This window comes from Macaca nemestrina, chromosome 13 (assembly GCF_043159975.1).
Source record: "Macaca nemestrina isolate mMacNem1 chromosome 13, mMacNem.hap1, whole genome shotgun sequence".
NCBI lineage: Eukaryota > Metazoa > Chordata > Mammalia > Primates > Cercopithecidae > Macaca > Macaca nemestrina.
In genome coordinates, this window is record NC_092137.1 from 105,197,429 (window position 1) to 105,269,517 (window position 72,089).

Genomic DNA, 72,089 nt, shown 5'->3' on the forward strand with positions numbered 1-72,089 from the left:
TGGGGCTTACCTTGCCCAGTCTTACTTTGATACTGTCCCCCAACCTAGACATGCAGACCGTGGACACAGAGGTCTGGCGAGCACATTGACCAGAGCAGCAAGTCCATCCTGCAGCATGGAAAAATCCAGCAAAGAACTCACATTCTTACCTCCATCATCCTACCGAAAAGATGAGCTAGACAATTCTAGAGCCAGAAAGAAATCCTAGAGGGATATGAGTTTGTCAGCTGAGTAGACACTGTTTACCTTCCCAGAAATGTCTGATACTTTCTTGCTAGACACACCTAGGAGAAGGGCCAGCACCCAAGGGGATAGGGAAGAGCTGCCTGGTCCTCTAGCCCAGTGCACTCCTGGGGGGGCAGCTCCCACCAAGCAGGGGCCAGCAGGGGCCAGCCTGGCCTGGTCATGAGCACCAGAAACCACTGAGGCACAGGGCCATGAGCGATTAGGAGCAAAGCCCTCAGTGTGGCCTGATTCTGACACTTGGGTCTTTAAGGGCTCCTCCTGCTCGCCAGCGGGGCTTGGAGCCAGGATCCAGCAGCGCAGCCGGAGTAGCCCACAGCAAGAGAGCGCAGGCTGATTCTTTCAGTGGAGAAAGTGTCCCCTTGCTGTCCCAGTCTCCGCCACTTGGTTAGGCTGGATTCTCAGGGTCCCCTGCTCGCTCTCAACCCTCTTTCTGGCTCCAGGGACCCTTACCCTCAGCGACAGCCGCTCCGCAGGTGCTCACCGGCTTGGCGAGACCGGTGCGTGGCACACAGTCACTGTTGAGGGCGGCGACGGCGGGGGGTGCCCCCGCCCGGCCCAGGCCTCCCCACGATCCCTTACCCATTTCCCGCCGGGCTCCTGCTCCGGCCTCCCGCCGGCCCGGGCGCCCCATGGCCCCGCGCCCAGGCGCCAGCCGTGGGCAGCGAGAGCTGTGGGGCCTCGGCTGCGCGGGGGGCTGGGCCAGTCCAGCTCCGGGCGCTCACAGGAGGGACTCGGTTTCCGGGACTGCAGGCTGGCGGGCTGGTGGCGGCGCAGGGCGGGGAGGGGCGGGCTGAGACCGGGCCAGGGTTGGGGTGTGGGGGGGCGAAGCTGTCGGACTGGTCTGACCGCGGTGACGCCAGGCTGGGCCGCCAGGCAGGCCGGGTACCTCCTGCACGCCCCGCACTGCACTGCCTGACCTGTGCGCTAGCTGCAGAGCTGCAGGCACTCCAAAGCCCTCTGGCTCTTTTTCCAGTACCTAAACCGGAAACTGAGGCCTGCCCTAGATACGTGCAAGCCTTGAAAGGGATTGTTTGGAGTTCTTACAAACCCCTTATTCATTTACTATTCACTGGGCACAAGAAAAAGTTGCATTATTTGATTTCCGAATTTCAGCTGTCCGTAACTGTTGACCTACAGTGAACATTCACTAGCTGGTTTGGGGATTGGTGGCATAGAAGCAAATAGCTATGATTTTACACTTAATCTATTTCAGCAAACATATGCTCAGAATAGGTTGTCATTGGCGAGAAGCTATTATTTTTCAATGTCACCCTTGATGGCACGATCTGGTTTCTATTTCTGTAACTATGTAAGGCACCATACAATGACATTTTGAGTTAAATGATTCCATATTTCCTGTATGTCGTGAATAAAAGTTCTCCAAAAGGAATCTTCCAGTAAGCAGGTTGTAAATTGGAGAGGCACAACCTTTATTGTAAAACAAAGGTGCGCTTCCAAAGAACAAAGGGAAGGCTCGGGTTTTATAGCAAATGGTCCCACACAGGTTTCCTGTGCAAATGAAGGCTTGAAATTTGCTTAGTTCTGACTGCTTGACAAGGCTAACTTCTGATTGATCAATACATCTGAGCCCTGACTGCGTGATACAGTTGAACCCTGATTGGCCAAGGCAGGTGAGCTCTGATTGGTTGGTTCAGGTGAGCTCTGAAATTCCCAGAAACAAAAGCTGCTGGTTTCCAGACAGCTCAGCCTATGTGACCTTTAGTCAGCAAACGACCACTTGGCTCTATTTTAAATTTAGGCCAATATGGTCCAGTCATTTGACATGTAAAAACGGAAAAATAAAATAAAACAGATCTAGGCCCAGTTAACCACTCAGGATCCATCTGGAAGAATTGGCTGTTTAGGTTCACATTTATTCACAATGTCTAGTGAACATTTTAGCTCCCCTAGGAATTGGCAACCTAGAGAGGTACATTTCTTGATTTGATGCTGCTAAAATGAAGCTGACCAGGCTCTCTGCAAGCAGCAACAACCCTGACAACACCTAATATTTATTGAGTGCTGGGCAATAAACTGTCTTAAAACATTTAACCCTTATGGCAACCCTACGAGTTAGGAAGCTTTTCACGTCATGAGGAAACTGAGGCACAGAGAGGCTAAGTAACCTGATCAAAGACACACAGGCACACAGTCAAGCAAGACCCAAAGACCATGCTCTAAATCAGCAGTGTGCAACCTTTTTGGCACCAGGGAAGGACTGCTTTCTGTGGAAGGCAATTTTTCCACAGATGTGGGAGGCGGGAGTGGATGGTGCTTCAGGATGATTCAAGCACATTACATTTGTCGTGTGCACTTTATTTCTGTTATTATTACATTGTAATATATAATGAAATGATTTTATAACTCACCATAATTTAGAATCAGTAGGAGCACTAAGCTTGTTTTCCTGAAACTAGACAGTCCCATCTGGGGGTGATAAGAGACAGCGACACGTCATCAAGCACTAGCTTCTCACAAGGAACGCACAACCTAGATCGCTCGCGCACACAGTTCACGATAGTTTTTGCACTCTTATTAGTATCTAATGCCGCAGCTGATCTGACAGGAGGTGGAGCTCAGGTGGTAATGCAAGCAATGGGGAGTGCCTGTAAATACAGATGAAGCTTTGCTCGCAATCCCCCACCCCCAACATGGTCTTAATAGGCCATGGACGGGATTGCTCTAAATCAATGTGCAACACTACTGCTTAGTCTTTTCAGATGGGGCTCTGATGCTGGGTTTAACAATCCTATAATTTATTAGTTCATTTGTTCAGTCTGCAAATATTCACTTCAGTATTCACCTACTGTATATATGCCAGGTACTGGTTAAAACAATGAACTGAGCACTCCAAAAGCTTGTAGCTAGCAGGGAATATAAGCAGTAGTGTGAGGTACACTGGTAAATTGTAAACTTGGGAGGCTGAGTGGGGTGTCTTTGAGGGGGAAAATCCTGAAAAGGAGGGAGCCACAAAGAACAGAAGCCCAACAACTACATGCAAACTCCTTTAAACTGTTGGCAGATTCCTGAACGAACAATGCATGGAGCAAGAATCTAGACAACCCAAAGGAGAACAATAGTGAGCAGAGATCTGCACAGTTAGTTTTCATCTCTGGGAAAGTTCCACCATCTAAGAGGGACTTGATTCTACCAGGCTTTCCATTGTAACCCTAGAATGACCACCCCTTAGCAGGAAGGACTGCATCCCAGCATTAAGGGATATACCCTAGAATTAGGGACAAAACCAAAAGAAATTCATCCAAACAAAGTGCAAAATCAAATCTCCACAAAACCAAGGTGAGTTTTCAATAATTTAACTTCCTGTTACAACAAAACTTGACACTCTTCAAAGGAAAATAGAATGCAGAGCATCTACAATATATCATTCACAATGTTCACCATGTGACAAAAAAATTATCAGACATTCAGAAAAGCAGAAAAATGTGAGCCATAGTCAAGAGAAAAAAATAAATAGACCCTCAGGTGACCAAGATATTGGGATCCAAAGATAAGGAATTAAAAACAAATGCTATGATAAATATGGTTTAAAAAAACTTCCAGCAAAAAAAAGATATAATGGGTAAAGAAATCAGGCATTTCAGGAGAAATACAACCATCTTTTAAATGAAGTACCAAATGGAATAGAAATAAATCCACATCGATGAAGGTGATATCTGTATCTTTATTACCCCAGAATGAAGAGACAGCCCAACTTTTACACCCCAGGGGGAAGCCTGGGCAGGTTTGCCAACAGCCCCTATGTAAGTTCAAGGCCTCCATTACAATATTAAGGTCCCCCCCGCCTTTTTTTTTTTTTTAGATGGAGTCTTGCTCTGTCACCCAGGCTGGAGTGCAGTGGCATGATCTTGGCTCACTGCAAGGTCTGCCTCCTGGGTTCACACCATTCTCCTGCCTCAGCCTCCCAAGTAGCTGAGACTACAGGTGCCTGCCACCACGCCCAGCTATTTTGTATTTTTAGTAGAGACGGGGTTTCACCATATTAGCCAGGACAGTCTTGATCTCCTGACCTCGTGATCCGCCCACCTTGGCCTCCCAAAGTGCTGGATTACAGGCGTGAGCCACCGCGCCCGGCCAGGGTCTCTTTTTATGATGTACTTCACTATGTGTTCGGGAAACATATGGAGCTCATCACAACTCCCTGTAGAAAGTGGGGCTCAAGGCCAGGCTGAGGCCGGGTGTGGTGGCAGGCACCCGTAATCTCAGCTACTCGGGAGGCTTAGGCAGGAGAATTATTTGAACCCGGGAGGTGGAGGTTGTATTGAGCTGAGATTGCGCCATTGCACTCCAGCCTGGGTGACACAGCCAGACTCTGTCTCAAAATAAAACAAGTGGGGCTCGAGGAGTCTGTGTATTACTCTGCTACTGCTGTGAGTAATAAATTGTCTTCCACCATCGTCTATTAGAATCTATAAAATTGTGATGGGCTATCTAGTTAGCTTGCAAGCAGAATAAAAACTCAGACCCTTTCACAGTTACTGACTTAACAGAGATAAAGATAAAACTCTTAAAAGCAACCAAATAAAAAAATGTACATTGCATGCGGGAATGATGAATAATTTCATCATATAGAAACCATGTAGGCCAGAGGACAAAATATTGTTTTGTTTGTTTGTTTGTTTGTTTGTTTGAGATGGAGTCTTGCTGTGTCTCCCAGGCTGGAGTACAGTAGTGCAATCACCGCTCACTATAACCTCTGCCTCCCAGGTTCAAGCGATTCCCCTGCCTCAGTCTCCCAAGTAGCTATGATTATAGGCGCATGTCACCATGCCTGGCTAATTTTCATATTTTTGATAGAGGCAGGGTTTCGCCATGTTGTTAGGCTGCTCTTAGACTCCTGGCCTCGAGTGATTCCCCAGCCTCGGCCTCCCAAAGTGCTGGGATTACAGGCATAAACCACCAGGCCGAGCCAAAATGGAACATCATCTTTAAAGTGCTAAAAGTAAAAAAGCTAGCAACTTATAGTGCTTTGTCCCCCAAAAAATTTTTAAACAGGAAGTAAGACATCTTCAAATAAATAAAATCTGACAGTATTATATGAAAAGTAAATAAATTATTCAAGATAAAGGGAATGATATTAAATAAAAATTACAATCTACAGTGAAGCAATGAAGAGCAGTGGGAATTATAGATATACAGATAAATACAAAATACTTTTTCACATTTGTATTAAGTTATTTAAAAGTTCATTGACTAAAGCAAAAATAGTCAGATTTTGGGAGATTTGTAACATTTGTAGAAGCAAGATGTATAACAAGAAAAGCACAAAGCATAGAAGGGGAAGAAAAATGGGTGTACATTGGAAGATTTTTATGTTGCGTATGACGTTTTATAATATTAATTCAGACTAAAATCTGATAGAAGATACAAAAATTATCGCTGAAAAATAGTTAACCCAAGAGAAGCCATGGAAGTAAGAAAAAATTAAGAAGAGGGAGGACACATAAAACAAATAGCAAGATAGAAAATGTATCATTAATACAATAAATACCTCAAATAAAAGATAGACCTGTCAAATAGGCTAAGAAAACAAGACCCAACTATACTGTGTTTACAAGATACACATGTTAAATATAAAAACCCAGGCTAGTTGAAACTAAAAGTACAGGGAAAATATACTATGTAATATGAATTTTAGACAAAGTAGGTTTTAATACAGGGAAATTACCAGAAATAAAAATGGTCATATTAAAATGACAAAAGGATCAATTTATTAAGAAGACATAACAGGCCGGGTGTGGTGGCTCATGCCTGTAATTCCAGCATTTTGGGAGGTAAAGATAAGCGAGTGGATCACCTGGGGTCAGGAGTTCGAGACCAGCCTGACCAACATGGTGAAATCCTATCTCTACTAAAAATACAAAAATCAGCTGGGTGCGGTGGCACATGCCTGTAATCACAGCTACTCAGGAGGCTGAGGCAGGAGAATTTCTTGAACCGAGGAGGCGGAAGTTACAGTGAGCCGAGATCCTGATATTACACTCCAGCTTGGGCAACAGAGTGAGACTCTGTCTCAAAATAGAGAAGGGGGAGGAGGAGGAGGAGGAGGAGAAAGAGGAAGAAACATAACAATCCTAAATGTATAGGAATGTCACAACAGAATTTCCAAATATGTCAAGCAAAAATGGAAGTAGAAAACCCACATAGTTGGACATTGTAAAACCCATTTCTCAATAATTAATAAAACAAGTATACAAACAATTATTAAGGACACAGATTTGAACAACATAATTGTTTAACCTGACCAAACCGACATCATATAATATTACACCACCAATGGCAAAATACATATTCTTTTCAACTGCTCATGGAATATTCACCAAGACTTATGATTCATGAACTATAGAAGAATCTCTAAATTTCAATGGAAGAAATCATAAGATCATGTTTCCTGACTACCATGGAATTAAATTAGCAATCCATAATAATATTCTATCTAAGAAAATATCCAAATGTTTGGAAATAAAGCAATGCACTTCCAAATAACTCATAGGTCAAAGAAGAAATCACAGGAAATATGAGGGAATACTTCAAATTAGAATGGCATAAATATAGAAAAACAGATCAAAGTAACAGAATTAAAGTGTCCTAATATATATCTACATATCTTTTGACAAAGGTGTCAAGGTAATTCATGAAGAAAGAAAAGCCTTTTCAACAAACAGTGCTGGAGCAACTAGAAATCTATATGGTTAAAAAAAATGAACCCTGGGACTTGTATCTAATATATAAATAATACTTATAACCCAATCATAAAAAGAAGAATTCAATTTTAAAGTAGGCAAAGGACCTGAATAGACATTTCTCTGAGGTAGATAAATTACCAATAAACACATGAAAAGATGCTCAACATCATTAGCAATCAGGGAAACACAAATCAGAATCACAATAAGATACTACTAGATTGGCTATAATAAAAAGTACAGATAATAACAAGTATTGGCAAGGTTGCAAAAAATTGAAAATCTCATATACTTTTGGTAGGCTTGTAAAATGGTGCAGCTACTTTGGAAAACAGTTTGGCAATTCTTCAAAACATGAAACATAGAGTTTCCGTATGACCCAGAATTTCACTCCTAGGCCTGGGAGGCAGAGGAGGATGGCTGTACAGAAGACTTCGACAATCACTCTCCCCACAGGAACACCAAGTTTAACAACGATCTATGCCAAAAAAATACCTTCATAAGAACCAAAAATCAAGGCCGGGTGCAGTGGCTCACCAGCACTTTGGGAGGCCAAGGCGGGCGGATCACCTGAGGTCGGGAGTGCGAGACCAACCTGACCAACATGGAGAACACCCGTCTTTACTAAAAATACAAAATTAGCTGGACGTGGTGGCGCACGCCTGTAATCCCAGCTACTCAGGAGGCTGAGGCAGGAGAATTGCTTGAACTTGGGAGGTGAAGGTTGCAGTGAGCCGAGATCGTGCCATTGCACTCCAGCCTGGGCACCAAGTGCGAAACTCTGTCTCAAAAAAAAAAAAAAAAAAAATCAGGTGAGCATCACAGTACCTGGTTGTAACTTCACAGCACTGAAGGAGGCATTGAATAGGGTAGAAAAGAAGGTTTTGAGTTACCTATGTCACCCTTCCCCCATCCCCCAGCAGCAGCCATGTGGCACAGGGAGAGAATCAATGAGCATGGAGGAGGGATAGTGCAGTGATGGCCAGACTTTGCATTGGAACTAGCGATGCCCTGACACAGTAGAAAGCAACACCAAGCAGAACTCAGCTGATGCACACAGTGGGAGCATTTAGACCAGCCCTAGGCAGAGAGGAATCGTCCATCCCGGAGGAAGGAGCTTAAGTTTTGGCAAGCCTTAATGTCATGAACTAAAGGTCTCTGGGGTCCTAAATAAACTTGAAAGGCAATCTAAGCCACAAGGACTGCAACTCCTAGGCAAGTCCTAGTGCTGTTCTGGGCTCAGAGTCAGTGGACTTGGGGGTCACATGACCTAGTGATACACCAGCTAGGGAGGCCAAGGGAGGGCCTGCACTACCCCTCCTCCAATCCCAGGAAGTGCAGCTCACAGATCCAAAAGATACTCCTTCTTTCTGCTTGAGGAGAAACGAAGGTATAATAAAGAGGATATTGTTTTGTAACTTGGATACCAGCTCAGCCACAGTAGGATAGGGCACTGAGCAGAGTCCTCAGGCACACATTCCAAGTCCTAGCTCTCAGATGACATTTCTAGATATACCCTGGACCAGAAGGGAAATCACTGCCTTGAAGGGAAGGACCTAGTCCTGGCAGGATTCATTACCTGCTGAGTAATGAGCCCTTGAGCCCTGAATAATCAGCAGCTGTAGGCAGGTAGTATACACTGTGGGTCTTGAGTGAGACTCAGAGCCATGCTGGCTTCAGGTGTGACCCAGCACATTCCCAGCTGTGGTAGCTATGGGAAGAGACTCCTTCAGCTTCAGAAAAGCAGAGGGAAAAATAAAGGAGGGGACTTTGTCTTGCAGCTTTCAAGTTTATTTAGGACCCCAGAGACATTAAGGCTTGTACCAGGCAGACTCTTGAGGTCCCTGATTTCAGGCCTTGCCACTTGGATGGCATTTCTGGACCTGCCCTAGGCCAGATGGGAGCCCACTGTCTTGAAGGCGAGTGAGTCCCAGGCCTGGCAGCATTCATGACAAGCTGACTGAAGAGCCCTTTGGCCTTGGCAGTAGCCTGACAGTATGCCCCAAGGCCCTGTGGCAATGGTGGTCATAAGGAGAGACTCCTCTGCTTATGGAAAGGGGAGGGAAAAGTAGGAAGGACATTGTCTTGTGGCTTGTGTGCCAGCTCAGCTGCAGTAGACTACAGCACAAGGTAGATTTCTAAGGTTTCCAACATCAGGCCATTTCCTCCAGACAACAACTCATCGCCCTGAAAGGAAGGATGCAAGCATGGCTGGCTGCAACACCTGTTGATTGTAGAGCCTTACGGCCTTAAGTCCACAGAGATGGTAGACAGGTAGTGGTTACAGTGGGCCTTGACCCAGTGCCATGCTGGTTTCAGGTCTGACCTAGTGCATTCCCAGCTGTGGTGGCAGCAGAGGTGCTTGTGTCCCACTACCCCCAGCTTTAGGCCACCTAGCACAGAGAGAAAGATTTTGTTTATTTGGGAGAAAGTAAGGGAAAAGAATAAGAGTCTCTGCCTGGCAATCTAGAGAATTCTTCTGGATCTTATTCAAGACCACAAAGGTGATACCTCTATGAGTCTGCAAGAGCCACAGTGTTACTAAGCTTGACATGGCCCCCTGAAGCAGATATGACTGCAGTGACCAAAAAGTTAGACCACAACACCCAAATCCTTTCAAATACCTGGAAAATTTTCCCAAGAAGGATGGGTACAAACAAGCCCAGACTGCGAAGACTACAATATGTACCTGACTCTTCAATGCTCATACACTGATGAACATTCACAAGCCATCAAGACCATAAAGGAAAACATGACCTTACCAAATAAGGGACAAAATAAGGGATCAGGGACCAATCCTCAGAGACAGAGATATGTGACCTTTCAGACAGAGAATTCAAAATAGCTGTTTGAGGAAACTCAACGAAATCCATGACAACAAAAGGAGAAATTCAGAATCCTATCAGATAAATTTAACAGAGATTGAAATAATTAAACATAATCAAGCAGGAATTCTGCAGTTGAAAAATGCAATTGACATACTAAAGAATGCATCAGAGTCTCTCTTTCTCTCTCCCTCTCTCTTATTCATTTATTTATTTATTTATTTATTTTGCAGACAGAATCTCTCTCTGTTACCAAAGCTGGAGTGCAGTGGTGCAATCTCAGCTCACTGCAACCTCTGCCTCCCAGGCTTAAGTTAATCTCATGCCTCAGCCTCCTGAGTAGCTGGGATTACAGATGTGCAACATCACACCCAGCTAATTTTTGTGGTTTTGGTAGAGACCGGGTTTTGCCATATTGGCCAGGCTGGTGTTGAACTCCTGGCCTCATGTGATCCTCCTGCCTCAGCCTCCCAAAGTGCTGGGATTACAGGCATGAGTCACTGCATTCAGCCTCAGAGTCTTTTAATAGCAGATTTGATCAAACAGAAGGAAGAATTATTTAGCTTGAAGACAAGCTATTTAAAAATGCACAGATACAGGACACAAATGAATAAAAAAAGAGGAATGCCTACGGGATCTAGAAAATAGCCTCAAAAGGGCAAATGTAAGAGTTATTGGCCTTAAAGAGGAGGTAGAGAGAGAGATAGGAGTAGAAAGTTTACTCAAAGGGATCATAACAAGAACTTCCCAAATCTATACAAACAAATCAATATTCAAGTACAAGAAGACTATAGATCACCAAGTGGAGTTAACCCAAAGAAGACTACCTGAACCCAAAGAAGACGACTACCTGAAGGCATTTAATAATCAAACTCTCGAAGGTCAAGGAAAGAATCCTAATAGCAGTAAATAAGAAAAACAAGTAACATAAGCTCCAATACATCTAGCAGCAGACTTTTCAGTAGAAACTTTACAGGCCAAGAGAGAGTGGTATGACATATTTAAAGTTCTGAAGGAAAAAAATTTTTACCATAGAATACTATATCCAGCAAAAATATCTTTGAAACATGAACGAGAAATAAAGACTTTCCCAGACAAACAAAATATGAGAGACTTCATCATCAACACAAGAACTGTCCTACAAGAAATGCTAAAGGGTGTTCTTCAATCTGAAAGAAAAGGACATTAATGAGCAATAAGAAATCATCCGAAGGTACAAAATTCAGATAATTACTGGTAATAGTAAGTACACAAAAAATAAATATTATAACACTGTAATTGGGGTGTGTAAACTACTCATAACTTATGTAGATAGATGAAAAGAACTGTCCAAAAATAATAACTATGCCAACTTTTTTCTTTTTGACACAAGGTCTCACTCTGTCACCCAGGCTAGAGTGCAGTAGTACAATCATGGCTCACTGCAGCCTCAGCCTCCCTGGCTTAGGTGATCCTCCCACCTCAGCCTCCTGAGTAACTGAGACCATGGGTGCACAGCACCATGCCTGGCTAATTTTTGTATTTTGTGTAGAGATAGGGTTTCGCCATGTTGCCCAGCTGGTCAGAAACTCCTGGGTTCAAGTGATCTGCATTCCTCGGCCTCCCAAAGTGCTGGGATTACAGACACGAGCCACAGCACCTGGCCTGTAACAACTTTTCAAGACATATATAGTATAATAAGATATAAACAGAAACACCAAAAAGTTAAAAAGTGAGGGATAAAGTTACAGTGCAGAGTTTTTATTAATTTTCTTTTTGCTTGTTTGTTCATGCAATCAGTTTGCTCATGCAAACAATTGTCATCAGTTTAAAATAATGAGTTATTCCAGTGAGCCAAGATTGTGCCACTGCACTCCAGCCTGGCTGATAGTGCGAGACTCTGTCTCAGTAAATAAATAAATAAATAGTTATACAATATTATTTGCAAACCTCAGGGTAACCTCAAATCAAAAAACCTTTGAAGGATACATGAATAAAAAAAAAGCAAGAAATTAAAACATACCACCAGAGAAAATCACCTTCACTAAAATGAAGACAGAAAGGAAGGAAAGAAGGAAGACAAGACCACAGAACAACCAGAAAACAAATAACAAAATGGTAGGAGTAAGTCCTTACTTACCAATAATAATATTGAATCTAAATAGATGAAACTCATCAATCAAAAGACATAGAGTGGCTGAATGGATTAAAAAATATAAGACCCAATGATCTGTTCCCTACAAGAAACACATTCCACCTAAAAAGACAAACATAAACCGAAAATAAAGAAATGACTTTTTTTTTGTTTCCATGCCAATGGAAACAAAAAGGAAGCAGGTGTAGCTCTACTTACATAAGACAAAATAGATTTCAAGACAAAAACTATAAGAAGAGACAAAAGAGGTCATTATATAAGAATAAAAGGGCTACTTTAACAAAAGGATGTGACAAGAGTAAATATGTACATCCCCAACACTGGAGCACCCAGATATATAAAGCAAATATTAGAGCTAAAGAGGAAGATAGACCCCAATACAGTACTAGCTGGAAACTTCAATACCCCACTTTCAGCATTGGACAGATCATCCAGACAGAAAATCAACAAAGAAACATCAGACTTAATCTACTCTGTAGACCAAATGGACCTAATGGATATTTACACAGCATTTCATCCAACAGCTGCAGAATACACATTCTTCTCAGCACATGAATCATGAATCATTCTCAAGGATAGACCATGTTAGGCCACAAAATAAGTCTTAAAACATTTTTAAAAACTAATATAATATCAAGTATTTTCTCTGACCACAATGGAATAAAACTAGAAATCAATAACAAGAAGAACTTTGAGGCTGGGCGCGGTGGCTCAAGCCTGTAATCCCAGCACTTTGGGAGGCCGAGGCGGGTGGATCACGAGGTCAGGAGATCGAGACCATCCTGGCTAACATGGTGAAACCCCGTCTCTACTAAAAATACAAAAAACTAGCCGGGCGTGGTGGTGGGCGCCTGTAGTCCCAGCTACTCGGAGGCTGAGGTGGGAGAATGGCGTGAACCCGGGAGGCAGAGCTTGCAGTGAGCCGAGATCGCGCCACTGCACTCCAGCCTGGGCGACACAGAGAGACTCCGTCTCAAAAAAAAAAAAAAAAGAAGAACTTTGAAAACTATACAAGCACATGTAAAGATATTCTATGTTCATGGACTGGAAGAATCAATATTGTTAAAATGTTCATACACTGAAAGAATCAGTATTGTTACAATGTCCATACTACCCCAAGCCACCTTTAGATTCAGTACAATCCCTATCAAAATACCAACAACATTCTTCACAAAAACAGAAAAAGTAATCCTAAAATTTATATGGAAACACAAAAGACCCAGAATAGACAAAGTTATCCTGTGCAAAAATAATAAAACTGGAGGAATCACATTACCCGACTTCAAATTATACTACAGTGCTACAGTAACCAAAGCAGCATGGTACTTGCATAAAAACAGACGCATAGACCAATGGAACAGTGTAAAAACTTAGAAAAAAATCCATACACCTACAGTGAACTCATTTTTGACAAAGGTGCCAAGAACATACACTGGGGAAAGGACAGTCTCTTCAATAATGGTGCTGGGAAAACTGGGTATCCATATGCAGAAGAATGAAACTACACTCCCGTCTCTTGCCATTTACAAAAATCAAACCAAAATGGATTAAAGACTTAAACCTAAGACCTTAAACTATGAAACTACAAGAAAACATTGGGGAAACTCTTCAGGACATTGGATCAGGCAAAGATATCTTGAGTAATATCCCATAAGCATAGGCAACCAAAGGAAAATGGACAAATGGGATCACATTAAGTTAAAAAGCTTCTGCACTGCAAAGGAAACAATCAACAAAGTGAAGAGACAATCCACAGAATGGAAGAAAATGTTTACTGCACTCTATCGTCTGACAAGGGATTAATAACCAGAATATATAAGGAACTCAAACAACTCTACAGGAAAAAAATCTAATAATCCTATTAAAAATGGGCAAAAGATCTGAACAGACTTTGCTCAAAAGAAGACATACAAATGGAAAACAGATATGTGAAAAGGTGCTCAACATCATCAGAGAAATGCAAATCAAAACTACAATGAGCTATCATCTCACCCCAGTTAAAATGATTTTTATCCAAAAGACAGGCAATAACAAATGCTGGTGATGATGTGGAGAAAAGGGAATCCTCGCACACTCTTGGTGGGGATGTAAATTAGTACAACCACTATGGAGAACAATTTGGAGACTCCTCAAAAAACTAAACATAGAGCTACCACATGATCCAGCAATCCCACTGCTAAGTATATACCCAAAAGAAAGGAAATCAGTATAATGAAGAGATATCTGCACTCCCATGTTTATTATAGCACTCTTCACCGTCACCGAGATTTGGAACCAACTTAAGTGTCAATCAGCAGATGATTGAATAAAGAAAATGAGGTACATATACACAGTGGAGTAGTATTCAACCATAAAAAGGAATGAGGTCCTGGCATTTGCAATAATATGAATGGAACCAGAGGTCATTACGTTAAGTGAAATAAGTCAGGGATAGATAGATGAACCTTGCATGTTTTCATTTACTTGTGGGAGCTAAAAATGAAAACAATTGAACTTGTGGAGATAGTAGAATGATGGTTACCAGAGGTTGCAAAAGGTAGTGAGGGAGTGAGGAAGAAGTAGGATGGTTAATGGGTGCAAAAAATAGTTAGAAGAATAAATAAGACCTAGTATTTGATAACACAACAGGGTGACTGTAGTCAATAATAATTTAATTGCACATTTTTAAATAATTAAAAGAGTATAATTGGATTACTGTAACACAAAGAATAAATGCTTTAGGGGATGGATATCCTATTTACCCTGATGTGATTATTATGCATTGCATACCCATATCAAAAGATCTCATGTACCCCATAAATATATACACCTACTATGTACTCACAAAAATTAAAAATAATTTTTAAAAACTATAAATAAATAAGAAAATGACAAACTACTCAAAATAATGGCCAAAAGAGTTAAACAGACATTTTACAATTTTTAAAAAATCACAAATGACCAATAAACACATTAAAAGATGCTCAATATTTTTAGTACAAATTCAGACCTCAAAGATATACTACTTCATCCTCATAAAAAAAGGCTAGAATTTAAAACACTGACCATACGAAATATTGATGAGTTGACAAGGAGTTGGAGCCACAGGTACTCCTTTTCTTTTTTCTTTTTCTTTCTTTCTTTCTTTCTTTTTTTTTTTTTTTTTTTTTTTTTTTTGAGGCCAAGTCTCACTGTGTTGCCCAGGCTGGAGTACAATGGAGTGATCTCAGCTGACTGCAACCTCCTCCTCCTGGGTTTCAGCAATTCTCCTGCCTTAGCCTCCCAGGTAGCTGGGACTACAGCTACCACTACCACCACGCCCAGCTAATTTTTGTATTTTAAGTTGAGACAGTGATTCACCATGTTGGCCAGGCTGGTCTGCAACTCCTGACATCAGGAGTACCTGGACGTCTGGAACTCCTGACATCCACCCACCTTGGCCTCCCAAAGTGCTGGGATTACAGGCATGAGACACTGCACCTGGCCACCACTGATACTCTTATACTTTGCTGACAGGAGCCTAAAACCATGCAACAATTTTGGAAAACAAGTTCCAACTTCTTGTAAATTGACCTACCTTTTGACCTAGTCCTTTCACTGCTAGGCATTTACTCAAAGCAAGAGAGTTGAAAACAAATGTCCACAAGAAGAATGGTATAAAAGAATAGCTGCTCTATGCATCATAGACAAAAACTGGAAACATCTCAAAAGTCCATGGAAAGCCTGTTATTCATGAGTTGAAATACTACTCAACAACAGAAAGGAAGAATCTGTTGATTTCTCACAACAACATGGATTAACCTCAAAAACATTATGTTGAGAGGAAGAAGCCAAGTAAAAGAGTATATACTATGTGATTCCATTTATATGAAGTTTGAAACAGGACACAACCAACGTATGGGATGAAAGTCAGAACAGTGGATACCTCTTGAGTGGGAGGAACTGGTTAGAAAGGGACATAAATGAATTTTCAGGAGTTATGGAAATGTTTTACATTTTCATTGGGGTGGTGGCTACATGAATGTATATATTTGTCAAAATTTATGCAACTGAGCATTTACAATCTGTACATGGGGCATGTCAGGGTGTAGTGAGGGGCTTAAGGGTGAGCTGAGTCAGGACCAGGACATTCAGGTGACCCACGGGCTGGAGACATCTGGTGATACTTGGGTTATAACCTTATTCAAGCAGTCTTAGAGTGAGCTTTTACCTAGAGCACTTTTGCATGTTATTTAATAGTGACAATAACTCTGAGAAGTATTATGATCTTGGTTTTCTTTCTTTTTTGTTTATTTTAGAGACAAGGTCTTGCTCTGTCGCCCAGGCTGGAGTGCAGTGGCACAATCATGGCTCATTGCAGCCAGGCCTCTGGGGCTCAAGTGATCCTCCTGCTTCAGCCTCCACACCTGGCTAATTTTTAAAAAATTTTTTGTAGAGATGAGGGCTCTTGCTCTGTTGGCCAGGTTTGTCTTGAACTCATGGCCTAAAGTGATCCTTCCACCTGAGCCTCCCAAAGTGCTGGGATTATAGGCATGAGACACTGTGCCCAGCCATGATTTTCTAAATGAATGAAATGAGCTTCAGGAGCTGGTACAAAAATCACTTGGCTATTAAAAGATGTAGCTGGACCTCATCCCTGAGAGTTATGATTTCAAACTACAGACTCTTGTCCCTTTCCACTTGCAAATGGCCTATCTGAAAATCGGCTCTGTCTGGAGCTGGCCCCCTTCCCCCCTGCTCTCTGTAGCACAATGTTCTGAATTGAGTTTCTCAGAAGGGGCATGGGGGAGGCATACTTTCAGCAGGAGGTTCCCCCTGGTCTGAAAGGGGTACAAGTTCTGTTGAAGAGTTTGATGTTAAAGATAACTATAATTTTAAAGTTCTGCCCTTCTGGAGTGGATGGACTCTATGTTTAGCAGAGAACTTTGATCTGTGTTTGGAGAGCCAAAGGTGAACCCTGGATGCACTTGGAGTGGCAGGAGGTCAGGAGAAGTGAAATCCTTCACAGAAGACTGTCCGGAGCTGCACGCCCCGGCCATAGCGAATAATAATTAAGGATTAAACGCCTGAGCTATATTCACTTCCACCCCACACCTTCTCCCTAGATTTACCTTCTTCCCTGTATTAATACCGCCATTAAAAGATGGCGCTCTTCCCGCTTCTTCTTCATTCATTTTTCCCGTGCCCGTGAAAAGACTACCTGACAGCGCAGGCGCAACATGACGTCCGACCGGAGAAACGAAACCTATCTGGCCACGCCTTCCGCAATGAGGTCATTTCCGCCTTAGCCCAACCCCTTCCCCTCCAAATGTATATAAGGCATTGCATTACCGCCATTAAACGAGACTTGATCAGAGCACTGTCTTGTCTCCATTTCTCGTGTCTCTTGTTCCCCAAATTCCCACCCCCTCCTCCAGGGCCTACACTGACTATCCCGTGGGCCGGGATACGTGGCGCCCGAACAGGGACCTGGAAACGAGGGACTCCGTGAGGAAGAGGACGCCAAAGGACGGTCGACCGCTAACGAAGACAAAAGGAGTCAAACTCTTCCGATCACTGCGGGAACCTGCCGCGTCAGAATCGAAGGTAAGTGACGCGTCTGAAATGGGACAAGAATTAAGCCAACATCAAATATATGTAGGACAATTAAAAGAGGCTTTAAAGATATGAGGAGTAAAGGTTAAAGGTAATGATTTGTTTAAATTTTTTGATTTTGTAAAAGACACTTGCCCTTGGTTCCCACAGGAAGGAACTATTGATATTAAAAGATGGCGTAGAGTAGGGGATTGTTTTCAGGACTATTATAATACTTTTGGGCCAGAAAAAAATTCCTGTAACCGCCTTCTCTTATTGGAACCTCATTAGAGGTTTAATAGATAAGAAGGAGGACAATCCGCAAGTCATGGCTGCGGTCGCTCAGACAGAGCATATTTTAAAGGTTAGCTCCCGCTCTAACCTCACAAAGCCTCCGCAAGATACGGAGGAAGATCTCATTTCCCTCGAAAGTGATAATGAGGAAATCAAGTCTCCTTCTGTAACAGATAAAGAAATACCACACGAAAACAAACCAAAAAAATACCCAATTTTACAGATGCTTCAAAAGGAGGAGGAAATTAATAAGCCTAATCAATCGGATATAAATTGGGATGATTTAGAGGAAGAGGCGGCTAAATATCACAACCCTGATTTGCCTCCCTGTTTTTCATACCCACCCCCATATAATAAGACACATAATGAGGCTTCTGCGCCCATTGTTATGGCAGCCATAGATCCCAAAGAAGAATTAAAGCAAAAAATTGCTCAACTAGAAGAACAGATTAAACTTGAAGAGTTACATCAATCACTGATAATTAGGCTCCAAAAGCTAAAAACAGGAAATGAAAAAATACCTAACTCAGACGCTATGGAGGGTTCCTTGCGCCCACTTCAGCGGCCTGGACAACATGTTCCAAGAGGGGGGTTAGTCGCTAGCCGACATAGAGAAGACTCTTCCCCCAAAGACGTTTTTCCAGTCACTGAAACCATAGATGAACAGGGACAGGCTTGGAGGCATCATACTGGATTTGATTTTACTATTATAAAAGAGTTAAAGACTGCTGCCTCTCAGTATGGGGCTACTGCTCCATATACTCTTGCTATAGTGGAATCTGTAGCTGAGAATTGGCTCACTCCTATAGACTGGAATACCTTAGTAAGGGCAGTTCTTTCTGGGGGAGACCACTTAATTTGGAAGTCAGAGTTCTTTGAAAATTGTAGAGATACAGCTAAAAGAAATCAACAGGCGGGAAACGGTTGGGATTTTGATATGTTAACTGGTTCAGGTAATTATGCAGACACTCAGGCCCAAATGCAATATGACCCTGGACTGTTCTCACAAATCCAGGCTGCTGCTACAAAGGCCTGGAGAAAACTTCCCGTTAAAGGAGATCCAGGGGCCTCGCTCACAGCGGTTAAACAAGGACCCGATGAGCCATTTTCAGACTTTGTGCATAGACTTATGACCACGGCAGGTAGAATCTTTGGAAATGCAGAAACGGGTGTAGATTATGTTAAACAGTTAGCTTATGAAAATGCTAACCCCGCCTGCCAAGCGGCAATCAGACCTTATCGAAAGAAAACAGATTTAACAGGATACATTCGCCTTTGTTCAGATATTGGGCCCTCATATCAACAAGGCCTAGCAATGGCCGCCGCTTTTAGCGGCCAAACAGTAAGAGATTTCCTCATTAACAAAGGTAAAGATAAAGGGGCATGTTTTAGATGCGGTAAAAGGGGACACTTGGCAAAAGATTGCTGTGAAAACCAAAATAAAAGTCCAGAAGCAAAAATTCCAGGCCTTTGCCCAAGGTGTAAAAGAGGAAGGCACTGGGCAAACGAATGTAAATCTAAAACTGACAGTCAAGGAAATCCTTTACCCCCCAGGCAGGGAAACGGGATGAGGGGCCAGCCTCAGGCCCCGAAACAAGCATATGGGGCAGTCAGCTTTGTTCCAGCCAGCAACAGCAATCCATTTAAAAACTTAGTAGAGCAACCCCAGGAAGTGCGGGATTGGACCTCAGTTCCACCTCCCACATAATACTAACACCTGAAATGGGACCGCAAACCTTAAATACCAGAATATATGGACCCTTACCACCTAACACTTTTGGGCTACTTTTAGGAAGAAGTAGTGTCACCATGAGAGGCTTACAAGTCCTCCCTGGAGTTATCGATAATGATTATGAAGGAGAAATTAAAATTATGGCCAGAGCTATTGATAGTATTATTACTGTCCCTCAAGGAGTTAGAATAGCTCAGTTACTCCTGCTACCTTTGGTTAAAACAGATAATAATATCCAATACTCTAGTAGAAATATAAAAGGTTTCGGATCATCAGATATATATTGGGTGCAACCAATTACAAAGCAAAAACCCTCTCTAACCTTATGGTTAGACGGGAAGGCATTCACTGGACTAATAGACACAGGGGCTGATGTAACTATCATTAAACAGGAAGATTGGCCCTCTCATTGGTCTACCACAGAAACTTTAACTCACTTGAGAGGAATTGGACAAAGCAGTAATCCTAAACAAAGTTCTAAATACCTAACATGGACAGATAAAGAAAACAATTCAGGCCTCATTAAGCCATTTGTCATCCCTTACCTACCTGTTAACCTTTGGGGGCGAGATCTACTCTCTCAAATGAAAATTATAATGTGTAGTCCAAATGATATAGTTACTGCACAAATGTTAACTCAAGGATACACCCCTGGTAAAGGTCTTGGAAAAGGAGAGAACGGTATCCCACAGCCTATACTGGTTTCAGGACAACTTGATAAAAAGGGGTTTGGAAATTTTTAGCTCAGGCCACTGACATACCTGCACCCCAAAGGTGCGCTGACCCCATTACTTGGAAGTCAGATGAGCCCGTTTGGGTTGATCAGTGGCCTTTACTCAATGATAAACTAAGTGCTGCCCAACAGTTAGTGCAGGAACAACTAGCAGCAGGACATATTGAGGAAAGTAATTCCCCTTGAAATACACCTATTTTTGTTATTAAAAAGAAGTCTGGTAAATGGAGACTCTTACAAGATTTAAGAGCAGTAAATATCACTATGATCCTTATGGGTGCCTTACAACCAGGATTGCCTTCACCAGTTGCGATTCCTCAAAAATATTTTAAAATCATTATTGACCTTAAAGATTGCTTTTTTACAATTCCCCTTCACCCTGCTGACCAGAAAAGATTTGCCTTTACAAATTTTAAACTTTTAAGATTTCCATCTACAAATTTTAAACAACCAATGAAGCGCTATCAATGGAAAGTCTTACCTCAGGGTATGGCCAATAGTCCTACCTTGTGTCAAAAATATGTAGCTGCCGCTATAGAGCCAGTCAGAAAAACATGGGCACAAATGTATATTATACATTATATGGATGATATTTTAATAGCAGGAGAAATTGGCGAACAAGTCTTACAGTGCTTCGCCCAACTCAAACAAGAGTTAACAGCAGCCAGACTACAAATAGCCCCAGAAAAAGTACAATTACAAGATCCATACACTTATCTTGGTTTCCAGATTAATGGACCCAAAATCATTAATCAAAAGGCCGTTATACGTCGTGATCATTTAAAAACTTTAAATGATTTCCAAAAATTACTGGGAGACATAAATTGGCTTCGACCGTACTTAAAGCTCACCACAGGAGAGTTAAAACCTCTTTTCGATATATTAAAAGGAGACTCTAATCCAAAATCCCCCAGGTCCATTACTAAAGAAGCATTAATAACACTCCAACAGGTAGAACATGCCATTGCAACACAATTTGTTACTGGTATTGATTATTCTCAGCCATTAATATTCCTTATTTTTAACACAACAATAACCCCTACTGGCCTATTTTGGCAGAACAATCCCATTATGTGGGTACACCTGCCCTCCTCCCCTAAAAAGGTTTTGTTGCCTTATTATGATGCCATAGCTGATCTAATTATCTTGGGAAGAGAAAACAGTAGAAAATACTTTGGAATAGAACCCTCTACCATTATACAGCCCTACACTCAATCACGCATCCATTGGCTGTTACAAAATACGGAAGCCTGGCCAATTGCTTGCGCTTCTTATACTGGCGCGATTGACAACCATTACCCACCTAACAAACTTATTCAATTTTGTAAACTTCATGCGTTTGTATTTCCCCTTATTACCAGTAAAGAACCTCTCAATGACGCATTACTAATTTTCACTGATGGATCTTCCACAGGACTTGCCGCTTACACTTACAATAATGTAGTCGTTAAATTCCAGACCACTTATACATCAGCTCAGCTGGTCGAATTGCAAGCTATAATTGCAGCACTATCAGCTTTTCCTTGTCAGCCACTTAACATTTATACAGACAGCGCCTACCTGGCCCATTCAATACCCCTCTTAGAGACCGTGTCTCAAATTAAACATGTTTCAGACACAGCTAACCTATTTTTACAATGTCAACAACTTATCCGAAAAAGGACTACTCCCTTTTTTCTTGGGCATATTAGAGCACATTCAGGATTACCGGGACCTCTAACACAAGGTAACGCAACAGCTGACACGGCGACAAAAACCATAGCCACAGTCACTACAGACAATTTGCAACAAGCGCAAAAAGCACATGCCTTACATCATTTAAACGCCCAAACCTTAAGACTTATGTTTAAACTTACCAGAGAACAAGCTCGACAAATAGTTAAACAATGCGCCAACTGCATAACATATTTACCTGTTCCTCATCTAGGAGTTAACCCCCGAGGACTCATCCCCAATGAAATTTGGCAAATGGACGTTACTCACCACTCAGAATTCGGTCAACTAAGATATATCCATGTATGCATAGACACCTATAGTGGATTCATCAGTGCAACTCTCCAAACAGGAGAGGCCACCAAACATGTCATAGCTCATCTATTACACCGCTTTTCTATTTTAGGAATACCCAAACAAATCAAAACAGATAATGGCCCCGGTTATACAGCTAAAGCCTTCTTACAATTTTGTAATACCCTACAAATTAAACATACCACAGGCATTCCCTATAATCCCCAAGGACAAGGTATAGTAGAAAGAGCTCATCTGTCATTAAAAACTATTATCACAAAATTAAAAGGGGGGAGCTGGTACCCCGTGAAGGGTACCCCCAGAAACATACTCAATCATGCCCTGTTTATCCTTAATTTTTTAAATTTGGACAGTCATGGAAAATCGGCTGCCGACCGTTTCTGGCATCCTGAATCTCAAAAACAGTTTGCAATGGTAAAATGGAAAGATCCACTTGATAGTTCATGGCATGGCCCCGATCCGGTTTTAATTTGGGGAAGAGGCTCAGTATGCATCTTCTCACAAAAAAATGATGCAGCCAGATGGCTGCCTGAAAGATTGGTAAGACAAATAAATCATAACCATTGTCAGTCCAGGGAAGATAAATCTCCCTGAGAAGTTCTTTCCTTCTTGCTTTTCAGAAAATGAAGCCTAACATGAAATTCCTTTGGAGAATAATCGCTCTATATAACATAGTGACAGTCTATGCAGGTTTTGGTGACCCTCGTAAGGCAAAAGAATTATTACGAAAACAATACGGCCAGCCTTGTGACTGCAGAGGGGGACAAATATCTGAACCTCCGTCAGATAGAATCACCCAGGTGACCTGCATGGGCAAGACAGCTTACCTAATGCCAAACCAGTTATGGAAATGTAAGTCTACCCCAAGAGATACCTCACCTAGCGGGCCGCTCCTAGAATGCCCTTGTAGCTCTTTCCAATCTTCTGTACATAGTTCCTGTTATACCTCCTATCAACAATGCAAATCAGGCAATAGAACATATTATACGGCCACGTTACTAAAAACACAAACTGGAGGCATCAATGACGTACAAGTATTAGGATCCACTAATAAACTTGTACAGTCTCCTTGTAACGGCCAAAAAGGAAAGCCTGTTTGTTGGAGCACTACCGCCCCCATTCACATTTCTGATGGAGGAGGCCCATTAGATATTGCAAGAATTAAAACCGTCCAGAAAAAATTAGAAATTCATAAAGCTTCTTATCCTGAACTTCAATATCACCCTTTAGCCCTGCCTGAGCTTAGAGATAATTTTAGGCTCGATGCTCAAACTTTTGATATCCTCAATGCTACTTACAATTTACTTCAAATGTCCAATACAAGCCTGGCCCATGATTGTTGGCTTTGTCTTAAAATGGGCCCACCTATTCCTCTAGCCATACCTAACCTTTCATTGCCCTATGTCAATTACTCAAATGAATCCTTAGTAAATAATTCCTGTCCTATTACCCACCCCCCCCTTGGTTCAACCAATGACGTTTTCTAATTCCTCTTGCCTCTTTTCACCATCATATAATAACACTAAAGAAATTGATTTAGGCTATGTTGTGTTTGGCAACTGTACTTCCATAATCAATGCCACCAACCCTTTGTGTGCTATAAATGGCTCGGTTTTCGTTTGTGGAAACAACATGGCATATACGTATCTACCTACAAATTGGACAGGGCTTTGTGTTCTGGCCACTCTTCTCCCCGACATTGATATCATCCCTGGAGATGAACCTATCCCCATCCCCGCTATTGAACATTTTATTTATAGACCGAAACAAGCCATACAATTTATTCCCTTGTTGGCTGGACTAGGAATCACCACTGCTTTTACTACAGGAGTCACAGGCCTAGGAGTCTCACTAACCCAATATACTAAATTATCCAATCAACTAATCTCAGATGTACAGACCTTATCCAGTACTATACAAGATTTACAAGACCAAGTAGACTCGTTAGCTGAAGTAGTTCTCCAAAATAGAAGAGGTCTAGATTTGTTAACGGCAGAACAGGGAGGGATGTGTTTGGCTTTACAGGAAAAGTGCTGTTTTTACGCCAACAAATCCGGAATCGTCAGAGATAAGATAAAAACTTTGCAAGAAGAACTGGAAAAGTGCAGAAAAGGCCTGGCCGCCAATCCACTATGGACTGGACTCGATGGACTTCTCCCCTATCTCTTGCCATTTCTTGGTCCTTTACTCACCCTTCTACTTTTCCTCACTCTCGGGCATATAATCCTTAATAAGCTTATGGCATTTGTCAGACAACAAATCGAGGCCTTCCAGGTCAAACCTATACAGGTTCATTATCATCGCCTTGAGATGACTGAAAATGGTGAGTCTTATTTACCTTAATAAGACCACCTCCCCTGTGTGCTGAACTGGACAGTCAATGACGGGTAAGAGGACACTATCCCCATCGGAGCCTAAGACAGGAGGGCCGCCCTTGCTGCTGCCTTATCCCATGACGGGCCTAGAAGGTGGGGGTGAGTTGACCCAACCTAAGACAGGCGCAGTTCCCGAGGGGTTTTCTTATCATAAAAATATAAAAAGGGGGACCTGTCCGGAGCTGCACACCCCGGCCATAGTGAATAATAATTAAAGATTAAATGCCTGAGCTATATTCACTTCCACCCCACACCTTCTCCCTAGATTTACCTTCTTCCCTGTATTAATACCGCCATTAAAAGATGGCGCTCTTCCCACTTCTTCTTCATTCATTTTTCCCGCGCCCGCGAAAAGACTACCTGACAGCGCAGGCGCAACATGACGTCCGACCGGAGAAACCGAAACCTATCTGGCCATGCCTTCCGCAATGAGGTCATTTCCGCCTTAGCCCAACCCCTTCCCCTCCAAATGTATATAAGGCATTGCATTACCGCCATTAAACGAGACTTGATCAGAGCACTGTCTTGTCTCCATTTCTCGTGTCTCTTGTTCCCCAAATTCCCACCCCCTCCTCCAGGGCCTACACTGACTATCCCGCGGGCCGGGATAGAAGACAGCAACAGAACTGTGGGCATTGGGGACTGGCAGATAGAGAACAATCATAAGCAGCAAGCCAGGCCTGGGGATCCTGCCCTATCGGGTGGTGACGCTGGAGCGTGTTGACAGTGCCATCTCATGTTCAGTGGCTCTGCTATGATCCTTTAATCACTATTTCAAAAGTCGTTCTTTCTTCCCAGTTAATTCCACCACACCTGCTTCTTTGAGGTTTTGTGGCTCTCACAGAGAGAAGGAGGAGTGTGGGGACTTACAGGCTTTCTTCACACACCATGGGCGAACATAGAGACACCCAGTTTGTACCCTGGGGCCATCTCGGCTCACCAAAACCTCTGCCTCCCTGGTTCAAGCAATTCTGCCTCAGCCTCCTGAGTAGCTGGGATTACAGGCATGTATCACCATGCCCAGCTAATTTTGTATTTTTAGTAGAGATGGGGTTTCTCCATGTTGGTCAGGCTGGTCTCAAACTCCCGACCTCAGGCGATCTGGCCGTCTTGTCTTCCCAAAGTGCTGGGATTACAGGCGTGAGCCACCATGACCACCCAGTAATCATTTTTAGGAAGAAAAATAAAGCAAAGTACAGAAACAGTAAGCAAAGGAGATACAGGCAGCTTTCAGGAGGCAAATGCTATTTTAGATAAGGTGGTCAAAAAAGACCTCTTGGATAGGGAACCATGGGTGCAGAGGCCTCAACGCAGAAGAAGGAATAAGCCAAGTGGATCTCTGGGGTAGAGTATTCTAAGGGAGAAGAATAAATGGGAAGTGCATATTAAACTAATATATTTCATAAAGAACTAAAAGTAGAACTACCCTTTGATTCAGCAATCCCACTACTGGGAAAAGAAGTCATTACACGAAAAAGATACTTGCACACGCATGTTTATAGCAGCACAATTTGCAATCCCAAAATCGTGGAAGCAACCCAAATGCCCATCAATCAATGAGTGGATAAAGAAACTGTGATAGATAGATAGATAGATAGATAGATAGATAGATAGATAGATAGATAGATAGATAGATAGATATAGATATATGGTGGAATACTACTCAGCCATAAAAAGGAATTAACAGCATTTGCAGTGACCTGGATGAGATTGGAGAGTCTTATTCTCAGTGAAGTAACTCAGGAATGGAAAATCAAGCATCTTATGTTCTCACTGATACATGGGAGCTAAGCTATGAGGACACAAAGGCATAAGAATGATACAATGGACTTTGGGGACTTGGGGGGAAGGGTGGGTGAGGGATGAGAGATAAAAGACTACAAATAGGGTGCAGTGTATATGGCTTGGGTGGTGGGTGCACCAGGATCTCACAGATCTCCACTGAAGAACTTACCACATGTGACTAAGCACCACCTGTGCCCCATTAACCTGTGGAAAAATAAAAAATAAATAAATAAACGAATATACTTCAGAATATGTCGGCAGTGAGTTTTCATCAGTTTCAGATAAGGGCCCAGGTGCTCTAGGGAGCGTAAACAGCAAAACACTGAATCTTTACTTTAAGGTGCTCATGGGATGGTTAAAACATACACCTCTGGAAAGACCCCCGAGGCGTCATGCAGATCAGGGGTCTGGGCTACAGGTCCTCATGGAGTTTAGAAGAGAGGGTTATTGAGGGCTGGTATGGACAGTCCTTGATGTCTTCATGGAACAAATTGTCCAAGAGCCTCGCTTTGAAGAGATTTTTGTAGGAACTAAGGGGTGCAGATGGGGAGAGAGAGACTTAGAAGTGGAGCATGGGGTGGTGAAAGGACAAACTTCAGAGTGTCCAAGGCCTGTTTATGCCTTAGGACAGACTAGAATCCTTACCATTGCCTACTAGGTTAGCAATTTCTAGCCCCAGCCTAGCTCCCTGTGCTCCAACCACAGGCCTGTGTTGAAAGAAAACTAAACTCCTGTGACTTATAATAAACACTGCCAAGGAGGGAAGGCGAAGATGTCAGTGTGACTCCACTGGGGCCTAAGGAAGATGCGTCTTGACTCCAGACACAGACATACTGATCTCTTGGCAGGAAGTCCCTTGGAGTGGAGGTGGAGCGCTCAGGTGGGGCAGCTTGAGGTCACTGGTCACTAAGATCTTTCCTCTGCTCTGACTCCAAGCAAGTCAAGTTCCCTGAGTCATCTGACTGTGTCAACTGTCCCTGGGAAAGAATGCAGCCATAGCTGCATTCCATACAGTAGGGAATGGAACAGATCCATTCCCTACTGTAGTGAGTGCCTGGGTATTTTATCTATCTGTTTTACGAGTTCTGTCCACTACCCACCAACACACAAAAGTACACATTTCCCTTGCAGGCACGCCGTTGGGATTCCTGTGCTGAGTTCCAGTATGTGGTGTGTGTTCCCCCAGGCAAGGAGGGAAGTGTTAATTCCACACACCAGTCAATCATACAGGTAAAAGGTCCGCAACAAACAACATGATGACAGGAAGTGGACTTTAAAGCAGGCACAGAAGACGCAGAACTTCTCCCGTCTCACCCCTTGTAGATTAGACATTGGCAATAGGCAACATTTATTGGATACCCGTCAGGGGTCAGACTCCACCTCAGCTTGATTGATAGGTGAAGGAAAATAAATTTTTCCTTAGAGTGAAACACCTAGAGAGTCTTGAAAAACCAGACCTTCACTAATTTGAGAGCAAGAACCAAACTGATTATTTGCCTTGTCAAGATTCCTTCCAGTCTGGGTGTGGTGGCTCACACGGTAATCCTAGCACTTTGGGAGGTTGAGGCGGGCGGATTGCTTGAGTCTAGGAGTCCGACACCAGCCTGGGCAAAATGGTGAAATCCCGTCTCTATTTAAAAAAAAAAAAAAAAAAAAATTTCCAGAGCAGTCAGGTGTGTATAAAATGCTGACCCCTGGTGGATATTTCCTGAACTACTCTTTTAGCTACACATGAGGGAGACCCAGAGGCAAGACGTCAAAGCCAATCTTCCCTCTTTTTAAGCTTTCTCAGGTTTAAAGCTAAGAACCCAATAGATGAGTTTCATTATCTCCAGAAACTTTTATGAGAGAACTGGGCTTAATATCAAGCATGTTGAGATTTGCTGTTGTGGCTTAGGGATTTCATAGTTATGTGAAGAGAAAACACAAGATTATTTGGTTTCCCCAAGATGTGCAAGAATTTTACCCCAATTTGACACCCCCTGTTGAAGCCCAATTTATGTTCCCCCAAAAATGAAGCTTGAAATGTGTTTTAGCCAGCCTGTGAGTGAGAAAATAGAAAATCTACCTTCAACCCACATTAATATGTAGTCAGAATGTACTGCTGATGCAGTAGGGAGCTTTTCTTTGATGTTAAAGCCCATCTCCCTCCTTTGTATTGGCAGACACTGCCAGGGCCAGGCAAGAGAGCTGGGAAGACTTGATCTCAGGGTCCCTGACTCAGCACTTATGTGGTCCAGAGGGCCTCAACCCTGGCATCCTGATGTCCTTGTCCCACACCCAGATCAAGTGAATCAGAACCTCTGGATGGAGGAGATAGAGCACTTTTGGTAAAAAGCTCCTGCAGGTCAGCCTGATGAGGACACATATCTAGTTTAATTCCCTCCTTTTATGGAAGAGAGGCCTAGGGAGGGGAGGTTGCTTGACCAAGGGCCCCCCAGTGAGTTTGTAGGAAAACTGTGACTCACCAATGAAAGACTTGAATTCAGCCTTGAATTTTCAAATAGTTGTCCTTGATTCTGTCGTGTTGTAATAGGTCAGGCTCAGAAGTGACAGAAGAAGCCACACTCGTCTTGAGGCTTGCTTGTCTTCCCTCTCTGTGCTTTTCTTTCCCATCTCAGCCCCTCCACCTCCCGGTCACCTGTGCACCGCCTCCCAGTTGAACAAAAGCCTCACTTAAGCATGAACCCCAGTCCTGGCTTTCCTAATCCATGGCCCCTGCTTTGTGCTGTATAAATGAGCCAAAGATGGTCTCTGTATGCTGGCCCCTTGATTATTAATTTCTTCACTGTAGGCTGAGACCAGACCTGCAAAACCCCACCAACCAAAGTCAAATGTTTGCATATCCATTTGCTTTGAACATAGCCCCACTAAGCCTCTGTTAATCCATTTAGAACCTGCCTGCTCTGTATACTCCATGAAACTGTGCCCAATATCTGCTGGCCAAGGAAAAGCTCTAAGCCATAAAGGCCCCAAGCCACTGTAGCCCATAGGAGCTCTCTGACCTGGATATTCCCTGCTGTGCTGCTGGGTGACTTCACCTGGCCATGTAAGCCCTCTTTCCAATTCTCTTCTTTCCTATGAGTCCTCTTCCCTTCTTTTCTTCTGAGTAGGACCCCATCTCCACACTATAGCCTCCTTGACCAACTCCTGCTGTAAAGGACATTCCCCAGTGTAAACCTGTTAAAGCATCACCCAGAAAGCATGTGTGTGCTACCGCCACCTCGTGGTCATGTCTTTTTCCTTAATCAACCCCCAAATCTCTGAAAAAACCTTCACTCCGGGCCTTTCCCCTCTTCTAGGCTTCCTTTACAACATTCCTGATCCGAGTCCCCAGTCTTCTCAAATTTGCTGGCCAGTCGAATAAATTAATCTCTATTGCTATATCAGTGGCCAATTCATTTATTCACTGGCCAAATATTCACTGAGCACCCAGTATATCGCAAGCAATGGCCTTGGCACTTGAGATACACTGTAGAACAAAACAGACAAAAATACCTGCATGGATGGAGCTGACATTCTAGTAGTACGATGATGGTTTAAAGTTTTTTCTCTTAGGAATATTTTATGGAACACTTTAAACCAAAGTAAGGAAGTGTTTTTATTTGTTTGTTTGTTTGTTTGTTTGAGACAAGGTCTCACTATCACCCAGGTTGGGGTGCAGTGGCACAATCTCAGCTCACCGCAACCATCGCCTTCCAGGTTCAAGCGATTTTCGTGCCTCAGCCTCCCAAGTAACTAGGATTAGAGGCGTGTACCACCATGCCCAGCTAATTTTTTTGCATTTTCAATAGAGACAGGGTTTTGCCATGTTGGTCAGGCTAGTCTTCAACTCCTGGCCTCAAGCGCTTTGCCCACCCCAGCCTCCCAAAGTGCTGGGATTACAGGCGTGAGCCACCATGCCCGGCTAGGAAGTGTTGGAAGTGTTAAGTGTTAAGAGGGGAGTTTTTGCTGTCATCAGTGGGCTAGTGGGATAGAGAGTAAAGAGATGGGCTAGGTTTATAATAGGAGAATCCCTTTATGCTAGTGCATATGCCAGAACTTATGCACTGTATGATTGATGTATTCTATTTTATTTTATTTTATTTTATTTTATTTATTTTGAGGTAGAGTTTTGCTCTTCTTGCCCACGCTGGAGTGCAATGGCATGATCTCAGCTCACTGCAACCTCCACCTCCCAGGTTCAAGTGATTCTCCTGCCTCAGCCTCCCGAGTAGCTGGGACTACAGGTATGCACCACCATGCCCGGCTAATTTTGTATTTTTAATAGGGACGGGGTTTCACCATGTTGGCCAGGCTGGTCTCGAACTCCTGACCTCAGGTGAACCACCTGCCTTGGCCTCCCAAAGTGCTGGGATTACAGGCATGAGCCACCACACCTAGCCAACGCATTTTAAAACAGTGCTTCTCTAATTTAATGTGCATGGGAGGTCTGGTTAAGATGATGACTTTAAGTCAGGAAGTCAAACCTGAGATCTGAGAATCTGCATTTTAACTCCACAAGCATGCTAATGGTGCTGATACATGAACCACACTTGGAGCAATAAGACTTTAAAGCAGATTCCTTTGAGCTGACTCTTCCAGGACTAATAATAATGATAATATGCTACTCACCACAGAAGCCTACTGCAAAGATGAAGTAACTTTGCAATAACTCAGCATTGCCTATTATTTGCATTTAGTGGTGGGAAAACCAAGGCTCTGAGGTGTTAGCTAGCTTGCTTATGAGCACCCATTGCAAGCAGGAGAGTCAGAGTGTGACTGCAGAGTCCCAGAGTTCACCCATGTGACTCTTTTGCTGCCTTGCCTGTTTCTAACCTGTAGCTTGCTGCTTGACCTAGTTTGCAAGAAGAGTCTTAGCCTTGGGCTTTACCTTCTGTAACATGAAGGGAGGCTGCATATGGACCCACACAAATATAAGCTGCTATTGTTGTCATTAAGCCTTGATGAGTTTTCTGCCTTGAACCTCCTCCTTCTACCAGGATTAAAAATATATCAACCACACATGCCCTTTTATCACTCACACAGCACTTCACGCATGTCATTACATTCCATCCCTGTATTGTCCATGTGGTACGGGTGCGGCTACTCACTTTTTTTTTTTTTTTTTTTTTTTTTTTTTTGAGACAGTCTAGTTCTGTCACCCAGGCTGGAGTGCATGGGTGCGATCTCAGCTCACTGCAACCTCTGCCTCCTGGGTTCACATGATTCTTCCACCTCAGCCTCTCAAGTATCTGGGACTACAGGCACCTGCCACCACGCCTGGCTAATTTTTGTATTTTTAGTAGAGACGGGGTTTCAGCATGTTGGTCAGTCTGTTCTCAAACTCCTGACCTCAGGTGATCCGCCCACCTCAGCCTTCCAAAGTGCTGGGATTACAGGCGTGAGCCACCGCACCCTGCCAGCTACTCCCATTGTACATACAAGGAAGAGAAAATTCAGAGAGGTTGGGTGACCTCATTAACGTCATAGGATCCTAGCTCTAGAGAAGACCTTGAATGTTTTCTCCAGTTTGTTGCCTTTTAGCCTACTTAGTTTAGTTTGCTTTTAGCAATGAAGTCTCCTTTTCAAACAAAGTCCCATGGGAGGTCCAAGTTGTAAAGAAGAGGGCTCTGTTGGGAACAGGGTTCAATGGATGAATCCTGGCCCATTTATCCTTCCCTCTGCAGGGCTTCCCATTTCCAGAGACCTCAGAGAGAAGGGTCCAAGGAGCTCTGTTTGGAAAATCCCCATCCAAGTCAACACTCCCCTCAAATAAATGAGGAACAGGCCCCAAAAAGGGAGGTGACTTGGCCAAAATCAGACAGCAAGTGCATGACTTCTTAGACTCCAGAGACCAAGCCCAGAATCTAACAGAAACAACCTGGGCAGGTGAAAGGACCACACTCCTCACTCGTCTGACTGTTTACTGAGGTGTGTTTGATAAGTGGTCACTCATGGTCTTGCACTCCCACCTACGGGGCCAAATTCAATACTCCATCCACTAATCTCATAATCTCCCAGATGCTCCTTTCCTTAGACCCTGGTTGTAGGGGGGCAAGTCTTTTTATTTTCTAGGTATTGTGAAATAAAATATACATGCAGAAAACTGTGTAACTACATCCATGCCAAAAAATAGAATGCTATCTGAACCCTAAAAGCCCCCAGGTGCTGCTGCCCGCCACTGTGTCTCCCAGGGCCCAAATTTCACTGGGCCTTCAGAGAGAGCATGGCCTTGCTTCTCTCTGCATCACCAGTTCCCACAGCCCTCCACACAACAGCCCCATGTTGCCCATTTTGAACTTTGTATAAATGGAATCACACTGTATGCATGCTTTTGTGATTCTTGTACCCACAATATGTTTGTAAGGTTCATCTGTCTTGTGAGGTGCAGCTGGTTGTAATTCATTCATTTTCTTTGCCAAGGAGCATTGTGTTGTGTGCAGATAGATGATGTACGAATTCATTCTGTGATGGGTGCTTGGGTTGTTTCCAGTAGAGGCTATTGTGGACAGTGCTGCCCCGCATCTTTTTTGCAGACAGATTTGCTCTCGTATTATCCAGGGAGAGGAAGACTGAAGGAAGAAAGGAACTCTCAGAGAAGAGGCAGCCAGGCCCCAGCCTCTGGGGTGCAAAAGACACCTTGGTCTTTCAATTTCCCCAGCACTCTATACTCAAAGCCTGTCAAGACCAAGGACATAGTCAACAATATAGGCATTTTCAATATTTTATTGTAAAACAGAGCTGAAGTGACAGGAAGTAGGGATCTTTGCAGCCAACATATACAGCACTCATTCGCTGAGTACCTGCCGAGCCAGGCTAGGTGCTCGGCCCTGCATATACGAGTCTTTTTTCCTGCTCTGAAGAGCTCCCAGCCTGGTGGGGGAGATAGGCCGAGGCACAGTCATCTTTCATACACGTCTCCAAGTGCCAGAAACTCTACAATGTCAAGGAGCAATTCTTTCCTTCAGCAGAGGAGGAAGGAACCCCCAGGAGCCACATTTGCTCGGAGCCTTAGGAGCTGAGAAACTTCTGATAGGAGGTAAAGTACTGCAGGTAGCTGTAAAAAATCTGGAGTGGAGATGGAGCTCGGAGCCTGGGCAGCAGTGCCTGGACTGCTTATGGAACAGTCCAGATTATGGAAGTGTTTTAAAAGGAAAAAAAAATTATAGGACCAACATAGTACCATAACTTTTAATTTTTACAAATTGGGACATCACAAAAAAGAAGAAAAAAAATGGGAAAGCTACCATTTACTTTCACCATCATTTCACAAATGCAGGACTATTTTAAGCCCCCAGCCTCTCCCAAAAGAACATAATCTCCAAATGAAGTGCTCTCCTTCACGTGGACTAAAAAAGAAATCAGGAAATCCTTAATTTTCATTCTCCACAAACTCTTAAAAACCTTCCTCACGGACTGGCATTTGTTTGTAAAACAGGGTGTGGGAGCCACTTGGTGGGGGGTCATCAAGGGGCCTGATGTATCTGGGGCATGGGAACGTGGAATGAGGATGGAGGAGGCAGTGGGGAGAGGAGAGCAGGCTGGGCAGGTGGTCGGGGTTTGATCCCGAATGCAGAGGAGACACGGAAGGGCTTTGCGCAGGGGCTGCTGTGCTCTGATTCACACATTAGAAAGACCATTCTGGAGGCAGCATGGAGGCTGGTCAGTTGAAGAGGAGGCAGAGTCCTGTGACCAGGTTCTTGTGACTCCTTCTGAGGATCCACCCCTCAATGGCTTGTCCTCAGTGCCCCCATAGTCGGGAGCCCTGGGGCAGGGGGACTGGCAGTCCCTGCAGTCCTTGCCATGCCAGAATGGGAACAGGCAGGCCTGGGCAGTACTACTCATCCTCCTGGAAGTAGAATTTGGTGACCATGACACCCTTGTCAGGCATATTGGTGAGACTGACGGGCTGGTCTGCTTCCATTGCTGTGCAGAGGAACCAGCCCGGGCAGGCAGCAGACTCGAAACTGGTGGTGGGGCCGCTGTCTGAGCGGACGAAGGCGAAGCGCTTGTCCTGTTTTCTGTTCTTGCTCAGGTCAGTGATGTTAACTGCCTGGAAATCAAAAGATGGGTAGGTGAGAACTGAGGCCTAGGAAGGCCTGTGCTGCCTCCCTCTCCACTCCACACCATGACATGGCCCTCTGGACAGCCCAGAGTTAGTACAGGGGAAATGCTGTACGGTAAAAGCCCCCAGGGGCTCTTGTCTGCCACTCTGTGGGACTCTGGGACCCAGGTTTATTTATTTATTTATTTATTTTCCCCAGACGGAGTCTTGCTCTGTCCCCCAGGCTGGAGTGCAGTAGTGCAATCTCAGCTCACTGCAACCTCCACCTCCTAGGTTCGATTCTCCTGCCTCAGCCTCCCGAGTAGCTGGGATTACAGGCATGGACCACCACACTCATCTAATGTTTTGTATTTTTAGTAGAGACAGGGTTTCACCATGTTGGCCAGGCTGGTCTCAAACTCCTGACCTCGTGATCTGCCCACCTCGGCCTCTCAAAGTGCTGGGATTACAGGCGTGAGCCACCGCACCTGGCCTGGTCCAGGTTTCTTAGGACAGCAAAGACACAAAGAGGCTGTCCCACTGTCACACGTTGATTTTGGGAAATCTGGCCACTCTGGCCTCGGACCAGTAAGTCTCATAAATACACAGCACCATCAGCAGAAGCCAAGGCCTGTAGAGCTGGTGTTCTGTCAGGGTTTGAGCTCTGAGGAGATGAGGTGGTGGTGTGTTCCATGCAATATCCTAGCCATCCCCACTCCTCACAGAACAGGCAGTCACCCTCCAGAACAGTGTCCCTGTCTACTGGTAAGGGATGTGATAGTGCCACAGTATGGCCACTCACATTGAGGTTAAGGTTGCATCCAGCAAGCCCCTGAGACAAAGCCATGTTTTCCCAGGGCTGGGAAACCCACTAAAATTACATGAGATCAAGGAGCACAGGGCTCTGGGTGGGGCACCAACTAATCAATATGAGTCGATAAGGATTGGAAGAGAAAGGTCCTGAGGATGGGCTTTGCTAGAAGAGGGCAGATCCGAATGGGTTGGTGGCCTTTGAGCAAGGGAGTAGCACACAGAGATTCGGGTCCTGTGGGAGACCATTAGAGTGGTGGGCTCCAGTGCCTGTGCCTCCTGGTGCAGATTCCTATGCAGTCCCCTCTCACAAGGGGCTAGACTTAGCCACGTGAGTGGCTTTGGCCAATAGGATGATGCAAGCAGAAGTTATAATAAGCACCTGCATGTTGAGACTTGTCTTTTTGGAATAATCCCTTTTGAAGTCAGCCGCCATGCTGTAAGGAAGCTCAAGCTGACTCTTAAACACTGAGAGATCACAGGGAAAGAGAGCCTGGAGAATGAGGGACCATCTCAGATGCCCAGCGCAAGCCAGGCACTCTGCTGAATGCAACTGCCAAAGTGAGCCCAGTGTGTTCCACCACGTAGAACAGAACTAACTACCCAGCTAATCCTGTTCAAGCCATAGAATCGTAAGAATAAATTTGTTTTTCAAGCCACTGGATTTTGGGGTGATTTGATATCCAAAACAGGTTTTTACCTCCAGCTGGAGTCTGGTCTCATCACCAGACTTGACACAGGACAGGCACATCTTCCCTCCATGGATTCCCAAGAACAGAGCATGAGGCTCAATGGGTACCACATCTATCTTTTCTGGGGAAGAGCAGAGGGGAGGGTCAGGTTAATAGAAGAGGAGGCAGCAATAATGAAGAGACCCTGGGTATTTTTCTGTCTCCCCTGGTCCCACAAAACTAAAATCCCAAGGTCAGAAGGGCAGAGAGGTCTCATCTTCCTGGTCTGCATCTAAACAGAAGATTAAACCAAGCACACTATCCAGTTACTCCTAGAGGCCTGAGTCTCCTGGATGTTGTTCCACATGATTTCCATCTTTTCCTCACTTTCCCCAGGATACCCGTGCTCCAGGTCAACAGGTGTGTTGCTGAGGGGCAGGGAAAATGGCGCGAGGCCATGAGTGGGGCTCCACAGCAGCCTGGGGGTCTCTGAACCTCCTCTTTCCCTAAAAGGCCTCCATGCTCTCATGTAGCAACAAAAATCTCGGCCTCCTTGTGCTTCAGTGTGTTCATTAGGAGAACTACCAGGACAGGAAAGGTGGGTCTCATCCACTTTCAGAGTGAGGCAGGGGAGACAGAACGAGGGAATAGGGAAAGTGGGAAGGTGGAGGTAATACCATCCTACAACACCAAACAGGGGAGTGAAAACATCCTAGAAGGTTGGAACTAAAAGAATCGCACTTCCCGTCATCCAACTGACACCATCCCACTGAAGGGAAAGCTGAGGAACAGTGGGTGAAGCTTCTTCAAGTTCATCCATCTTGTTTAATACATGGACCAGAATATGGCTGAGTATGGTGTCCAGGAATAAGAGACATAGCCCAGCCTTATACATGGTGGATTAATTTGGGATTGAGTTAGGGTTTGAACAACATAGGAACATGGAGGCTTAATAGGCACTGGAGGAAGGGAACTGTCAACCTTGCCTTCTGGTATTTGCCCTTCCCAGCTGTGGCCCTGGGATCACTGTGCCTATAGTCACTGACCCCTGACCTAGACTCTACCTCTCCATGCCCTCTTCAGGCTGCCCTCATATGTGCCCTTTAGTAGCCAGGCCCTCCCAGGTTCAAACTTGAGTACAAACACCCAATAAGGATTAGGACGTTGCACCTAGTGTTTGTGCAGGCAGGCCATGCTGCTGCAGACAGAGGGGCAAGGTGACCCAGCGCCCACACACATTGGCTTTCCTGGCAAGTGCTCACCTTCTAAATTGACATTTGGTCCTTGCAAGTATCCAGCCACTAGTTGGTTGTTCCTCAGGTAGAAGGTCTTCTGGTTAACATCCCAGATTCTGAAAAGGAAAAGGACTCAGCTGTAGTGCACAGCTGCCATGGGCCCAGCCTTGTGCTTAGCACCTTCCCGTGTCCCCCAGAACTTGTTAAATTTGCATCCAGCTCTTCCCGGGGTATGGTATATTAGTATACCCATGGCATGCATGGATGAGAAGACTGAGGCTGACACTGGTTAAGAGGCAGGCCCAACCCTCACAGCTGGTGAGCTGTGAGCCCACATTTGACTCCCCTCCTCGCTTGCTTCCCATCTTAGATTCCCAGGGCAGGCACTTCTGTTTCAGCAAAGCACACTGCAGAGCAGCAACATCCAAACAAACTTTCTGGGATGCAAAAATGTTCTATAGCTGCACTACCCAATAGGGTGGCTGCTAACCACGTGTGGCTGTTGAGCTCTTGCAATGTGGATAGTGTAACCAAGGGTCTCGATTTTAAATTTTCTTCTCTTTTCATTCAATTAAGTATACATTTAAATAGCCACCTGAGACTAGTGGCTACCACAGCACCTAGTTAGAAGTTTCAAGAGACAGAACACCTTGCACCTAACTCACTCTGAGCCTTAGACCAGGAAGGTCTGTCCCTAGAGCCTTTCCTCCATTAGCTGGTGACCTGCTCAGAGTCCTGCAGGAGCAGCTGCCCTTGGGAACAAGCAGGCTTCCTCCCTACCTCAGCCAGTGGCTTGCTTCTGGGTCCCAATCCTTTCTTCTTGGTAAAGAGCCTCTCTGGTTGAGAGCAGGACTCAAAGCTGTGAGATGTAATAAACAGAGCCCCAGCCAGCATGTCCTGGGACCTGTGCCTCATATCCTCACCTGTGAAGTGTGGCTAACTCTACCCTCCTCATCAGGTGGCTCTGAAGAGCCCACACGCTCAACGAGGAGTGGCCGGGCAAACCAAAGTGCTTTGCATATGGCAGCATTGGCCTGTTTGTGATTATCCTAGTTTCTAGATTTAGCCTCAATCTGGAGGGATTAGACATTGCCTGCTGGGGCCTCCAGGGGGATCTCCTGGAGCTTCTAGCTGATCAGAGCAGGCAGAGGCAACCTGGGGAAGCAGACAGTCCCCATATCTGGAAGGGAGAGACTTGTCACTCATATGCCCACAGAACCTGACTTGCAGCCTCAACCCAGACAAACATAAAGGTCAGATTGGGGGAGAAGTCACCCGAACATGATTTCACTGCTGGAATGTCACGCAGCAGAGGGCATGTACAAGCAGTCCTGTCATTTCTGTCAGGATCACATCTTTACAATAGGGACGGTCTCACAAAGCCCTGATTCCATTTTCAAATCACAGTGATTTTCAGGCATTTTACAATGCACAGAATCCTGTTATGCTATTATCTGTGCATTTAACTTTCACAACAACCCGGTAAGGCACACAAGGAATTATCGTGAATCTCATGTCACAGATGTCACAGGTGGGGAAACCAAGGCCCCTGGAGAGTGGGACCCTCTGACGTGTCACCACAGACAGGCATTGCTCGTATCAGTCTGGGCCTTCAGGCTGTGCCCTGGTGCCCCTCTCTGCTTCTCTGTCAGCACATTCAGCTGGGCCTGAATCGCAGCCGCACTCCTTGGCATGCATCTATTACTCACTGGGTTGCTGAGTCTCTGGGAAAGTAAGACAGCCCTCCGGTCGTACCATCCACATCTGCGATATTTTGAAATACAAGTCCTGAAGCCCATGCACGTAACAGCCTCTTTCTTGAATAATGGACATCCTCTCCAGCCCAAACCCAGTTCTCAGGCCCTGTAGGGCCTGGCAGCCCCCAGCAGCTGTGATATGTTTCCAGTCTCCAGCTAATCCACCCTCACCTCCTCCTCCTTGGGGTAGCCTTACCTGAAGGCTTGCATCTTGCTGGGTTTTCTCCCAGAGGGCCGGCCGACGGTCTCTGAATGGAACAGGAAGAGGAGGAGACAGATTAGGTGACTGCCGAGGCCCCTGCAGATTTCCATTCTGTGACTGCAGCAAGACAGTGGACTGCCATTGTGGGCCCAGAGTTGCGGTTTATAAAGAAATAGTCACTCACCCAAGCTAGGCGTCTGCCACCCTGCCCCACTCTGAGAAGCGGAAATACCCTCCTCACATTTCCAAAAAGAGAAACCCTTGCTGTTGTCACTTTCAACCCCGCTAAGTGTCGCAATGGAGTGTTGTAACTGATTCCCTCCCCTTTTTCCCCTGTGCAATTTCCCCAAAATTGAGATTTCTATTTCCCCTTCATTGAGTTCCTGGGAAGAAGAGCACAATGGAAACCAAACTCCCTACTGTGCCTGACAGGTACCCGGAGTCTGTTTGTTGACTTTTTAAAAAACAGATTTGAGCAGAAAGGCCCTTTTTTCATAATAAAATGAAAGGGCTCCCTGCACATGGGACAGTCTCATGTCACTTTGTGTTCTTTGAAGGATGGACAGCCTTGGACTCCAGACCATAGATTGGCAAACATTCTGTAAAGGACGAGAGAGTAAATATTTTAGGTTCTGTGGGCCACGATTACTCAGCTCAGTTGTCTGTTTCACAAAAGGACATTGGCAATCCATAAATCAACAAGCCTAGCTGTGTTCCAATACAACTGTATTTGCAAAAGCAGGGGATGGACCGGATTTGGCCTGCATCTGCTGACCCCTGATGTAAAGTGAGTCCTTCTGAGAGGTGCTTTAAAATCAACTATTTTCCCACTATCTTACGTCTTTAAAGTTATGGTCTTGGGACGATGACATAAACTCAGCATTTGGACAGGAATGGGTCTAAATTCAACCTCTGCCACTTGCCATGTGCCACCCGTGTGACCTCGAACAAATCATTTCATTAGTTGAGCCTCTGTTTCTTCACTCTCAGAATGAGGGTGGTCGTGTCTTTTTCACAGATGGATGGAAGGAAGGAAGGGAAAGAGGGAGGGAGGGAGAGAGGAAGCAAGTGTAGGGAGGAAGAGGAGAACTTCTGGCCCATAATGGGTTCTGATGCACATTAACTTCCTTCCTTACAATATTCTAGACAGGAAAAAGGTAAGCATGCTCCTATTTTATGGGTAGGAAAAAGTTGAAGAGAATTTCTGCATGATCTACGGGATGGACAGTGCTGGCGCAGAAGTATAGGTTGCAGTGTTTTAGAGCTGGACGGGAGCTTGGCAATCATCCTGTCCCAACCTGGCATTATTTTCAAGAAGACTCAGAAAAGACTCAGACAAAAAAGCGATCTGTCCAAGGTCACACAGCTTGCTGATGGCAAAGGCGTGCAGAGAAATCCAGGTCTTCTAACCTCCAGCCCCGGGCACTTGATTATTAACAAATGCTTCAGAAACTTTAAACTCTAATACTTAACACACTTTGGGAAGTGGCAAATAAGTAGGCAGGTTAATATACATCACCTCCTTCAGCTAGTCCTCACAAAAACAAACAAATGAACTAACAAAATGTCTCCTTGGCCCTCAAAGGAAGACACTATTTCTCAAACGTGTTTCAAAAAGAATGGGTGGGCTGGGCACGGTGGCTCACGCCTGTAATCCCAGCACTTTGGAAGGACGAGGTGGGTGGATCACCTGAGGTCAGGAGTTCAAGACCAACCTGGCCAACATGGTGAAACTCCATCTCTACTAAAAATGCAAAAATTAGCAGGGGGTGGTGGCATGCACCTGCAATCCCATCTACTCGGGAGGCTGAGGCAGGAGAATCACTTGAACCCAGGAGGTGGAGGTTGCAGTGAGCCAAGATCATGCCATTGCACTCCAACAACATGATCCTAGGTAACAGAGTAAGACTCCATCTCCAAAACAAGAGCAAAAACAAAAACTATGAGTGACTCACTCAAGGTCATGCAGCTTGTGAGGACAGTACAAGAATACAGACAAAATGTCAAAATGTTTACTACTACAGCAGTTGATCTCGATGAGTCTGCCTATTTTCAACCAACAAATCAGAATCTTTCTCTCAACCAACAAATCTTCCAACCAATAAATCAGAATCAAACACTTTGTGTTCAAAGAGTTAATCCTGCAAAGGTGGAAGGCTATGAATGACTTTCCCAAAGGTTTAAAGAATGCATCCTTCAGAGAAAATAGAACATTTCTGCAAAATTGTGTCAACTCCCTGGGTGATGGGTTTTTTAGGCAAAATGGCATGTCTGTATTCCTGTACGGTCCTCACAAGCTGTGTGACCTTGAGTGAGTCACCCATCCTTTTTGACATATGTTCGAGAAATAGTGTCTTCCTTTGAGGGCCAAAGAAGCATTTTGTTTTGTTCATCTGATTGTTTTTGTGAGGACTAGCTGAAGGAGGTGATGTACATGAACCTGTCTACTTATTTGCCACTTCCAGAGTGTGTTGAATATTAGGGTTGAAAATTTCCGAAGCATTTGTCAATCATCAAGTGTATCACTTTATCATCACACCCTCTGAAAGAGAAGGCAGCTAGCACCTGACTGGGATAGGTTCTCTCCTATCTGTCTGTCTTCAGTCCTCTGGAATTGGAAAGCCGTAATTCTCTCAAAAAATGTCCTTACAGATTGCGGAAGAGAAGTGGCTTGCCAAGGTATGGTGGAGAGTTCCATCCTGGCCACTGCCCTCAGACAGCATTTCAAGTAAAAGCCCCACCCACAGTGTGGCTCCTAGGTAAATGTTTCTCTGACCCCAGTCTGCATTGAAAGAGTATTCTCCTGGAGAAAAGATGCTCGGGGCTCCTGCTCTGTGTCATTTCCCCACTGTGTCCTGAGAAGTGGCCCAGCCTGCCCTTTCTCGATATGCAGAGGGTGAGGATGGGGGTGGTCCCTGGGGCAGGAGTTATGGAGTCTAGGTCTGAATCCCCCTGTGTCATTTCCGAGCTGGGCCACCCCCACACAATGTACAGAGACTGTCTTGGTCTCAGTTTCATTATCTGATAGAGTTAATAATAGAAGCCACGTCATCAGTTACTATACAGATTGAATGAAATGCTGCACGTGATGAATCATGCCTTGACCCTGGCACTTGGGGAATACTCACACCGTGGCTTTTGTGTACGCTTCTTTACCCCGGGTAAAGTGGGAGAGATCAGGCCCAGTGAATGCCCCAGCCCCTTGGTCCTGCCGTGCACTCCCAGCCTTCCTGCTCTGTATCCTGACCCATCCTCCTTTCCCAGTCCAGTCTCCAGCCTGCTCTGACTCCAAAGGAGGGGGCTGTCAATCACTGTGGCTTAGGGAGAGGAAGAAAGGGGACAGGGGAAGCTCTCTCCCTCTTCCTCACGCTTCTGGCCACAAGTCCACTCTTGGTTTCATGTTATCTCACCCAAACAGTTGGCGTCCTTATGATTTCTGCCCACAGGAAATCTCTGACTAATCTTATTCTCGGTTCTGGGTCCTCAGCACCCCCCCAGTTCTGCTTCCTAGATGAAGCTTTAAGACCACAGCACATAAAGGACTATGCCTTCCCAGTCAGCACCCACAGCTTTCACCGGAGTTCCTGGTCATCACAATTGTATCTAGTGCCTTCTATGTGCTGAGCCCTGTGCTACCAGACACTAGAGACATCAGGAGCGTCTAAGCCCCATGTAAAGGGGTTTTGGTGAAGCAGAGAGATAGGGAAACCAGGTTTTCCATGTCTTAGGAGGGACACTGCACTGCTGCAAGGAGACACATCTTGTGTTGATGCTTGTAAAGCGTTTAGCACAGCCACCCACGTGGGAAGTGTTCAATAGGTGTTGGCTATTTCTCAACATTGGTTAATTGCATCTTTCAGTTCTAGGATTTCCATTTGGTTCCTTTTTTGTGTAGTTGTTAGTTCTCTGCCAAAAATTCCAATCTTGTGTTTTAAATCTTTGAGTATATTCTCCATAGTTCTTTCAAAGTCTGCCCCGATTCAAATCCATGATTTGAATCCCTGCTGGATCTCCATTTATTGCCTGTTTCTCCCTGATACACAGGTCTTCTTGCATGTGCCTCATTCCTTTTTAATGACTGCTGAATACTATATATTAAACACTGTAGAGGTCATTCAAGGCTCTGGATGATTGTTATCTGTACCCTGAGATGGTTCACTTTTGCTGCCGCTGGACAGGTCAGGTAGGCCAGGAGCCTTTCAAAAGCAGGTAACCTCTACCCTAGCAGGACTTGAGATCATTCAGAGGAGGGCTTCAGTACCTGTGAAGGCTGACCCAGATTTCCAAATTGGGTGGGGATTATCAGGGACCCTCCTTGTAGGTAGGATATAAAGTACAAATTTTATCTCCCCCACCAAGTTCCGTGAATGCTCAAAATCTCAGCTGAAGTTTTTGAAACCAGCACATGTGCCCAAGAGTAAAGGGCGCCAGTGCTGGGCTCCACCTCACTGGGCTCAGACAGTTCCTTACAGCCTTGGCCATTCTCTGATGCCTCCAAAGAGATCTTTTGGAAATATGTTTTGTCTAGCTTTTCTAGTTATTCATAGCAGTAGAGGTGGTCATAAACAACCTAGGCCAGAGGTATCTGATGTAATCTACTGTTTTGTTTTGTTTTGTTTTTTGAGATGGAGTTTCACTCTTGTTGCCCAGGCTGGAGTGCAATGGAGCAATCTCAGCTCCCTGCAACCTCCGCCTCCGGGTTCAAGCAATTCTCCTGCCTCAACCTCCCACATAGCTGGGATTACAGACATGTGCCACCATCCCCCCGCTAATTTGTATTTTTAGTGGAGACAGGGATTCACCACGTTCGTCATGCTGGTCTCGAACTCCCGACCTCAGGTGATCCACCCATCTTGGCCTCCCAAAGTGCTGGGATTACGGGCATGAGCCACTGTGCCCTACCCATAATCTACTTTTTAAAAATCTTATTATTCAGGACGGCTGGAGTTTGAATGGCATTTAGAGGTAGGGGTAGGAAAAGTGATTTGAAAAGTTGGGTGAGGTCCAGAGAAGGAATGGCCTTTAATGCCACCCCAATGAGCTGGAAACTTACCTTTTAAAAAACTTAATAAGAGGGTAATGTTGTCAGGTGTATTTTATTAAGATCATGTTGGAGACAGTGGACAGATGGATTAAACTTGGATGGGGTCATTGACCCCGAAGGCAGAGCAGTGGTGCGCTGGTAAATGTTTAACAATTGAATCTCCAAGAAAAGTTTCCATTTGCCAATTTCCATGACATAATACGCCTACCACGGATAATTTCAAGCTACTGACGTGATATCACTGAATGGGGAGCTGGTGAGACATATACACAATCGGATCCTGTGGGCTGCAGCACCCCAGAGAGGCAGGAAGATTCAGCCCTTCTAAAGGGAAATTGTCTCCACATTTCTTAGCTCCAACTTCCCTCCTCCTCAGCCCAAATGGCTCACCCCACAAGTTTCACCCCCCCCTTGCAGAAAACAATCCTTACTGACAAATCCAGTTTGTCGGGAAGCTTTAACAAATTTCAGTACAAACATTTTCATCTGGACCTCCTGGAGCTGCATTTGTGTCACCCAAGCACTATTTGTGAAATGTTGACAGCCAGCTTTGGGTGGACAGATGTGCACCCTGCCTTGTAATGACTTCGTCTCACATTTAGTGGTTTCAGCCACCACTTGAATCCTGAGTGTCACAGGACACACCACACAATATAAGCAATATTGTTTTCCAAACTTTGTAAATTTTTGCTAAGATAATGCTGCAAAGACTCCAGTTGCTCTTTCTGAGTCATGGGTAAAAACTTTAGTACAAAGAAGAGAAAGAAGCACAAGAAATACAAACCCCCAGGGTATAATCTGATGTCTTCTTTTTGTTAGTCCCCACTGACCCAATCCTGCCAATTAACCAAGTTAATTTTAACCAAATCCGTCAACTTATTAGAAGCTCCCTAAGGCAGCAGGACAGGTTTGGAGACATCTGTCCGCCTGAGTACCTCTACTCTCCAAGCTGCAGCCCCCAGGCTTGCTGCTATCAGAGTGAGCACCTCTTCTCTCCTGGATGATGAAGGGGATCAGGACATGGTATATAAGCCAACTGTTATCTACAAGAAGCTACTCTCCTCTTGGATCTAGATGGTTAACTTCATGTGAATCCTTTCTGAGGTTCAGAACCTTCCAAGATGATTTTTGCCCCAGCAGTTTATGGGTTAGCTATGGATCTGCCCTGAAAGTCATTACCTATGTAGTTATCTTGTGTTTTCAGAGGTACACGTTTGCTCTTGCCTTCTTGGCTTTGATGATTAGTTTTATAATCCCCCTGCAGGCAGGAGGAAATGGAGAAGAACAGACACCATGGGGAAGGGGACAACTGTGTTGCTTAGTTGTTGTAGTTTAGGCTCTGTGTTACGCTTTCACACAGATCTCCTTTTGTCTACATAACAGCTGTGCAACGTGGACAGACATACTGACACCCACTTTTAAAATGAGTACAAATTCATTGTTACTTTACAGAAGAACTCAAGGTTCAGGCTACTCTGTCTATGGAGTGGCCATTCTTTTATTCCTTTACTTTCTAAATAAACTTGCTTTCACTTTGGGAAAAAAAAAAAAAAGAAGAAGAAGAAGAACTCAAGGCTTAGAAAGATTAACTCACTTGCTCCAGATCCTGGACAGGCCAGGATTGAAACCCAGTTTTGTTATTTCTTCCTACACTGCAGTCCTGCTAAAGAGGCTGCTGAGTTTTTTCTCTCTGCTTCATTGCATGGTTAACAGAAGCAAGAATTACATTTGTTCCTATGGTGTTTCTTTTGGGCTGAACTCCCATCTCATAGAGTAACTATTTAGTTCATAATTGCTTGAAAATTCAGGGAGGATTTTTGGTAATAGAAAGAAATGATTCTAAAACCTTACACAGGTTACAGGGAAAGCGCTTTACCTGGTAAAGTGGACTAGAGTGACAATTATCTTGGTTTGTCTAGGACTTTCTTGACTTTATTACTGAAAGTTCTACACCTTGGCAAATCCCTCAGTCCCTGAAAAACTCAGATAATTGGGTTATTCTAAATTATCAACCCTTAAAGGGCACTGGCACCTCTGGTGGCTGCTGCTGCAAATTGCAGGCACAATTAATGATTGCAATTGTACCCTGCCAGTGTAGTCTGTTTTTATTAGCAGAGATGTGATCCATTTTATTAGACAACAGATAGATAGATAGATAGATAGATAGATACATACATACATACATACATACATACATACATAGAGCAATCACATAGGAGTATTCAAAAACCTTAGTGAGTCTGCCACTTGGGAAAATAAACCATAGTAGATATATTAGTAATCAATCATTTTCATTCTGATTAATTATTTATTAAAACATTCATCTTTAATTTCCTTCAACTACATAATCAAGATATTGTTCATCGCTAGTAGCCTAAAATTGTTTTCAGACTTGGATCCTAAAAAGGATTTACCCTTTTAGTCAGCACTGTCTTCACCTTCTCCTCTTCCTCCACCTCCTTCTTCATACAAGTCAGCTGTGAGAGAAGTGGTGGGACCCCATTGTGTAGAGAGAAAGCAGAGGTCCAGAGAAACGAATGACTAGTCCAAGGTAACACAAAGTGTATGCACATGGTTCCATCTCTATCCTTTACCCTCTGTGCTCACCCTTCCAGTTTCCAGTCAGAGTATGAATCCCCTCAACTTTTCTCTTCTTGGCACCCTGTTCTGTGCTTGGCAAACATTGATACCTCCCATATTCCTGGCCTTACTTAGATGGAGAATGTGGTTCCTCTGCCCAGGGAACATGGCGTCTTCACTAAGCTTATTGCACTTGTTTCCCGAATTCAATCCAATTCAAGTTCACACACATTTATTTAGCACCTATTGTGTGTCAGTTCAAAGTATTTTGGGATGAACCAGTTTTAAGCACAGAGATTTATTTCTTCACAATGTATCACTATCTGGTTCTAAGAATGGTTCCAGCATCCTACTTTACATATTTGAAAAACACATAAGACCATGGGCTAACATTGTAGCACAACCCACCAGGGACCATTGTACCCACTGGGGGACAGGGGAGGATCTGCTGCCCCCAGAATAACTGCTTGTGGTTGACAAAGCAATTCCCCTCTCCATGATTTCGTTAAGTCTCTGTGCCCCCATAGCATAGTGTAGTGGTTTGAAGACAGACTGTCTGCAGTCAACCTACCTCCTCCTCTTATACTAGCTGTCTGGCCGTGGGCAAATTACCTAATCTCTCTATATCCATTTCCTCTTCTGAAAATGTGAGCAATAATAGTCCTTCCTCATAGGGTTATTGAGAGGTTTCAGTGGGATAACCCATGTAAAGAGCTCAGCACGGCGCCTAGCTTGTAATGTGTCCATGACACATTAAGAGCTGACACTTCCATTGTGCTTATTACAAGCTAAGAGTTGTTCAGCTTCCTCTAGACCTCCTCTTAATACCCAGAAAGGAGAGTAAGGAAAGTAAGACCCAGAAAGGAGAATGGCCTGCTCATTAGAGGCCAATTTTATTTTATTTTATTTATCTTTATTTATCTATTTTTTTAAGACAGAGTGTTTCTCTCTGTTGCCCAGACTGGAGTGGAGTGGTGTGATCTCCGTTCACCGCAACCTCCGCCTCCCGAGTTCCAGCAATTCTCCTGCCTCAGCCACCCAAGTAGCTGAGATTGCAGGTATGCACCACCACGCCCAGCTAATTTTTGTATTTTTAATAGAGATGGGGGTTTCACCACATTGACCAGGCGGGTCTCGAACTCTTGACCTCAAGTGATCCACCCACTTTGGCCTCCCAAAGTGCTGGGATTACAGACATGAGCCACTGCGCCCAGACTCGGGGGCCTATTTTAAATTAGAAACTTAAAATTAGAGTCTACAGACCAATGATCCTGAGTGTTTTTTCCTTTGTGCCACACAAATCCTAACCAGAGGTTGCAAACTGGCAGCTTATAATTTAAATGTTTTATCTGCTTGCTTTATTGTCTTATTTAATCAGAATACTATACGCAACGAAATCAGAATATCTGACTCTTCTGGAAAAGTGAGAAGTTCTGGCCACCTGGGCCTGCATTCTCTTGTGACAACTATCTGGTGGAACTGACTAGTGCCAAGTCCTTAATTCTCCACAGTTCCCACCCTTCCCTGTCAATCAACCCTCAGACCTTGTGGCTCAGTGCCACATTCTATTAGTATTTCTCATTAAGTTCACACTGTTCTTTCTCTCATTTAACAGAGCTATTTCACCAATTTCCCTATTCTATCAACAGTTGAAAATGACCCCCACACTCCAAGGACTCTATGACTTTTGTCACAGCAGTTACCCCTCTCTGTTCACCTGCTGCTCCAGCAGGCACTAGGCTTGCAGCCCCTGCCTCAGAGTGCCTGCATGGTCTCCCACGGATGCCTCCCTGTGCCCAGGTCCCCCAGACAGGCCTGCAGCCCCATGCGCTTGACATTTTCCTGGACGCTTGTTCACCAGAGCCTGAAAGCATTTGGTAAACACCAATCGTAGATATTTTCCTCTCTCATTTCTCAGGTGGAAAAATAAGAGTGGAAGGAGCTTACCTAAAGCCATGGGGAGGCCTGATAGGACAGGAGGTCTTCCGAGGTCTTCCAGACTCTAACTCTAGACTGAGCTGCTGCCCATAAAGTAAGTAGCATCCAGGCAGTACCTGGGCCACAGCCCCTCCCAGGGTGGAGCTGCTCCTCCTTCCAGAACACCTCAGAGAGTGCAAGGAGGAGCCCAGCCTCTCCTCCCACATACTTGCAGAGGGCTGGCCAGCATGAGGACATGGGCCGGCTGATGGCTGACGTGATGCCAAGCAGGCCCCGTTTCCAGGAGAGTGACTCAGGCAGGCAGAAACCAAACTGGTTCTTATCTGCGTAAGATGAGAGGTCACATGCAGAGAACTGAGCTGGGCCTTCATGCTTACCCCAACCCCGACTGCCGCCAGCTCATGCATGTGTGCACACATTCATTCAAAACACACGTGTTGGCTTCATCCTGTGTGCCGGGCACTCTTCCAGGCATTGGGAACAAGCCAGACAAGGTCCCCAATGCCCTAACGAAGGAAAACAGACAAGAAACGAGTTAACAAATAAAATAACTTCATAGGGCATATTGCCATAGGGAAAAATCCAAAGCAGGATATGCTTTTGAGGGACCTAGGAAGGGGTGGCTATTTTAGGGAAAGTGGTCAGGGAAGACTTCTCTGAGAGGGTGACATAGGAGCAGAGACCTGAGCAATGTCAAGGAAGGGGAAGAATATTCCAGGTGGAGGGAACAGCAAGGGCAAAGGCCTTGTTTGAGCACCACGTGGAAGCCATGTCTTAGGGAATAACAGGGTCCATCCCCGCTTCCAGTTACCCCCATGCCCTATACCTGGCCTCTGCCATGACATTGTCCACAAGGCCAGATACTCTCCCCACCTTCTCTAGAAGCACCTGATGTTCTGAACACTTCTCCTCCTTTTTGCCATTGAGAATGAACCTGCTGTAGCTTCATGTCTCTGCATTCTGCCATCAGGGAGCAGACAACTCACAAATGCTTAAAGCCATCCAAGTTGATGGGGAGCAGTGGCAAGAGACCCCTGGGCAGGATGCAGTCCTGGGTCTAGTCCCCAGGTCTGCAGCCAACCAGTGGTGTGTTTTGGGGGGGAACACCACTTCTGCCCTTCAGACCTCATTTTGACAGCTGCAAAATGGACCTGATGCTCCCTGCCCTATCTTAGACTTCGGGCTCACCGGAAGGATGAATGACACACAAACTATAAAATGCTCTGTAAATCACATGCATTTACACAGGCCCTTGCTTCAGGTAATGCCTTCATATGCAGATGAAAGAGAGAGGAAGAAACAGACCAGCCTACTGGCTGCCACCAATCCCACCACCTTCAACCTGTCCCTTCTGACAGGGAAGAATGCTCTCATCTGCAGAAGGGCTCATAATTCATAAACTTCTCAACAGGGATCTGGTAAGGGCCTTCAATTTCCTCTAACGCTGCAGACCTGGACTCATTCCCAGGGTCTCTTCATTCAACTCACAGGGCCTGAATGGGTCTGGGAGGTACAGGGAGTCGGCCACAGGAAAGCCCCCACCCCCCACCCCGCCTGGGTGCTCCTGACCACAGGGACTTCCCATGGGGCCTTCACTTCCTGCTGTCTTCCGCCTTGGCTCACCAAGATGTAATGCCAAGGTGTGTAAGGCTTGGCTGGAAATTTTTGAAGCAGCTTTTGTAGAGAAATTCCTGCTGGCCTAAAGAATCAGAAACTAGATCTGTAAACCTGGAAACTTTGTAAATGTCAACTTTGTAAACCTAGAAAGTTGGGTATTGGGGCAGCCTGGGAACCTACCAGGATAGCCTGTTGTGTCATCATGGTGTTGTACTTTTCTGTTATGACAACAGGAGGAGGACACAGTAAGGTGGGGTCTGGTGGCCAGAGGTTCAAATCCCAGCCTCATGAACTATAGCTGTGGAATCCTGGGCCACATCTATAAAATGAGGGTAAGACTCTTGTCCACCTCACAAAGTGCTTGTGAGGACTGGGCTAACAACTGTAAAATGCTTGGCATGTGGTCAGCATTATTTAAGTACTAGTCATTACCATCAGAGGAAATAGATTGGATTTCTTCCCTGGGGAGCTAGGGGCCTGGCTGGTCCAGGGTCAGTCATAAGAGAGAAAACTAGGCTTCCAGTCAGGGCCAGGGGACTACAAGTCGATTAGCATGCAAGGCTGGGAGTTCCCTGGTGGTCCCAACACTGGGCACATCCAGGGTAAAGGGATGATTTATGAGCATCTGTAGCACCCCAGTGCCTGGTCCACCCCAGAACTCTTCTTTGAAGGCCTGCCTCCCTCTACTCTAAGGCTATGAAGCTCTGAGGGATCAGTGGCTTAGCCTAGGGAACTCAGTGCATCTGAGAAGCCTGGAGCCCAACATCCCAGAGATGGAGAACACTGGGAGGAGTGAGAGAGCTGGCATTTGGGAACCTTGGAATTCCGAGTGACTGGGGACTCTTGATCATGGTGAGGGGGCTTCTGAAGAACCCTGAGGATCTGCAACCCCAATGATGGTGACTGGCCACTTGCTTCAGCACTAACCTGCCAGCCTGAGGCACAGGGAAGAAGGAGGTAGGGGAAGGGTAGAAGAAAAGGGAGGTGTCAGGAATGGAGGAGCAAGATATTGAGGTTTAATGTTATTAGAACCCCTCTCTTGAATTGAGACAGTCCCAGGCGAAGCCCTCTGGCAGGAGAGACTCCAAGGCTCCCAAAGAAAGTCCTACTATGGGAATGGAAATCTAGACCACACACTAGCAGGGGGGCCCTGGATGCTGGGAAGACTGGGAGCTTGGGTGGGTCCCTTCATTCCAGCCAGTGGACAGGGGCATCCTGCTTCCTGCTAGCTTAGACACACGAGGTCAGAGCAAGGTATCTGAGGTTTGAAAATACGTGGGATCAGTTTTACAATTCTGATGACTGTAAATCCTTGAGTTGTTTTCCAACTTGTTTATCTACGACCGTAGTTGTTTATACACAGTCGTAGATAAACCCTTAAGGTTTTGCAGAGTTCCTAAGAATCTGCTCAGCCTGGCTCCAGACTCAGCTTGTGAAACAACCCCCGTTGTTCTCTGAACTACAGCCACACCATCCTTTTGGTTTCTCAAATTCACCTCTTTCTCTCACCTCAGGACCTTGACACAGGCATGGAACCCCCTTCCCTCCCCTGCTCCACGGACTAGTTACCTATGAATGGATACGGAAATTGTGGTATCTATATACATACAATGGAATATTATTCAACCTTGAAAAAGAAGGAAATCCTAACATTTGTGACAACATGGATGGATCTGGAGGGAATTATGGATCTGGAGGAAGCTGAAGTCACCCTTAAGACTTCAGCTCAGACTCTGCATTTATGTGATCCTCCATATAATATCTGTCTCCCAGGGCAGGTCACAGCAAGCACCATGTCTATTTTGTTTACTATTATATGTCCAGCTCATAGCCCAGGATTTGGTCCATAGAGAAATGAATGGGAAACCACCACTCATATTCTCGTTCTCTCTCTCTCTCTCTGTCTCTCTCTCTCACACACACACACACACGCACACACACACAGACTCATACATCACCATAAATAAATGAGACCCCCGATCATAACTTTGTAAATGGTCACACATTGAAACTTACAAGTTCACATCAATTGTGGTCAATATATACAGACTCTTGTTAACCTGTAATCCACTCTTCTGGGAGCTACCTCCATCACCACCACCACAACTCACAGAGCCAACTGATTACACATGTACCTGACCTTGTCCCCAGGCCATGGCTCACTGGACTTACGGTGGGCAGCTGCCTCAAACTAAACCAACACCAGGAATAAGAAACTGGGACTAGAGTTCACAGGGGCCAGGCAGCGGGTAACTGCTCTCAAACTGAGCACTCCTGAATCCATAAGCCTTAGGGTGGTCACCTTCTGCAGGTGCACAGAGAAGCAGAGAAGACCATTCTGCTGAGAGAGAAGAACAAAGCAAACAGATAGAGGCAGGAATGATAACATTATGGCTTTTAATAGAGAGACAATTACTACTGCCTTAACTTCTCATAACTTTCCTACTCCTAGTTACTGCCTCTCACAATATCTGGCTGCATTTCCTGTCACTGTGTCATGTCTCACAAATTCCCCATTACCGCCAAAACCAGCTCAAGCGTGTCCACCTCCTGCAACCAAAGTCTTACTTAAATAACTCCGCAAGAGTCAACAAGCAACCCATAAGGGAACTGAGGAGTCAATACAAATGAAAACAGAGGGAACTAATCCAGTAAGGTACACATTGAAGAATCCTTGACTACATTGACATGGTGCATCCACGGCCACAAAGCTCACAGACATGAGTCCGTTGGTTCAGTAATTTATGTGTGAGGCTTTGTCTGCCCAGCACCCAGTCTCATGTGGCTGAGCAGCTCCTCCTTTTCTCAGTCCAACAATTTTTAAACTACTTGATTGAGGTACAATTGACATATAAAAAGCTGTACATATTTAATATTTACATCTCAATTAGCTTGGGAATAAGTATACTCCCATGAAACCATCACTGCCATCAAGGCCAGAAACATATCCGTCACCTTCCGAAGTGTCCTCCTGCCCCTTAATTATTACTATTGTTGGTAAGAACATATAACATAAGATATACCCTCTTAGCAATTTTAAGTATATAATACGGTATTGTTACTTACAGGTACTATGTGATATATTAATAGTAAACCTCCAGAACTTATTTATCTTGTATAACTGAAACTTTGTACCCTTTAACTATCACAGCTGCATTTCCACTTTTCTCCTGCTCCTGACAACCAGTATTCTCTCTTCTTTAAACTTGACTATTTGAGATTCCACATGTAAGCAAGCTCTTGCAGGAAATGTCTTTTTATGTCTGTCTTATTTCACTCAGCATAATTCCCTCCAGATCCATCCATGTTGTCACAAATGTTAGGATTTTCTTCTTTTTTAAGGCTGAATAATATTCCAGTATATATATATATATATATATATATACACCACAATTTCCTTATCCATTCATCCATCAGTTAACATTTAGGTTCTTTTCATATCTTGGCTACGTGAACAGTGTTGCAAACTCCAACCAGCTTACCCCATCCTCAGTTACAGTACATCGGGTACATGACCCAACTCAGACCGATACGAATCTTCCTGATATTATTCAAGCTGAAACTGAAGGAAGAGGTGCAGTTCCTCTTCCTCTCATGCTGCAAAACACAAGGTGGTAGAGCCGTCAGTCAGCTAGATCAAGGTGGGGTTATGTCACTTGCAACAACAACCAACAACCGTAACAAAAGTGTCCTTCCTAATGTGTGTTTGCCTCATGAATATTTACTCCCAACCACTGTGTGCCAGGTGCAGTATTAGATTCTGAGGATACAACGGTCAACAAGGTAGGTGTGTATGTGTCTTCATAGGATTCATAGTCTTCACACCTCCAGAAAACTACATCACCACATAATATATGCAACGATGAAGGAGGCACAGGGTTTTGTGGGAGAACAGAAGAGGAACACCCCACTCAAGCATGGGAGTGGGGTTAGAGGAGGAAGATGGAGGAAGAGGGAGGATGAGAAGCCCCAAAGTAAGAGAAAGCATGGGTGGGGAATGCAGGCAATTATAAGTCACAGAGCTAAACTGTAATGTCCAAAGGGAAAAGCAAGAGGAGCAGCCTACAGGGCAAGGGGGGCTCCGGCCTCCACACTCACATTCCTTCACCTTCTCAAGGGCCTCAGGATTGGGGTATAGTTGGGGACTTGAGAACTTCCAGCAGGGGAGACTTGGGGTGGCAATCTTTTTGGAAGCTGGGGAAGGGCTAGCAGCTGTTCAATTTGCATTTTCCTCCTTACATTGTATACTTGTTTGGAGGAAGGGGAGTTGGAGAGCTGATTTTAATTATAGGGTCCTATACCCAGAAAAACAACTCAAGTCAAAGAATATCTCTGTTGATTGTTGCATGTAACACGGTGGCTGGGCCCTCGGAAGCTCTGCCCCAAATGTTGGTCACTTAAGCTAGCTTCCTTTTCTGAGGCCAGGGGCTTTCACAGGGAAGGTAGAAGCCATTCAGACCATGGGATTTTGCAGTGCGTCAGAATTCCTGGAGAGACTGGCCTACAAACCTCTCTGTGCTCAGTAACAGGAACGGGTGATCAACCTGTGGTCTCTTACAACGGATTGCAACATTGGCAAAAGGAGGCTGTGCCCAGGAACCAACAACCCAAAGTCTGGGGTTGCCTCAGACCTAAAGCTGTCTCAGATGGCTGAGTTTCAGGGCTAGGGCTAAGGCCATGAACTTACACCTCAGGAGGGCCTGTTTGTCTTGTTCTGTTGTAAAAACAGGGTGCACATCTAACCCAGACTGGCCTCTTTGCCCCTGCAATAAGGGGCCTGAATGATAGAGGATGGCTTTTGTGTATGCATACGAAGCCTAACATGCAATAGAGGTTATCATGTGAAGCATTTAATGGCTGGATCCTTACCTGTGTAAATGTAAAGGAAGGACTGAAGGGAAAGAACAGTTGAGCTGCAATGCAGTCATAATGAGAGCCTCAGTCCATTCACCAGGAGGTAGGGTGGCCCTGGCAAGAGAGCCAGGCCTTTATATACCCACATTGAGCAGTCATTGGATACAGGCTTCACCTGGGGAAAGAAAGCGACCTCTTGAGCTATGGGCCATTCTCATGGATAGGGGTGGGGTTCGGAAACTAGGCAGTGTACTACAGTATCCATGCCATTATGTGAACTATCTCCTTGAATTTCCACAACAGTATTCAGAATAGATTATTATTATCTTCATTTTACAGATGAATAAACTGAGGCACAGAGCTGTGTGACTGTGAGCCACTTGGCCACCATAGTGCCTTCTCCATAAATAAACACTAGATATATAGTCAGGAAATGCCAGTTCAGCTAATCTTAACTTCTCATTTACCCACACACTGTCCCCTAGACAAGTCTTTCAACCTTTTTGAGATTCAGTTTTCCCAGCTTTAAAATGAGGATTATAATGCTTGACCTACCTTTTACTTGTCTCATAGAATTGCTGCCAAGATCAATTCTAAACAAGCCTTTATATATGAGTATACTTTGTGAACTGCAAATTCCTAGACAAATGTAAGAAAGAATGCTTATTACACATAAAAGGCAGTATGTAGTCAAACAGATGGCAGCATAGGACCTCTCCAAAACCTCTATCGATAATCAGGATGCTAAGCATTTTGGTTACTCCAACAGGCAGAGGCCAAATGCAAACACTTCCATTTGATAAATGGAGAGACGGAAGTATCAGGGAAGTTGGTAGGCATAACTCAGCCCAGAAATTAGTTCTTGGGATCCATTTCCAACACGTGGACTTAGTATGGCTCTGATGACACAATGGAAACCAGAGGCAGCCTACCCAAGAGGATATGGACTCCCATAGTGGGATAGGAAGGAGTTAACATTTGTGAAACACCCACCTGTGCCAGGCACCATGCCAGGTGCTTTATATAGGTTGTGTTTTTATCTCTTTAAGAATCACAGGCCGGGCGCGGTGGCTCAAGCCTGTAATCCCAGCACTTTGGGAGGCCGAGACAGGCGGATCACGAGGTCAGGAGATCGAGACCATCCTGGCTAATACGGTGAAACCCCGTCTCTACTAAAAAAAATACGAAAAACTAGCCGGGCGAGGTGGCAGGCACCTGTAGTCCCAGCTACTCGGGAGGCTGAGGCAGGAGAATGGTGTAAACCCGGGAGGCGGAGCTTGCAGTGAGCTGAGATCCGGCCACTGCACTCCAGCCTGGGCAACAGAGCGAGACTCCATCTCAAAAAAAAAAAAAAGAAAAGAAAACAAAACAAAACAAAAGAATCACAGGCACTTTACCATGGACAAGTTGGAGGTTCAAAGAGAAGGAGTGGTGGTAACTTGTTGAGGATGCAGAGCTAAGAAAGAGCAGTGTCTGGCTTTCTTCAGCACACCTATTTATCTTCATGCAAGGTGAGGACCCTGCTCCAATGCCTCAGGAGTTTGAAGGGGCACTGGGAGCTACAGAGGCTGGCCAGCATTGGAATCTGTTTCTACCCAGGAGTTCAAACTGTGTGAGGGGCGAATGTCTTTGTCTCTTGCAGCACAACCTACCTCTTTAATTTTGGGATAGTCCAAGAACCTGATGTGGTTGATTAGAGAAAGTTGCAAAATTAGGATAGCTTGGAAAGCTAGGATAGCAAACCCACAGCACAGAAAAAAAGCTTCTGTGAGGAACAAGGGGCACCAAAAAGAAACATTCCCATAAACCCCAGAACGACAATTGTTTCCTCAAAGGCTTCAGAGTAAGACCTGGGATTTGAGTGTTGGCACTACTGCCGGACCAGAACAGGACTGTGCTTGCATGTGTACGTGTGCATGTGTGTGAGTGTTCATGCAGTGATGGATACGGAGTCAGATATACCATGAGGCCTCTTTTTTTTCATCTGCAACCACAGAAGCCTCCATCCAGATCTATCTAAACTGGTTTTGAAGGTGACTGTGGTTCTTTGGTAAAGGCACAGCACTTCTCATCCTGATGGATAATGTGAAATAGGTCTCCAGGTGGGTGTGAGGATCAATGAGCAGGAAGCAGAGTCAAGAAGAAACCAAGGCATGACCCAAACCTTTTTCTCTATGGGTAAATTTCCCCATCTATAAAATGAGGATGAAGACAGCACCTTGGGTAAAGTTCGTAGTAGGACAATGCAAATATGGTAAGTGCATGTCGGCTGATAGCCATGGCTCTTCCAAAATTTTATATATGCTGAGGTTTTTTTTTTTTTTGCAGTCATAAAAGTTTAGAAGTGTCATACATTTGTTGAGAATTAATGTATCATCACTATGTTGTGCCTTTCCCCCTTCCTGTTAGCGTTTTCTTAGTGAAATTCAGCTCTGATACAAAAGGGTGAACCCAGCTCTCTTCTAGTTAGACTGTGTTCTTCCAACCCTTTACTTTCAGCTTTTCTGTGTTTAATATTTTAGGACTGTGTCCTGGAAAGAGCATTGCCAGATTTTAAAATCCAATCTGACAATATGCCTTTCAACTAGAAAGTTTAGTTCGTTTTCATTTTTTGTAATCTTTAATGTATTTGAATTTGTTTTACTATCTTAATTTTTTTTTTTTTTTTTGAGATGGAGTTTCACTCTTGTTGCCCAGGCTGGAATGCAATGATGCAATCTCAGCTCACTACAACCTACGCCTCCAGGCTTCAAGCGATTCTCCTGCCTCAACCTCCTGAGTAGCTGGGGTTACAGGCATGCGCAACCACACCCGACTAATTTTGTATTTTTAGTAGAGACGGGATTTCTCCATGTTGGTCAGGCTGGTCTTGAACTCCCGACCTCAGGTGATCCACCTACCTCAGCCTCCCAAAGTGCTGGGATTACAGGTGTGACTGAATTTTGAATTTTATTTTAGCCCCTTTTCAATGCTTCCTTTTTTTCTCTCACCTTATTCTTTATTTTGGGTGGGGATGTTGGTGGTTGCTATTGTTTTCTTATTCCATCCCCCTTCCTATATTGATTTAGAAGTTATATACTCTGTGTCTCTTCTTTTAGTGGTTACTATCAAATTTTTATCATGACTATTTTACTTTTCAGGGTCTAAAATTAATAAATATCTAAACCCCCTACCGAAAAAATATGATTTATGAGTATTTTTAACTTCGATCATCTCCCTCTCAACTTATAGGCTTAACATTTTAATTTGTCTTAACGTTTTAGTTCTGCCCTTTTTCTAACCCCACATTTAGACTTATTTTTCAGAGAAGATTTGTTTAGATTATTCTACATGTTTACTGATTTCTTCCTCACCATTTTTACTGACATCCAAGGTCCCCTGTGGTAAGCAGAATAATGTCCCTACTCCACCACCCACAATGCCCACATCCTATTTTTCCCTTGGGCCTGTCACTATGTTAGGTTACATGGCAAAAAAGAAAAGAAGCCACTAGCTAAGGAATGCAAATGCCTCTAGAAGTTAGAGAAACATCATCTCCAGAGCCTCCAGCGGCCCTGCTGATACCCTGATTGTAGCCCAGTAAGACTTCAGACCAGAAATCAGGAGGTTAAATTTCCGACCTAGAGAACTGAAGGATAATTTTGTGTTGTTTAAAGCCACTAAGTTTGTGGTAATTTCTTATAGCAACTAATAGGAAACTAATATACCAGCCTTTGGGCTGGTATATTAGTTTCTTCCTTTTGAAACATCCTTAGATATTTTTCTTCCTTTTGAAACATCCTTCCTTTTGAAACATTTTGAAATCCCGTCTCTACTAAAAATACAAAATTAGTCGGGTGTGGTTGCGCATGCCTGTAACCCCAGCTACTCAGGAGGTTGAGGCAGGAGAATCGCTTGAAGCCTGGAGGCGTAGGTTGTAGTGAGCTTTTTTCTTCCTTTTGAAACATCCTTAGATATTCTTATCGGTTGTAACATAACAAAAGAATAAATGCTTGAGGTGATGAATACCCCCCAAAATTTTTTTTTAATATTTATAAAAGAGGCATCCTTATATATTCGTTTAGGAAGTAATCTCATTCATTGTTTATCCAGAAATGTCTTTATGGTGTACTTCTTGAAAGATTGTTTTGGTTTGGTTTGGTTTGGTTTTGAGGCAGAGTCTCACTCTGTCTCCCAGACTGGAGTGCAGTGGCACGATCTCAGCTCACTGCAACCTCTACCTCCTGAGTTCAAGCAATTCTCCTGCCTCAGCCTCCCAAGTAGCTGGGATTACAGGTGCGTACCACCACACACGGCTAATCTTTTTTTTTTTTTTTTTTTTGTATTTTTAGTAGAGACGGGGTTTCACCATGTTGGCCAGGATGGTCTCAAACTCCTGACCTCAAGTGATCCACATTCCTTGGCCTCTCAAAGTGCTAGGATTACAGGCATGAGCCACCATGCCCAGCCAAAAGATATTTTTGATAGGTACACAATTTTATATTAACAGTTAGTTTTTCTCTCACCACTTTCAAGATGTCATTCAACTGTCTCCTTGCTTTCATTGTTGTTGAGAAGTCAGCTGTCATTCTACTTGTGAAATAATATCTTTAGCTTTGGTGATTTATAGATTCATTACAGTGTATCTCCAGTGAATTTCTCTTCATTTATCCTTTGTAAAAGCTGTGCTTCTGAGATCTGTAGATTCATTTATTTATCAGTTCTGGAATAACCTCAGACATTAACTCCTCAATATTGGTGCTCTCTCTCTATTTTCACCTTAAGGTGCTGTGATCAGATGTCTATCAGGTCTTCTCATACTATCCTCATAGTGTCTTAACGTCTATCATATATTGAATTGCCCTATGTCATCATTTTGCATTCTGTGTAATACTTTTCGAAATCTTTCAGCACAATAGTTTTATTTAACTGTATTCATTTTGCTGTTTAAACCTATTGAGTTGAGTTTTTACTTCAACAACTGTATGTATTATTTCTAAAAGCTCAATTTAATTCTTTCTCAAACATGCCAGTTCATTTGCTATTCTTGCTTCTTGCTCACTTTTTAATTTGATCTATTTTCTTTAAATCTTTCAAACATAGTTATATTAAATTCTGAATCTGATAAGTCTGGTTTCTGAGGGCCTCAGTCTGCTAGTTTTGTTTTAGCCTCTGAGGTTCCCACATCACTGGGACTACTTCAAGCCTGAAGTTGAAAGTTTGAGCAGTGAGGTCAGATTCCTACCTGGTACTCTACAGTCCACTTAGTGATAACTTCAAAACTCTCAAAAAAAGGAAAGGAAAGGGAGACCACATTAAACTGTTTATAATATTGACTCTCTAACACAAAATTTAACAATTAGCTCTTTGCCAGGACAGGTAAAAATAAGCAATAATTAAACATTTTGGTTAAAGCAGTTATTATAGAACAATGTTTCTTAACCTGAGAGCGTTTTGTGGATATACTTCAGGGGATCTATCAACTTGTTTAAATTTTATGTACTAAATCAGGTTCATTTTAGGGATAAGAATGCATATCTCAAAATAATTTATAATCCCCAAAAAGGTCAAGAATGACTGCCCAGGAAAAACTTCAAAAATAAAAACAAGTTATTATTTTGTATCTTTATTCACTATCCCTTTGCTGTTCTTGTTCCTTATTCATTCCCTTGCTTAGCCTCTAAGAAAGACCCTTTTCTTATTTTATCACATGATTTTGGAGTCATACAAATTGGAAAGAAAAATACTAAATTCCAGTAAAGAAGTGAGCAAAAGCAATTGTGCAAAAAGTAGAATTTAGACAGAAAATAAAAATACTGAAAATGCTTAAATTTCATCAATAACAAGGAATTTATAGTTAAAATAAGCCATTAACAACTAATGAATTAGCAGAAAATAGGAAAAGTCCATTTTCCAACATTGGTGAGATTGCCGTGAAATGGGATGCCAGCAATAGGCTCTCGTTTCAACTCTTCCAGAAGGTGATTGAGTGACATGTATCAAAAGTCATGAAAACATTACTAATCTTTTGATCAATTAATCTAATTTCAGGGAACAGGACAATATAAAATAATTCAAAGAATAAAAACCACATGATTATTTCAACATAGTTAAAAATAGCAAAACATTAGAGGTAACCTCAATGTGCAAAAGGGAAAATTAACTAATAATGTTACATTTACAGACAATTATACAGCTGTTTGAAATGCTTAATTTTGAATATGGGGTAGTAAACATGAAAAGTGCTTATAATACACTGTTAATGTCATCTCACCCAACTGGGGAATCAAAAAAGGGAAGGAGATTTCTGAGCCGCACAGTTCTCAGAAGAGATGGAACTCGGATGTCAATTTTTCCCAATTTTAAAAAAGGTCTGAGCAGATGATTGTGCCTCATGATTGGATGACCATATTGTTTGAGTGGCAAACTGTGAAGCCTGTAACTACGTAATAGAGTTTACATTTCTAATCAATTTTCACCTAAAATTTACCCTGATACATCTTTAATGAGTGACAGAATGATTACTAAGCAGGATGATAAGTAAGCCCAAACATTTGTGTTGTCATGAGAGATGATATATAATCACCACAGCCCTAGTACTCAGCTGGAAATGTTAAGGTTTTCTTTTCACAGAATCTTCAGTCATCAGCTATGCCAGCAGTAGCCCCTGACGTCATAAGCTCCTGACTCATTGTGTTCATCAGCCTAGTACTCACTCCTTCCAAACGTGGCCACCATCTTCATGCCTTTCTGGATGTTCTACCTCTACCCACAATGTGCTTCTAGCCAGAAACTCATCCATTCCTGAGCCCAGCTACAAGGCCACTTCCTCTGAAAGATCTCCTCTGTGCATTCCTCTATTAGTGTTACAACTTCCTTTCAGGGTTCCCATGTCTTTGTTTTCATATCTACATGGCTACACTGTGTTATGGTAATTTGTGATTCCATCTGTTTTCCCGCTGGGACTGGGAGTTTCTCCAAATCAGAACTACATTTAATTCATGGCAAAATAAATCAGATGTGGAATTTGGAGTTGGATAAACCTGGTTTTAAATTGCAGCTGGACAACTTACTTGCTACGTGACTTTGGCCAAGTTACTGGGCCTTTCTGACCTTCTGTTTCTTTATCAGTATAATGGGACTCAAAAAGAACCTGTCTCATAAAGCTCTTTGACACATGCTAAGTGCCCAATAAATGTTAGCCATGCCCTCAGGCTTGTGGGCTACTGGGGTAAACCAAGACCAAAGTCTTTGACTCCTCGCTCAGCATCATATATAGAAACTAAAGGGAGGTGTTGAAATCCCAAAACGCCCCAGTTACTTGATTGAGCCACCAAGACTCCAACTCCAAGTCATCAGTTACTCTTCTGTCTCCTGGGAGCACTCAGACACTGCGGAAATCCCTTTGCATACCTTTTGCCCCCACTGTGAGAAAGCACAGGAATAGACATGTGGGGGCAGGAGGAGTCAGATTCTCTACCCACTTCCCAGCCTTTCATCCCTCCCTGCACTGGACGAACAGACAGTGAGTCACTACTAACACCCCCCAGAACACCCACTAGTCTTACAGCTGGTGACTTCATGCTGTGAGGAAATTTTCCTCTGAGAAGCATCTCCTCCAGGTTACCAAAGATTCACTCCTCTCCAAGTAGCATTGCCCTGAACTTTATTTACCTCTAACCTTTCAAAGTGACCCGCCAACACTGTCAATACCTCTGCCTCACTCTGTGTGTTACTGAGAAGACTCCAGACATTACTCAGGAACCCTCTTGACTTCCTTCCTCAGTGCTTCAGTAGAACCATAGTACCATGTAATGATGAAAATCGCTCTGTCTAGTCTTAGTCACATCTCTTAACCCCTGGCCACTTACATGGCACACTTAACTGAGAAAATTTGGTTTCAGGAAAAAAAAAACAAAAACAAAAACATAACAAACAAAAAAACACCCCTGGATGCCATAAAAATTAAATAAAATAACTTGTTTAAAGAACCAAAAACCTTGTAGGTACTCAACACATATTGAACATTACCTACTTCTGTCCCTTTTAAAATATTGTTGCTCCTTCCTTTCTCTCTTTGAAGTTCCAGCTTTTGATGGACAGCTCCCCAATAATATGCATATGACACCCAGAATGTCCCAAACAGAATCCATCACCTTCCCACCCCATCCTCTGCTCTCCCCAACCATCTTTCTTCTGACTGCTGTATTTCTGTTGATGGCACAACCCTTCTTGTATTAGTTTCCCATTGCTGCTGTAACAAATTACCACAAACCTAGTGCCTTAAAACACAAATTTATCCTCTTACAGTTCTGCAGGTCAGAAGTCTGACAGAGGTGACACTAGGCTCAAATCAAGGTGTCAGCACTGCTGTGATCTTTCTGGACTCTAGGGGAGAATCCATTTCCGCATCGTTGCCAGCTGCTAGAGGACACCCACATTCCTTGCCTCATGGCCGCATCACTTCAATCTCTCCTTTTATCAGCACATCTCCTTCACAATTCAATCTCCTGTGTCCCTATTTTGAGAACCCTTGCTGTTACATTGGACACACCTGAATAATCCAGGAGAGTCTTTCTATCTTGAGATCCTTAGTTTAATCCCATCTGCAAAATCCTCTTGTCTATGTTAGGTTAACACTTGGATTGATTCTAGACATTAAGAGACAGATGTCTTTGAGGGCCATACTACTACTTACGGCACCTCTCCCAGACTCCCAGGCCTGTGACATCAGGACCACCTGTGACTCCTCCACCTCCATTCCGATCCCATCTCCCCTCACAGGATGCAGTGATAGCACCAGGTCATGCGCCCACTCTGATCTACTGATACAGGCTGCCTGAACTATGATGCTGAGGACTGTGAGGTTGTGTCTTTGATTCCAAGAAAGTATTGCCTGATCAAGTAGTCATGTCTGCCGTGGGCATGGGATGTCAGGTCAGCATGAGTACTTTGCACCTCCATCCCAGCTCCCCCTGTGCCTTGTCAGGCCTCTGAGCCTAAGCTAAGCCATCATATCTCCTGTGACCTGCACGTATACATCCAGATGGCCTGAAGCAAGTGAAGAATCACGAAAGAAGTGAAAATGGCCAATTCCTGCCTTAACTGATGACATTCCACCATTGTGATTTGTTCCTGCCCCACCCTAACTGAGCGATTAACCTTGTGACATTCCTTCTCCTGGCTCAGAACTTCCCCCACTCAGCACCTTGTGACCCCTGCCTCTGTCCATGAGAGAAAAACCCCCTTTGACTGTAATTTTCCACTACCCACCCAAATCCTATAAAACAGCCCAACCCCATCTCCCTTTGCTGACTCTCTTTTCGGACTCAGCCCACCTGCACCCAGGTGAAATAAACAGCCTTGTTGCTCAGATGAAGCCTATTTACTGGTCTCTTCACACGGACGCACATGACCCACCTGACCTCTCCTTCCCGAGTCCACAGTCTTCCCCCCTTCCCCAGTTAGAGCTCCTTGTCCAAACCATTGCAATAGCTCTGTGTGAAGTGAATCCCTCCACAATCCACATACCGAAGTCCTAACTCCCAAAGTGGCTACATTTGAAGATAGAGCCTATAAGAAAGTAATTGAAGTTAAATAAGGGTGAGGTCCTGACACAATAGAATTGGTGTCCTTTTAAGAAGAGGTAGAGACACCAGAGAGCTCTCACTGTCCCTGTGCCTGCACAGACACCAAGGAAGGGAGAAGGTTGCTGTCTGCCAGCCAGCAAGTGGATGATCTGAGACTTGATCACAGCCTCCAGAACTGGCAGCAAATACATTCCTGTTGGTTAAGCAGCCCAGCCTGTGATATTTTGTTATGGTAGTCTGAGGTGACTAAGACAAGCTCCTTAAGAATAAAAGTCTCTCTTCTCCAGCTCCAATCTGCCTTCTATACTATTGCCAGATCTTTCAGAGCAGTGGTTTCCACATGTTGGTCCTTAGACCAGTGCCAGTTTTAATAATGAGCCAAATGAAATGAGAAAATCGAGAGCCCAGGGCTTGATATTTCAATATATTGGGATGCTATTGTTAACTCTTCCCTCTTGAGAAGGGCAGTCCTTTCTTCTGAGATCATGCTCACCGGGTGGAGAGGAAATGTAAAAATGGCCTTTCTTCTATGAAATAGTGGTTATAGTGGGTGCAACTTGTTATTTTTATTAATGTTCTTGTAAAAATTTGAAGTTGTTTGCCCAAGTTTTTAAAAAGATTACTGGTATGATATATTAAAATATCTGTGAATGCCGGTTTTACGTCACAGCTCTAATCACATCAGGCCTCCTGCTCCCAATCTTAAAATGTGAACGCCTCTTCCCACAGGTGGAAGGAAACCCCCTCACTACCCCAAATCCTACTCCCCATCCCCACTGCATTCACCAGAGAGGACAAAGGTCAACCAGCGAAGACAACTTTAAGACTCTTATCAGTCTGGAGATGGCACCAGAGGAATTTACATTAGCAAGCTTTACAAACTAGCCTTTATCTGACATTTCACCTTTCCACAAGTCACTACTCTTAGAGACTCAGAGTCCTTTTTAATTCTCTTGTCATGTCTCTAAAACTTTACTGTTCTTTGTTGAAGACACTGTATAAACTGGAATTCAAAGCCACCTCTTTGAAAGCTACTTATTCCCTGGGTGTCTCCCATGTATATATGAAATATACATATTAATAAACATCTGCTTGCTTTTCTCTTATTAATCTGCCCATTCCAACTAAGAACTTATGAGAACTGAGAAAAAAATAGTTTTCCTCTCCTACAAAGTCTTCCTGATCGCCCAGCCACTGGCAGTCTCCTCTTCCTCACAGGTCTTTTGGATCTTCTTTGTGGCATTTAAATCTTGGCTTGTTTGAGCTTGTTAGCCACCCTGTGCTAAGAAGGAGCATGAATATATGGTGATTACAAACATGGCTTTCTGTCAGAACGGTCTAAATTTGATTCTTGTCGGCACCACTTACTAACTGGGATAAGTTTCTCAACCTCTCTGAGCCTCAGTTTCTTCATCTGTGTGAGAGGGTGATAGAAGTGCCTCTGAGGTGGGCCCTATAGGAAGTGAAGTGGCACAGTGCCTCCAAGGGAAACCTTTAAGCCAACTTCATAGCTGTGAGGACCACGGCTTATCCTTCTGTGTCTCCCTCAGGGGCCAGTGCTTGGCCTGACAGACTCGTGTCCTCACCTCGTCATTTGCTGCTTCTCTTGTGACTAGCACAAGGCTCAGCTAGTACCTGTTGGCCTGAACATGAATGCGCCTGGCCTCAAGATAATCTCCAGCTTTCCAGCTTTTTTTTTTTTTTTTCCTGAGACGGAGTCTCGCTCTGTCACCCAGGCTGGAGTGCAGTGGTGCGATCTAGCTCACTGCAAGCTCCGCCTCCTGGGTTCACGCCATTCTCCTGCCTCAGTCTCCCGAGTAGCTGGCACTGCAGGTGCCCACCACCAAGCCCGGCTAATTTTTTTTTGTATTTTTTTAGTAGAGAGGGGGTTTCACCATGTTAACCAGGATGGTCTCCATCTCCTGACCTCGGCCTCCCAAAGAGCTGGGATTGCAGGCGTGGTCCAGGTTTTAAGAAGGAAGAGGATGCTGAGGAAACATGGCGGATAGGAGGCAGGACTAACTTGCAGCTCCTCAGACAAACAGAGCAGTGCATGGAGACCCACATCGTGAACTTTGGCCCCAAGCACTTCCACAGAAACATACCAGGAAAGCCGAGAGAGTCCACAGACCCTTTGAAGGAGGTGGATTGCCACTGCAGGCTCCATGGGACAGTCGAGGAACTGTGAGTTCGCTTGTTTTCTCAGCTGGGAGGCTTGTAGCCTGGGGCAAGTCCTCAGCCTTGCTCACCAGCTTCCTGGAAATAAATTCAGTGCTGTTGGTGGGGCATGGTGGGAGTGAAGCCGGACTTCTGGGCTGTGGACTGCATGGAAACTGGGTGAGGCCTATGGCTGCCAGCTTTCTCCTACTTCCCCAGCAATCTGTGTGACACAGCACAGGCAGCCATAATCCACCTGGGAACGTAACTCGATTGGCCTGTGAACCATACCCCCAGACCCCATAACTGCCACAGCAAGCCCTGCCCAAGGAGAGTATGAGCTCAGACACACCTAATCCTGCCCCTACCTGATGATCTTTCTCTACCCGCCCTGACAGCCAAATATAAAGGACATAATCTCTTGGGAGCTTTAAGGCCAGGAGTGGGTCTCACCCACTGCCTGATCCTACCCGTACTGATGCATTCTTGAAATCACCAACTCCTAGTTGGAGGCCAACCAACATAAAATCAGTGTAGTTAACAAAAATACAAGGACCCTCACAGAGCCTACTTCACTCCCCTGCTACCTCCACCAAAGCAAGTGCTGGAATCCGTGGCTGACAGACCTGAAGATGGATCATATCACAGGATTCTGCAGATACTCCCTAGTACTAGCCCAGAGCCCAGTAGCTTCACTGGGTGACCAGGTCCAGGAGAGAAATAACAATCACTGCAGTTCAGCTCTAAGGAAGCCCCATCCCTACGGGAAGGGAGAGCAGCACATCAAGGGAGCACCCCGAGGGACAAAAGAAACTGAACAGTAGCCCTTGAGTCCCAGATCTTCCCTCTGACATAGTCTACCCAAATGAGAAGGAACCAGAAAGACTATTCTGGTAATATGACAAGATCAGAGCAGAACTAAATGAAATTGAAACAAAAAAGAAATACAAAAGAAAAATGAAACAAAAAGCTGGTTCTTTGAAAAAGAGAAACAAAACTGATAGACCATTAGCGAGATTAACCAAGAAAAGAAGAGAGAAGATCCAAATAAGCTCAATTAGAAATGAAATGGGAGACATTTCAATACTACAGAAATACAAAAGTTCATTCAAGGCTACTATGAACACCCTTATGTGCATAAACTAGAATACCTAGAGGAGATGGATAATTTCCTGGAAATATACAACCCTCCTAGATTAAACCAGGAAGAAACAGAAACTCTGAACAGAACAATAACAAGCAGTGAGATTGAAATGGCAATTAAAAGTAATTGTAATGGAAATGGTAACAAAAAAAAGTCCAGGACCAGATGGATTCACGCTGACTTCTATCAGACATTCAAAGAAGAATTGGTATCAATACTATTGACACTATTCCAAAAAATAGAGAAAGAGAGAATCCTCACTAAATCATAATGCCAAACCAAGAAAGGACATAACAAAAAAAGAAAACTACAGACAAATATCCCTGATGAACATGATACAAAAACCCTCACCAAAACACTAGCTAATTGAATCCAGCAGCATATCAAAAAGATAATCCACCATGATCAAGTGGGTTTCACACCAGGAATGCAGGGATAGTTTAACATTCACAAGTCAATAAATGTGATTCTTTACAAAATGAGAATTAAAAACAAAAATCATGTGATCATCTCAATAGATGCAGAAAAAGCATGTGACAAAATCCAGCATCCTTTTATGATTAAAAACCTCAGCAAAATTGGCATAGAAGGGACATACCTTAAGGTAATAAAAGCTATATATGACAAACCCACAGCCAACATTATACTGAACTGGAAAAAGTTGAAAGTATTCCCCCTGAGAACTGGAACAAGACAAGAATGCCCACTTTCACCACTTCTATGTAACATAGTACTGGAAGTCCTAGCCAGAAAAATCAGAGAAGAGAAAGAAATAAAGGACATCCAAACCAGCAAAAAGGAAGTCAAACTGTCGCTGTTTGCTGATGACATGATTGTATACTTAGAAAACCCTAAAGACTCATCCAGAAAGTTCCTAGAACTGGTAAATGAATTCGGCAAAGTTTTAGGATACAAAATTAGTGTACACTAATCAGTAGCTCTGCTATACACCAACAGCAACCAAGCTGAGAATCAAATCAAGAACTCAATCCCTTTTACAACAGCTGCAAAAAAGTAAAAATAAAAATAAATACTCAGGAATGTACTTAACAAAGAGGTGAAAGACCTCTACAAGGAAAACTATAAAACACTGCTGAAAAAAATCATAGATGACACAAACAAATGGAAACACATTTCATGCTCATGGATGGGTAGAATCAGTATTGTGAAAATGATCATGCTGCCAAAAGCAATCTACAAATTCAATGCAATTCCCATCAAAATACCACCATCATTTTCACAGAACTAGAAAAAACAATCCTAAAATTCATAAGGAACCCATATAGTCCCAAAAAGAGCCCATATAGTCCCATATAGTCCCAAAAAGAGCCCATATAGTCAAAGCACAACTAAGCAAAAAGGCAAATCTAGAAGCACTGCATTACTCCACTTCAAACTAACTGTAAGGCCATAGTCACCAAAACAGCATAGTACTGGTATAAAAACCAGCATACAGACCAATGGAACAGAATAAACAGAATAGAGAACCCAGAAATAAAGCCAAATACTTATAGTCAACTGATCTTTGACAAAGCAAACAAAAACATAAAGTGAGGAAAGGACACCCTATTCAACAGATGGTGCTAAGATAATTGGGAAGCCACATGTAGAAAAATGAAACTGGATCATCATCTCTCATCTTATACAAAAATCAACTCAAGATGGATCAAGAACTTAAATCTAAGACCAAAAACCACAAAAATTCTAGAAAACCCTTCCAGACATTGGGAAACCCTTCTAGACGTTGGCTTTGGCAAAGGCTTCATTACCAAGAACCCAAAAGCAAACACAACAAAAATAAAGACAAATAAATGGGACTTAATTAAACTAAAAAGCTTCTACACAACAAAAGGAATAATCAACAGAGTAAACTGACAACCCATAGAGTGGGAGAAAATCCTCACAATCTATACATCCGACAAAGGACTAATATCCAGAATCTACAAGGAACTCAAACAAATCAGCAAGAAAAAAAACAAAAAATCCCATCAAAAAGTGGGCTAAGGACATGAATAGACAATTCTCAAAAGAAGGTATACGAATGGCCAACAAACTTATGGAAAAATGTTCAATATCACTAAATATCAAGGAAATGCAAATCAAAACAGCAATGCAATACCAAGTTATTCCCACAAGAATGGCCATAATAAAAAAAAAAAAAGATGTTGGCATGGGTGTAGAAAAAAGGGAACACTTTTACACTGTTGGTGGGAATGTAAACTGGTGTAACCACTATGGAAAACAGTGTGGAGATTTCTTAAAGAACTGAAAATAGATCTACTCTTTGATCCAGCAATCCCACTTTTGGCTATCTATCCAGAGGAAAATAAGTCATTATATGAAAAAGATACTTGCACACGCATATTTATAGCAGCACAAATATATACATATACATATATATATATATATATATATATATATGTGGGTGCTAAGCTGTAAGGACTCAAAGGCATAAGAATGATACAATGGACTTTGGGGACTCAGGGGGAAAGGGTGGGAGGGGGAGTGAGGGATAAAAGACTACACGGCAGGTACAGTGTACACTGGGTGATGGGTGCACTAAAATCTCAAAAATCCCACTGAAGAACTTATTCATGTAACCAAACACACTTGTTTCCCAGAAACCTATTGAAAAAAATGTAATCACACACAAAAAGAAGTAATGCTGAAGATAAAATGATTTTCATTCACAGCCCTCGCAAAAATTTTTAGAAAAAAAAAGGAAGAAGAGAATGTTACAGCAGAATGCTCCTTCCTCTCAGAATAGCCCCTCTGTCTCTATCTTTCATTGGCACTTTCCCCACCCCCTATAAAAATCTACCTTGATCTCTGTCCATTTTCTAAACCAGTTCTCCAGCCTTCCTGTTAATTCTGGGAACTAATCTGATTTTTCTGAATACTTTTTAAAAAAAAAATCAATAAATTTCTGTTTAAATTGGTCTGAAGTCTATTTCCACTGCTTGTTCCACAGAGACCTGACTGATGCACATGGATCCACCCACAAGGATTAATTTGCCACACTAATTGTTGTCAACACTTCGCATTTGGGTTCCTAAAGTATGTGATGTATATCACTGGTGGTACATAAGATCAATTTCAGATCTCAGGATGTATTTCTGTGTTTTAATAGTATTATTATGTGTTTATTTTAAGATGTAATAGAAATACACAGTCCATTAAACTTATGATTTCATGGATATCAGTGCCATGCCCGGGAGGAAGCAAAAGTGAGCAATCTCTATTTAAAAATATGTACAATCATACAAGCATTCTCAGTGTAGTGGCTTTTAAATTTTCTACCCATTAACTAAACATGGTTCCATTTGGGAATAAATTCCACACTGGTCTCATTTTGGTGGGAGACAGGGCTCTGCCTTCCATTTCATAACCAGAAAGAACCAAGTACTCCCTTCCTCCTCCCTGATGGTGAGGAGGGTATGGGCACATGAGTCTTGGCTTATAGGCCACATGGATGCTGTTACTGAAGACTTTGAATCTGAAGAAGTGAAGCAAGACACAGAAAGCACTGGGTTACCTGTGGCAGTGGCTGCTATCCTGACCACTCACTTTATGAGTGAGCATTTTGATATCACAAAGCACCAAACAAGATCCAAAACATTGCAGGAGTCTGTCAAGGGTCACTCAGCTATTGAAGAGTAGGGCTCATGGTGGGACAGGACCTCTCCTCCCAGCCGCATGCACTGTACTACATTCACTTGTAGAAGAATATCAGGTTTGTCTCTGTGAGTCAGCCACCCCATGAGCGCTGTCCCCAGACATGCTGATGCTAAGCTGGGCTCTAAGCTGCACAGTGGAAACCTAGAAAAGGAGCACAGGTTTCACTTGAGAAGAATGTGAGAGTGTTGGCTCAACTTTCCACCATGGACATAAAGGTACACAAATTGCACAGTCCCCCAGCATGGCTGGGGAGCAGGAGGGGAAGCCGTCCCACAAAGAGCTCTGGCTTATCCTACTGACATATACAGACCATTTCTGGTTCCTATACCTCAGAAGATGTGGAAGAGGTAGTACAGATGGTGGCTTGGCTACTCAATGTCTCTCTTAGTATCCATCCAACT

General features: G+C 43.9%; 1 protein-coding gene across 3 annotated transcripts; it reads right to left on the reverse strand.

The window, feature by feature from the left end:
- Positions 1–33,096: 33,096 nt before the first annotated feature.
- LOC105471778 (interleukin 1 receptor antagonist) lies at positions 33,097–48,807 on the reverse strand. 3 transcript variants are annotated; one of them, XM_011724491.3, is made up of 5 exons: positions 48,679–48,807; positions 39,102–39,153; positions 37,176–37,264; positions 35,943–36,055; positions 33,097–34,441 (listed from the first exon to the last, which is right to left on the reverse strand). In XM_011724491.3, the coding sequence occupies exons 1-5, from the start codon at positions 48,686–48,688 to the stop codon at positions 34,226–34,228; spliced, it is 480 nt and encodes a 159-aa protein (XP_011722793.1). In that variant the 5' UTR covers positions 48,689–48,807; the 3' UTR covers positions 33,097–34,225. The 3 variants fall into 3 exon arrangements, with proteins under 3 accessions (XP_011722793.1, XP_011722794.1, XP_011722792.1); XM_011724492.3 differs by lacking the exon at positions 48,679–48,807 and adding an exon at positions 39,292–39,354; XM_011724490.3 differs by lacking the exon at positions 48,679–48,807 and having other exon boundaries at positions 39,102–39,274.
- Between the last annotated feature and the right edge of the window lie 23,282 nt (positions 48,808–72,089).

What these genes read in the sequence shown, in the direction of transcription:
- LOC105471778 (XM_011724490.3), bottom strand. Translation starts at nt 39,217, where the DNA reads ATGGAAATCTGCAGGGGCCTCGGCAGTCACCTAATCTGTCTCCTCCTC. An exon ending in AGCAAGATGCAAGCCTTCAG is followed by an intron (nt 37,265 to 39,101) that starts GTAAGGCTACCC and finishes TTTCCTTTTCAG; the next exon opens with AATCTGGGATGTTAACCAGA. An exon ending in AGACCAGACTCCAGCTGGAG is followed by an intron (nt 34,442 to 35,942) that starts GTAAAAACCTGT and finishes TTTGATTTCCAG; the next exon opens with GCAGTTAACATCACTGACCT.